General features: G+C 35.6%; 1 protein-coding gene across 1 annotated transcript; it reads right to left on the bottom strand.

Annotated features, from left to right (window-relative positions):
* Positions 1-33,651: 33,651 nt before the first annotated feature.
* LOC145286364 (uncharacterized) lies at positions 33,652-35,523 on the bottom strand. Its single transcript, XM_080135298.1, has one exon. The coding sequence runs from the start codon at positions 35,521-35,523 to the stop codon at positions 33,652-33,654; it is 1,872 nt and encodes a 623-aa protein (XP_079991424.1).
* Between the last annotated feature and the right edge of the window lie 36,566 nt (positions 35,524-72,089).

Genomic DNA, 72,089 nt, shown 5'->3' with positions numbered 1-72,089 from the left:
TGAATAGAGAAAAAACATAAAGATACTTTGGAATTTACTTAGTGGCTTACATGATAAAAAAAATAAGTGTCTACTCAGGTCGACCTAAGAGGCATGTAAGCCAAGAGAAATCAAAATTAGAGGTAAATCTGTAACGGGAAGTCAGAGAGACGAGTTGGTAGTTAGCTAGCCACTGGGTAAGTTAGCATCAACGGTACAACTAAGGAAAATGTAAAACGAGAAATTAAGAGATAAAGAGCTAAGAACTCCGAGAGCATTTGGAAATAAAAACCTGTAAATATCAACTCAACGTTTTGGATGTTACATTCGGAGAAAGATGCCTTCATTTCAGATGCCTTTCGCCAGAGAAGGAGACAATATATAAGTATGATGACCTGTCGGGCGTCCAGCAGACACGGATGTCATTTGTCATTGTTAAAGTCTGTCCGTTTATTGCTCCGTTCGTTATTATCGAGAAACACACATTGAAAGACTTTTAAGTATATACAGAAAAGATCGACACATACAGACACCCCAAATACAAAGAAAAGTAACTGTCCTTATAATTCTAACGACTGGACGTTACACGAGCATCGATTACAGAAACACTTATGCCTTAAATGATAAACAAAAGTGCCAGGAGAAATCATAGTTAGGGGTAAGTCAAATTTGTTTCCAAGGTCGCTGGAAAAATGGTGCGATCCTTCTACCGCTCCAGTAGATATCTCACTACTCATGCAATTCTCTATCTACATAAAAGCCAAGTACGTTCAAGAATGGAGTACTGCTTCCATATCTGGGCGGGAGCTGATAAAAACTGCCTATCCTGCCTTGACAGAACACAAAATAGATTTCGTAGCCTAGTGGTGGATACCCCTTTCTCTTCCCTGCAACCTCTCTTCCACAGAAGGGACGTTGCGACCCTGTCGTTGTTTTATCGTTATTCCCATGGAAAGTGCTCGTCTGAGCTCCAATCTCTGGTCCCCCTACCAAATTTTTCACGAAAAACACCCGTCTAGCTTAAACCACTGTCAGTAATTTTCTCCGCTCTTTATCTGTGCCTAAATAAAAACGTAGATTCCATGAACAAAGTTTCTTTTTTAGAAATGCACGCCCGTGGAACTCTCTTCCGTTTGCCTGTCTCCACCTGACTACAACTTGGATGTCTTCAAGTCCAACATAAACAAGTTCCTGTCGAACCGCCCCCTTAAGTAAGACACTTTATCAGATCTCCATTTCTAGCGATTACTACGACATTATCCCATTGATTACTGTACACGAAATAACCCTTATCCCCGAGTGGACTCCGGGCCTTGATAAGTGGTGACTTCCTTGTAAAAAAAAGTCTGTAACGGGAAGTCATAGAGACGAGTTGGTATTTAACTACTCACTGGCTAAGTTAGCATCCACGGACCAAATAAGTAAGATATAAAGGGATAAATTAGGAGATAAAGAGCTGAAAACTCCGAGACGTGGAACATTTCGAAATAAAAATCTTGAAATATTAACAAGCTTTTGGATGTTTTTTTTTTTTTTTTTTTTTTTACATTTTCACCCCAAAACAAGGCGCATTGCCACTTTGGTGTAGGGGGCTACTATCAGGGGAAACATCTACTGGGGTACTATGTAGGGATTATGGCAGCGAGATGTTGGTTCACGTTGCACTTGAACTTATGCATGTCAGTACAGTTGGGGAAGCAGTGACCCGGAATGGAATTCCAAAGTCTAGCAGTTTTGGGGAAGAAACTACTGGAGTAGAAGGATCTTTTACATCTAGGGATCTCTACAGTGTGGGGGTGGGATTTTGCAGCTTGTCGGGTCTGTCGAGGGTGTTCACGTCGTGGGGGCACAAGTGCTTGCAGTTCTTCAGAGCATTCACCATTATAATACTTGTAGAACAGGCAGAGGGATGCAACGTTTCGTCGATGGGACAGAGGCTGAAGTTTTGATGCCAGTTTAGGGCCTATAAGATTTGCGACTCTCTTTTGAACCCTGTCAAGGAGCGAGAGACAAGTAGCCGATGCACCGGCCCAAATATGACAGCAATACTCCATACCTGGGCGAATAGTGGCCTTATAGAGGTACAGGATACTTTCGGGTGTTAAAAGTTTTCTAGCGCGGTTAAGAGAGCCCACCTTCCTTGCAGCGGCCCTGGCAATGCCCTCGATGTAACTGTTCCAACTCATGTTTCCAGTGAACTTTAGGCCAAGGAGCTTGAGAGACGTACTCTCAGATAAAGAGTCGTTGGCCATTGCTATAGGTGGTAGAGAAGGTTTCTTGTAATTATTGAATGAAACCAGTTTTGTCTTGGTGGCATTGAACGTTACCATCCATGAAGATACCTTCATTTTAGATGCCTGTCGCAAGAAAAGGAGACACCGTATAAGTAAAATGCGCTGTCGGGTGCTAAGCACACTAGGGCGTCATTTGTCATTGTTAACAAATGTCCGTTTATAGTCCCGTTCGTCATTGTCGAGAACATACACATAGAAAGACTTTAAAGTATACACGTAACCGATCCACACCCAAAATACAAAGAAAAGTAACTGTCCTTATAATTCTAAGCACTAAACAGGAGCATCAATTACAGAAACACGTATACCTTATATACACTAGCCATATATAGATATAGTTATATAAACCTGTCAATGCAACACTAATGATTTTGCCTGCGGCATTTATTCGTAAAATGCATATCCTTGAACTTTTCGCTATGTATTTTGATTATACACTTTTTTTCTGCGATCGGTGAAGTAAAACCCATGCCAGGAAGAAATCTGACTTTGTTTTTATCTTAACCCAAAGTGCTCCTCATTTTGAGAAGCTGTATATTCATATTTGTTTATATTTTACTCCTGGAATTCTTTTGGAATCAGGATTCATAATTTGCGTAATATTTTTTTTTTCATGCTGTTATCCTCATCTTCATAGTTAATGTTGTTTCACCACGTTTCGGCCAACTTATCCTCTGGCCTTCTTAGAGATGCTTCCAAGTTAGCATTGGCTGAAGACAGCGGTTTTATTCCTACCCAACGTGGTGAGCTAACAACAATTATGATACAGTTACAAAATGCAGCGTTACTATCCTGTGGCGATAAACCATCTGAAGAAGGATAGTGCGTAAGATGAGGATAACAGTCTGTAAAAAATGAATGCTGTGAATTGCTCATATAAAACGACCTTGTGTCTAACGTTTCCTTCATTCGGGGGAAACCAGGACAATATTCGGCTGTAAATATTATATTCCAAGATAATTATGCATTAGGCCAGATGAAACCATTACCAAACATCCCCTTACGAAAGTAGATAAAAAATGTCTTAATTTTCATCCTAAACAATCGCCATATATTTTGCTTTTTTCTAGGAGATGAGTATTCAAGTCAGCAAATCATGCAAGCATTCACATTGAGGAATTCACATTTATTTGTATAGGTTTATTCTTTCATTTTTGTTTTTCTATTATCTTCATTCTTCGCATTGTTTTCTCTATTAGCCGATATTTTTTCTTCCTGTATTGATCGATCTATGCCCTGCATAACATCATCTCGTTGGCTAAGCACGTATAAAAGGCAAGAAATTACGCCACAACCGACCAATCACAGTTCTCAACATAATGTGACGCACAAATCCAATATTACAATTTCCACATGGCGGAATTATATTCATTATCGAATCACGATGAGAAAATACGAGTTGTATTTTTTCTATAAAATAAAAAAAAACAACATCTTTCTTTGATTTGAAATCGATTTCAAGCTAATCTCATAGTTGTTCGGACTTTGCACTTCTTTGTCCATATCCTTTAAGCTGATCGCTGCAAATATTTAGCCAGAAAAATCGGAGTGTTGTATTAAGAAAAACCTATATAATCAATACCTTTGCATAGAGCCCACGAACACGGTGCTCCAGGACACTATTCCCCACATGAAGTTTTCTACTTTGGTCGTGCATGTTCGATTAAATCAGAATAAAAATAAACTAGGATGAAGATACAAAATGTTTAACGATTTTTTAAATTTGGAATCCGGTCGTTTACCTCTTAAGAACTATTTTAGCCGGTTAAAGTTTCATAAATAAACGGCCCGTAAAAATCAAACCATCTAGATCCCCTCTTTGACTTATGGTTTCAGAGAGGATAGAGTTTAAAAATAGGAAGACAGGCAGGTAGACACGCTTTCTAAAATAACCGTTCTAATCATCTCCATAAAATAATTAAAATGCACACCAATCACGAAAAGGTTTAATATTTTCGTCTATATAATTTATGGTTAAGACTACTAGATGCTAAATTTTACCAGTGACAGTCAAAACCGAAAGGCTTAGTGCCTAGATATCTGCAAACTTTAGTTTTAGAGAAATAGTGAAATAACAACTCTGGATTACCATTCTGTCTCTGATATGCCTCACTTTGCTACAGAGACTACCTGAAGACAACAGATTTATATGTCGACTTCTGGGCTCAGTTTGCCGAGCTATTCTGACACTACTATGTTTCCACTGCCACATTGAAATAAATTTGCTAATCAATTATTCACGGAGTAGATCAGTGTTACCCTGTTTTCATTATTTTATTACAAGCTATATGTTAGATTCTTCACTATAGCACTGTATCCCATTGTTATCTTCTTTTTATTATTATAAAATCAGGTTATTGCATTTGTGACATTGGTGGCGAGAGGCCAGGTGTAGTCGATTGGAAAAGAAGAGGGCAGAAACGTGCTGTTGTCGAGAGAGTGACTCACTCGTTCCCGAACCCCACAACCGAATCCGTATTATAAACCTAGAGACATCATCTACCATTATGGGACGAAATGAAAATTATAGACAGAGAGGAACGGTGGAGAGTAAGACGACTGAAAAATCAGCACATATGCTGGGGATAACCAACTGCTAAGTAGACCTAGTATTCAATACGATATGCGAACCAGTAATTATAAACAATAGATAATATATACAAGTAAAAAGCAAAAAAATCCATATATACAAATGATAAGTAAAAAAAAAAAACATTAATTTATGCAAGTAATAAGTAAATAAATGTAATATATACAAGTAATAAGTATAGAGATATACATTAATATATGGTAAAAATTAGTAATAAATGGTGATATTTACAACTAGAAATAAAAGAGGTTTAAGGCTCCTAAAATTCGTACTAGAATTGTCCGCAAGAACTCCTGGCGCAGTGATTAGAGTTCTGGGAAAATCAATTGTAAAAGACACGAAAGTACTCACTGATGAGACTCAAACAGTGGTACGGGATAAGCTGACATCTGAGGCCTCACTGAAAGATCGAACTCGCATCCCAATTGACAATATAATGGAGATGTTGACTTTCTCTGTAGAAACTACATACTTCGTGATGAGATCTGATATATATTGGCAGAAAAAAGGTCTGACAATGGAATCACCATTGTCCCCGGTACTGGCCAATGCATACATGGAATACTTTGAGGAAATAACATTAGGATCAACACCACTAAAGCCAACAATGTGGTTGCGATATGTAGATGAAACATTCATACTCTGGCCCCATCAGGAAAATGTTCAAACGTTACTAGATCATGTGAACTCGATCCGTCCAACTATACAGCCCACAATGGAAAAAGATGATAACAATAAATTATCGTTCCTAGATGTACTGATAACTCGCACAGGTCAGGGGTTTATGTCATCTCTATACGGAAAGCCAACTTTCACTGGCCAGTATCAACACCATTGTACATTTCCGAGTTCGAAAAGATACACCTGAAGAAGGCCGGAGTTTCATCGATTGAAACCTTGTGTTAATCACGCTTAAAAACAGTAGTTCGATGAATAATAATAATACTAATAAGCCTTTGTTGCATACGTTACGAAAAACATCGAAAATATCAGATCTTGGCAAAACCAGATGTAAATCGAATTTCTGACGATAACGTCAACCCCATATTTTCATCGAAGAATCGCGATCATGAATAAGTGAGAGAAAATATGTTAACTAGATTAGAATCGCAAAATACAGAGCAATAAACGCTCTAAATTTCAAATTGAAGGTCAAAATAAGCGAACAATTAGATTCTGATCAGGGAACGTGGGGAGTGTAAATATGTCAAAACAAAGTCAGGCTGAAGAGAGAAGCCAGCGGGTAAAATACTGCATGCATTGCAACAGCCACACACTATCCTCATACTGACGCAAACTCTTTCTCCTATTAGCAATGTAATGCAAATAAAACGCTGTTGATTTAACACATTGCTCTTTGATTACAAATATCACGTTTATCAGCATGTATACACTATGGTACACATTTTGTAAAAGTCTGACAATAAATTTTATAGACGACTTTTCGTGATTGGTGTGTATATTAATTATTATGTCGTACATTAATATGATTAGAATGGTTACAATATAAGGTACATAAAATAGTTGGTTGGTTGTTTTTTTTACGGCATATCAACCTTTTTCAGATTATTTAATTTAGAATCTAGTTATTTTGAGGATCGATTTTAATTTTTTTTAAGTCAGATTCTATTTAACCCATTGTTGGGACCCTACCACTCCGGGTCAGAGTGGATCTGGGAGCAATGGCAATTAAAGGGTGGCTCCACACTCCCCAAGTCCGCAAAGTGGGGCCTCACCATCGGATATAGTTTTAAGTCATATATAATATATAATATATAAAATAGTTGATTATATTTTCATAATAATTAGCATTATTACTCGATCTAGCTTATATTTATATCATGTTCGTTTAATCTGAAGTGAAATGTCTCAGCTCCTCATAGAATAATTTGAATATTTTCCAATCGAATAAACCCGTCGCTTGAATGAATCCGTTTCCATTTAAATGGGTTTCAAATATCCACATACGTTTTTACTTTTTAGATTTACTAAATATTAATAATCTAATATATAAACGGCTATATGTCTGTATGCCTGCCTCCATATTTTCAAACACTATCTCCCCAGAAACAAAAAGTCACATGATTGGATTTTTGCATGCAGTTCTTTTTATGGGTCTTAAACTGACGAAATAGGTTTTAAGGGATCAAAAATGATTCAAAATTGAAAAAAATCCTAAAATATTTTGTACATTCATCTTATTTTATTTTTACTTTTTAATTTTTAATCTGTTTATATACGTGTCATGTTACTACAGTGGTAACGTCACCAGCTTTGAATACTACAGTTTCAATTCTAGCTGATCACACCTAAACACTTTATTTTTACTTTTCAAATCACGACTTTATAATATATACGAACTCTGGATCAATTAAAATATCAGGTTTAAGCGTATTTTACGCCAGGACTAAGCCGGGCGCCCCCTACCCTGCTAGTATCTAATGATAATTAACATTTGTCCCGTGTGACTATATTTATGTGACGTTATTCAAAAATTAATATAAACCACTTCAATGTGAGGTGAGAATTACGTAAAAAAATGGAGATGTCGTTCGATGTTTTTAGCTGTATGTATCTGCAAAAGTCTGTTAACATAAAGAAAACCGCTAGTATAGTGTGGCGCATGGTAAAGCCAAATGTTTATCTTTATACTACTTTGCAGAAAAAGCGGTCAAGATTTTGGGTAGCTGCTAACTTAATAGGGTATATGTTCACGTAAGTCAGTTTGTATACACGTATACTGTAACGAAAAAAAAAACTCATTAAATTATTGATAACCACCAAATTAATTTGAGCTTGTTTATATAATTGAAGTTTGCGAGAGCAATTTTTACAAAGACGATTTTTAAAATGATAGAGGCGATTCGATGTAATAACTGCCGCGTTTCGTATGGACGACTTTAATTGTTTGCGTGGGAAACGGCCACCTGGTGAATTCCTAGCATCAGCCAACATCTCCGATTAGAAATATCATTGTCGTTGCTAAACACAAAGATTAAATAATCACATCTTAAGAATATATTTTTCTTGTTTCAAGGATACAGGATTTTTTATAATTAATAATGTTGCTATTATTTGTGATATTGATTTAGCAAATATTATGAACTAAATGAAGACGCATGTGAAACAAATATGTATGTACAAGTGTGGCACTTGATATCCAGTAAATAATCTACATCCTTTTTGATATTGTTTATGTTTACATATGTTTTTTTTAGTCAATTATATTTGATATCTTTTATTCCAAATAAATATCGTAGAAACACAGGTTCTTATTGGAACACCAAAGCCATCCAATTGCGTTGTAGATAAATACTAAAGTTATTACTATTTAGTAACTGTAGATAGTATCCGTTTTGCGATAAACTGTTATATATCATGACCCTATGCAGGTGAGTAGAGATTATGTCCACTAGTATGATTTTTACAGTGGTTTATTAAGTGCATGTACACGCGAACCAGTGAACCTAGTGCTTCTAATGAGTGATTAGATAAGATTCTGCAATTAATTTTCGAGACAAAACACGCTAGAAGCAGTTGTCAGATCGAGATTACATCACATGTTCGACACGGTAGATCGAGATTACATCACGTGTTCGACACAGAAGTTGCGGAGAAGTAGTGTAGCTCTCGAAGTAAATCTCCTCAAGCATATCCGTTAATCGACCATTTTTTTAATACAGTCAGAAAATTAAGTAAGTGAAGAAAATAATAGTTTATCTTAGTCTTAGTTATAAATAGTTTATCTTAGTCTTAGTTATAAATAGTTTATCTTAGTCTCTGCCTGGAAACGAATCTGTCTCCACAATAAAGCCTTGAAAACCGCCAACTAGTCCCCTTGCGTCGATGCTGATATTAAGATTCGTCTTAGGTTTAATAGCCGACGAGCTAATAGACGATGACAGGGTCGGCCACACAGAAAAATTATCAACTAGTAATGAGGACCAGACAACCCAGGTATGTAAAATAAATAGAGCTAATAATTTGATTTTCTTTTTTGCTAGATCACTTCTGATGATTCACAAGTTGAGTCCCCCATGAGCGTCTCGTCGTTGTTGCATATTGCACGTTGAACTAGTTTATTGTTTGTTGTATTTGTGAAGTGTATAGCTCAAATACCTGTAAGAAATGCATGCCACTTGGTTTGAAGAAAATAATATGATTGATTAAATATTTAGACCGTGATAAAGACTCTTATTTAAAAGAACTCACCATGAAATATAATTAACCCATATCGTTTAGTTAATCGTTTTTAATGATTTGGTACTTGTATAGTTTAATGAAGGCATTACAAAAATGAAAATATTGAAGAAAAGGTTATATTGTACGTATCCGTTTCGGACTGAAAATCTCAGAAAAAATTATTTAATTTGATCAATAGTTTTTTTACAGCGGAACAAAACACGTTTTTATGAGAGCGCCTTGAAGTCTGCCATTATGAAAATTTTTAACACGCTCGGGGAGATAACTCCATGTAAAGCGCCGACACGCCCTCCTATCTTTATTACTAGCTTTTCTTCCTAACAATCGAATCTTTTGCTCGGCATCATAACAAATTGTTTTCGCTGTAAAAGTAAAAACTACTTGATGAAATTAAGTGAATATTTTTCCGGAGAACATCGTTCCATAACGGATACGTGCAATATAACATTTTATTCGATATTTCCATTTTTTAATGTCTTGATTACCAAGTACCGATGATTTTCTAAGGTTATTGCTTGTAATGCGTTTTTGAAATTTCATTGGAATGACCACCCGGCCATTATACATGACATCGCGCAAATGAAAATATTTCTGGATTTTCATTGTATGTATTACGCTCTTTTAACATTTAAAAATCAACATTCGTCTTTATTCTTCCCTCCGTCATTTCAAGTTCTCTTACTATTTTCTTCGACATGTCTTTTCTATCTCAACTCCTATGCCTTGGAGCGATTAAAACAACCTCAGTATAAATCGTCTGAAAACTGATATTTAAAGATAAGAGATCTTCCGTCTTTTTTTTTTAAATTCAACTTTTACCCCAAACAAGGCACAGTGCAGATTTGAATTTCTGCATGTCAGTACAGTTAGGAAAGCATAATCCCGGAAGGATACTCCAAAGTCTTGCAGATCTGGGGAAGAAAATGTTGGAGTAGAAGGCTTTCTTACATCTAGGGACCCTTACTGTATAGGGGTGGAATTTAGCTGCTTGTCGGGTTTGTCGAGAGTATTTACGTCGAGGGGGTACAAGTGCTTAAAGTTAGAGAATTCACCATTAAAATACTTGTACGACAGGCAGTGGGATTCGACATTTCGTCGATGCGACAGATGCTGGAACATAGTTGGCAGTTCAGGACCTATCAATTTGGTGACTCTCTTCTAAACGCTGTTCAGAAGCGAGAGACAAGTAGCAGATGCACTATCCCGAATGTGAGAACAATACTCCATACATGGGCGAACCGTGGCTTTATAGAGGTAAAAGATACTTTAACACGTAAATAACTTTCTAGAACGGTAGAGAGAACCATCCTTCTTCGCAGCAGCCTTGGCAATGCTCTTAATGTATCTGTTCCAATTCATGTTCGCTGTAAACGTTAGGCCGATGAGTTTAAAGAAAGTACATTCGGATAATGTGTTCTTGGCCATTGCTATTGGTAGTAGAGAAGGTTTCTTGTAATTATTGAAGGAAACAAGTTTAGTCTTGGCAGTATTGAATGTGACCATCCGTGTATGTCCCCATTCAACTAGAGATTGGAGGTCTTCATCTAGTGTTTCTGCCATTTCCTTAGATATGTGTTCATTTTTCCCCCTCGTGCATGTTATAGGCATTGCGCCATCAGCAAATATACCTTCTCTGACACAATTTTATCAGAGAGGTCATTTATAAATATCAAGAATAATAAAGGTCCAAGTATAGACCCCTGAGGCACTCCCGCATTTATATCATATTGTTTAGATGTACGATCATCAAGTACAACCTGGATTCTTCTTTTACTTTAGAAATATTTAATTACATTAGGTATTCTTCCAGTGACACCATATGATCAGATTTTCCATAGAATACCATCGTACGATACCCTGTCAAAAGCCTTAGACATATCCAGGGCTACCGCTCTACCCCCTGCTTTGTCCAGTGAACGATATATACTTTCAAAGATTACACTTAGTATATCTGATGTGAAACAGCCTTGCCTAAATCCATATTGATTATCGGTCAGAAGTTTAGAAGGTGTAAAATGAAGGTCTAGAACATGATTAATTAGAACTTAAATATTTTGACGAAAAGAGGGAGGAGGCTAAGGGAGCGATACTTAATGGGTCAGTTCTTTCGCCAGAATTCTTGAAAACTGGTACCACAGAGGCAGTTTTCCAGTAGTCAGAAGCAAAATTCGTTAAGGCATTTCTTGTAAATTTGTAGAGAATTGGAGAAAACTCCGCGCAGCATTTTTTAATAGCCAGCCGGTATGAGATCGGGTCCACATTCTTTCGAGGTGTCTAGTTTTTTTATGATACCATGCCCCTGAGAAAGGGTGATTTTCAGATCATCTAGTGTGGCGTCTGTCCGCAAGGGAAAATAAGGGAGGTAGTTGTTTAACAGGTCCAATGTGGCTTTAGAGGCAAACTGACTGGCAAGCATGTTAGCATTCTTGGTTGCCGTGCACACAACCCTATGATAGTTTGATAATGGGGGGATTATTGACTGCCCATTACTGGCTTCAGTGTATTCTGTCTAAGCAGTCGTTACTTCTTTCTTACAGTTACGTCTAGCTTCTATAAATTCTGTCTATTTGAACTGGAGTTATGTCTGTTAAATCTGCGTTACGCATGTTGCCTTTGAGTAATGGCAGCTGCACAAGTGGGAGTAAAGCATTGGGGAGAGTGAGGCTTGATATAGAATTCAGCGTCAAACATGTGTTTCAATTGCAGTTTTAAACCATTCAGTGGTCTCATTTGCGCACTGTTAAGTTGGAGGGGAAAATATATTTTTTCATAGGGCATCTCTGCTGAGATCCCTGATGGCTTCCCAGTCAGCCTTTTTGAAATACCTCGTTGTTTTGATCAGAGGCTCTTCAGTTTTTAATCCACGGCGTGATCAGCATTCCTGAGTAAGCTGTGGGCATTTGTTATACAATCATCGGAACTTTGGTTAGAAATAGATCTAGTTGTGAGGCATGTTGATCTTGCTTTTCTGGGAAACGTGTCAAAAATGTAACCGTCTGTGATAGGGAATAAGGTATAGAGAAGCTATTTGATTGTGCTACCAGCTGTGTCTGTGTAAGTAGAGAATCCAAGCCAGTTACTGTGGTGGAGATGTAAGTCATCAAATGCATTTACTTGTGCGGCAATATCGAGGGAGAATGCTGTATCTATGCTGTCAGAGACTTTGTTTATTAGGGTAAAGTCCTGAGTCGAGGGAGAGCGGCAGAGAAAATGCAAGTAATAATAATAGGTTGCATGTTAAGTCTGAAGCACATGAAGGCCTGTTGTCTGATTCTAGTTTTGTTTCTCTAGTCAAGGGTTGGGGTTTTCGAATATAGTCTCCAAGTCTGTGCGTATGTCTACTTGAGTCTAAATCTGGGAGATAATAAGGCATGTTAAAGTGGTTAGAGAGAATGGAGGAGTGTAAGTTAGTCTCACTTGCTGCTAATATATCTGGGGTGTTTATTAGGAGAACTTATTCAATATCATGTAAATTAGTTCTAAGCCCGCGGATATTCGTAAATGCAAGCCTTAAGGGAAGGTTCATGTTGGTTTTGTTCGAGTTTACGCCTGGTTTGGACTGTCATTTCATTTTATTAAATTTAAAAGATTCAGTTAGGGTGAGAGAGAGGTGCTGTACAAGTGGTTGTGCAGAAAACCAGAGATGCAACACAAGTAGACCATGAGCTGACTTTTTATCTACAGGATTGTGGCCTCAGAAAAGCCCACTGGAAATGAGTGCAGGGCGCCTTTCAACATGGGACATAGCACTACAATCATCCCGATATTATACAACTGTTGATGGAGCAACCGTTTTAAGCGCTACCAAACAGTTACTATCAGTCACAAACAGCAGGCAGGAACTGTCAATCCGGTTCCCTCAACCCATCAGAAAAAAGTCAGCCCAATTCAACTGCACTGACATATATGCCACCCAAGCACCCCGCCAGAGTCTAGTTTAGGGTGATAGGCTGTGGCGGGAGTTGTGAAAACGGCGTTCATTGCCCTAGTAAGGAAATAAGGTCGACCACTGTGTGTTCCTCTCGAGTCCCTGTGATAGCACCTCTGCGCATGGCAAATAGGCAAAGAAGGAGTATGAAAGCCGGGCGATAGACAGAGCCTACCTAATCCTTAAGCACCTTAGGTTTGCAAACCGGTAATTTGTTTGAGTTACCAGCTCTAGGAAAGTTGCCGTCTAGGACTGAAGAGGCCTCCCTCCCCTAGGTTTAGTTTCAGAGTTTTCCTTCTCCTAGACGGATGACCTGGAAAGATCTACGGGTCTATCAGCACCGAGAGGATTTGCACGCGCCTGGGTCCTAATCCAGGTATTTCTCCGACCCCGCATTGGTAATTAAAGTTAATGGGTTATTTATGAGGGGTTATATATCACTGAAAAGCGATTAAAAGGGGAATTACTATGCTGTCCATTTCTTATTACTGGAAGAAGGGATAAGTAAGAATTTATACAATGGAAGCAACTGAATTTGTAACAGGTTTGTTTTAGAGAGAGAGAGAGTGAGAGAGAGAGAGAGGATTTAATATATTGTTAAGATAAAGTTTATATGTTAGTTTAGGAATAGGATAACATGGCAAAATATGATATTAGGAATTAAAATTTGGTTTCCAAACTCTGAATATTAAAGATAACTGAAAGATAAGATGAATATTCATCAAAGATACAAGTAACATGATTTGAATTACAGTCCAGTACAGGTAAAACTGGAAAATAATACATAAGCTATAGCGTATTCTGTAAGTATAAATAGATATATAGTATGTTTTCAGTAGATACGAATATATGGAATTGTAGATATTATATTTTTATGTTCAGACTTCTAATGATTGCAGATAAATTCGTCTTTCGTTTATAACCCGGAAGTTTCTTGCAATTATAATTTCGGAGGATGATTCCCCATCGCTGTAATCTGTTTTGTAAATTAGAAAGCAACTTTTCCTTTAGATTATAACTGATAAATAATGGTTTTGTATGAAAACTTCTTCGTTTTGAAATTTTGCCACCGAAAAATAATGTTCAATATCGGTTTTTCTGTTTTCGATTGTTGTTTTTAATGTGCGATACATTTTGCAATAAAGTAAAACCACTCATCGGAAACATTAAGCTTTCCTGACCATAGTGAATGGAAAATTAATCACACGTGTGAATATTCCTAGCATTCTGTCGTCTAAACTCAGTTTTCTAAATTTTTGTAACAATTTATGTTCTTTATAAACAATAACTTCGAGCAGTTTGGTCGACTGATGTTTGAGAAAATGCTGATATCGACTTTCCAAATCAAATATTCGACAATTTTGCTACGCAAATATTTTTCCTGTCTAGGCAACGGAGAAAAATAATCTCTCATTTCTGGTTTTAACCGAGGACCGTGCAACGTCTGCATACATACGATATGTTTTTCTTTTGTCTTTACGTAACCTCTCGACGAAGCCGACTTTCTATATTCTATATACGAGTATATTTAGTTCCATGTTGACTTTATTCGTATGACGCGATTGGAAAAGTTTGTTTCTTTTTTCAAGTTTATATATATATATATATATATATATATATATATATATATATATATATATATATATATATATATATTTAAAGTGATGGTTGTGTAGTTCCAACGAGAGAAAAAATGTATATTTAAAAGAGTGTAGCCATCAACAATTGTGGGTTTTTTTTTTAAAGGTTTTCATCATATTTTTATTTTAAAATATTTTTATAACGTGTTTCGAGCTTAGGGTGTGCTCTCTTCAGATATTTTCATAAAAAGTTTTTTCTTTAAAATGGGAGTTTGTAGAATTACCTCCGCTGATATTAAATATGTTTTTCAGAGTGATGTTCAGACATTCTGTTGTTGTTGGTGTTCAGACATTCTGTCTCCAACTGTAAGTGTTCAGTGTCCGGTCAAAGTTATTTTCAAAGAGTGTTTTTTAGTCCATATGGTGAAGGTTTTTATGTTTTTTTAGGGTTCTTTTTAAAGACTTTCTTTCTCCATGTATAGCATACACTCACACACAATCACACACACATACATATACATTCATGTACATGTACACATGCACACGCACACGTACGCAGGCACACACACATACACACACGTACATACATAGAAATATATGTAGGAGCATAAACATATACATATATACATACCCACCTACACACTCACACACGTACTCGCATACATCCACCGCTAACAATTATTTTTATTTTTTTATTTTATATATATATATATATATATACTTTTTTCCCACCAAAACACGCATGTATACATGCGCTTAATCATTCAGACATACGTACACGCACCCACACACACACAAGTAAGATGGAGAATAGGTAGAAGATATATATACACACACATACACGCACATACACACATATATGTATGTGCACATACATGTGCCCACATAGTATGTGGATGTTTTTAGTCGTCGTGTGCAATTTTTAAGGTATCAAATTTTAGTATTGTTACTGAAGATATTTCTAATATGGGACGACTGTAGGTGTTTTGTTTCGCTATTGTCAGCTAAATGATGTTAGTCGTTGGGAGAGTGTTGTTGTAGCGTGGCCTATGTACGCGTTGTATGAGTATTTAGAGTGGGTTCGGATACATTCTTCGAAGAGGCAAATAAATGCACGCACTATATTAGTTGGGTTAAGTATGGTGTTAGTATTATTATTGTTTTTAATTATTAAATTGGAGGTTTTAAATTAAGTATAAAATCGTTTGATATTTTTTTTCTGGTCGGTGGGTCAAGTGTATCACTTAATTGGGTTGTTATTATTTTTTTCATCTGTTTTGTAGTTAGTGTGTAATTGGTTTTTATAGTATACTTTGATGGTGTCGTTTTTGTTAGGGTTAGGGTTTATGTTATTATTGTGGAGTGAGTCTTAATAGAGTTGTATGCGCTTATCGACGATTTTATTGGCCAAATTTTTGTTTATTAGGATTTGTTTTATATTTGTTGGTTCTTTGTAATATATTAAAGAATAATACAAAACTACTCCGATAATTTGGGGTCTAAACACTTGAAATTTTAGATATAGGTTCTCCGTGACATGGATCTGACTTAAGAACTCTATTTGAGCCCAAAACAATAAATACTAAGGGGGTCATAAAAGTGAACGTGCCTGTGTGTGTACATTTTCCTTCGCAACAACTCTGTGAATTTTTAGTCTACATACTCGGAATTTGATATACAAGGTAGTGAGATTTGGGAAAATCTATGTGATCGGTTTTCGTCCAGAAATTTGCCTCTTAAGGGATCAAAGTTCAATGATTTGATCTTTGAGAACTCTACCAAACTCCTTCGCCAATTTGGAGTTTAAACACTTAAGATTTTAGATATAGGTACCTTGGACATGGATCTAACTTAATAACCCGATTTGAGCCCAAAAGAATAAAATGTTAAGGAATCATTATAGGAGTCAACGTTAAAAAAATTACCGCTTTTTTTATATTTTGCTCAGCATACACCTCCAAACACCCGGGCAACGCCGGGTAACCATGCTAGTATATCTATAACAGTGAACGTGCCTGTGCGTCTGTCTGTGTGTCTGTCTGTGTGTCTGTGTATATTTTCCTTCGAAATAACTCTGTTAATTTTGAGTCTACAGACTCAAAATTTGATATACAAGATACTGAGATGTGGGGAAAACTATGTGATCCGTTTTCGGCAATAAATCTCTCTGTTAAGGGATCACAGTTAAACGATTTAACTTTTGAGTACTCTACTAAATTCCTCCGACAATTTTGGGTCTAACCACTTGAAATTTTAGATATAGGTTCCCTGTTACATGGATCTAAACTAAATAACGCGATTTGAGCCCAAAACAATAAATATTAAGGGGTCATAATAGGGATCAAAGTTAAAAAAATTACCGCTTTTTTTTTTTTTTTTTTTTTTGCTTAGAATAACACCTCCAAACACCTGGGTAACGTTTGGCACCCATGCTAGTATATATATATATATATAAGTAAACGTGTCTGTGTGTCTGTGTATATTTTTATACGAAATAACTCTGTCAATTTTTAGTTTACAGACTCGAAATTTGATATACAGGGTACTGAGATTTAGGAAAATCAAGCTGGTGTGGTTTCGGCCAGAAATTTTGCTGTTAAGGGGTAAAAATTCAACGATTACACCTTTGTGAACTCTACCAAACCGCTCCTACAATTTGCGGTCTAAACCCTTGACATTTTATATATAGGTTCCTTGGACATGAATCAAACTTAATAACTTGATTTGAGCCCAAAACAATTAATGTTAAGGAGCCATAATAGGGGTCAAATTAGACAAAATATACTTTGTTTTCTCAGCATACACCTCCAAACATCTGGGAACGCCGTGCACCAATGCTAGTCTATCTATCTATCAATATATCTATCTATATATCTATAAAAGTGAACGTGTCTGTATATCTGTTTATGTGTGTATGTGTGTCTGTGTACATTTTCCTACGCAATAACTCTGTCAATTTTTAGTCTGCAGACTCGAAATTTGATATACAGGGTACTGAGATTTGGGAACATCGATGTGATCGGCTTTTTGCCCAGAAAGTTGGCGATTAAGGGGGCGAAGTGCAACAATTTGACTTTTGAGAACTCTACCAAACTCCTCCGACAATTTTGGGTCTACCCACTTGAAATTTTAGATATAGGTTCCTTGAACATGGATCTGACTTAATAACTTGATTTGAGGCCAAAACAATAAATTTTAATGAGTCATAATAGGGGTCAAAGTTTAAAAAATGACCTCTGCTGTCTCTTCCGAATTACTCAGACAATTTCTGGTCTAAATATTTTAAATTTTACATAAAGGGTAGTCAAAGATAGGGCAAGCTTTTTCATCAGTTTTGATCGAAAATTTTTAGTTACCAATATATAAATGTATGTATGTAGGTCTGTTTGCATGTCTGCCTTAAACTTTCAATAGAGGCGACAGATTTTACCAAGATCACTATCGTTTTAAAGTTCGACCTTTCATACGACAAATATCGAAATATTAGCTAAACACATTAATATCTTCCTCTTCAACTAGGCACTTTTCTACAGGGGGGTCACTTTTTTCGCCGATATTTTTAAAAGTTATCCTCTCCTCTAGATTGTTTAGCCTTAATTTTAAAAAATGTCGCTTCCGATTTGGCGGTGGTCGTAACAGCATAAACGTTAGGTTTACCCCGTTCTTTTTCTCCTTTGCGGTACGGGTTCGAGCCTGCCTACTACAACTTTTTTTTTTTTTTTTGCTCAACATACACATCCACACACTCGGGCAACGCCGGGCTGAAATGCTAGTATATCTATGACAGTGACCGTGTCTCTGTGTCTGTGTGTCTGTCTCTGTGTCTGTGTTTTACATTTCCATACGCAATAAGTCTGTCAATTTTTTGTTTACAGACTCGAAATTTGATGTACAATGTACTGAGATTTTGCAAAATCTAGATGATCGGTTTTCGGCCAGAAATTTTCCTGTTAAGTGGTAAAAGTTCAACGATTTGACTTTTGAGAACTCTACCAAACTTCTTCGAAAATTTTGGGTCTAACCACTTGAAATTTTAAATATAGGTACCTTGGACATGGATCTAACTTAATAACTGGATTTGAGCCCAAAACAATAACTGTTAAGGGGTCATAATAGGGGTCAAATAAAAAAATGACTTTTTTATGCTCAGCATACATATATGGATTAATACATGAAGGTCGTTTCGAATTAATGAGTCCTTTATAAAATTAGCTTAGCAATATTTTGTTAATTCTGCAGAATTATAATTGGAATATCCGAGCTCTAATTTAACGGACTTAGTATATGTAAAATAAATATTTTGAGTGTTTAAAACTCCAAACATTTCCATATTCGTCACACATGGCAATTCTTATAAAACTATTTGTATCTGATGTTTTCCTCTGCTATGCGTTTATTTCATCCCTACTCTATTGGATTTGAGGCACAACTACTGTTATAATGTATGCAATGGAAACATGATTTAGCCAATACTTAAGTGTATCAACTTTTATTAACTGCTTAAATATTAGATATTTCCATTTATTACATGTGTAACTATTAGATATTTTTATTTATTAAATGTTTAAATATTAGATATTTTCATTTATTCATGTTCAAATATTAGATATTTTCCTTTACTACATATTTAAATATTAGACATTTTTATTTATTAAATGTTCAAATGTTAGATATTGTTATTTAATTGATGTTCAAATATTAGATATTTTTATTTATTAAATGTTTAAATAATATATATTTTTATTTATTACATGTTTAAATATTAGATATTTTTATTTATTACATATTTAAATATTATATATTTTCATTTATTGCATGTTTAAATATTAGATATTTTTATTTATTAAATGTTTAAATATTAGATATTTTTATTTATTAGATATTCGATTACTTGAAATCATCACTGTAATTTTTGTACTATGATTTTAACATGTCATATAGTTTTCCTTATCTTTTCATTTGAGCGACAAGAACGCATTTTATGGAAAATGTTTCTGGCAAAATAATCAACGATTGTATCGCTTCACTACATTTTTTAGCACTATTTCTTCTGGGTAAAATTGAAATTTAAATATTCGTTTTTTCGACTGTCCAATTTCGTAAAAAAAAAAAACGATTATTCCTAAAATTATTCCAATGTAAACACAACTTTATGATGTTCGGAGATTAAAGCAAATGTGCCCATAGTGGAAAGAAGAAATAGTGTTCCGAATCGTCCGTGACATTTTACCGCCGATTAAACAATTCGAAATGTTTATTCGTTTCCTCGTGGATCTAAATGGACATTTCAAATGCTGCTTTTTTCTGTTCTTTCTGTCATTTTGATTTTATCATTTTCTACTTGATAATATAACTATAATAATAACAACTGTTATTGTCCTCGTCCGTTTTGCTGATTCCTTAAATTCTCCGCGATAACGCTTTTTTTTTCAAATCATCGATTTTAATCCAGTAAGTAAGGTTTTTTTCTAAATTCACGTAGTGTGTAGGGGGTTGCTGAGATTTTATTTTCTGGTTGCATCTCAATTGATAGATAAATGATTTAATTGTTTTTGACTAACGAATAAAAACTGTCAGATCTCATATAGAGTTATTCGCATAGTGTTAAATTTTACTTTTAATCCAAAAATAATTAAATTAATTCTATTTTACTTAGAAAACAGCAACTTTTTCTTCACTTTTTTCACGATTTGAAATTTTATTTTTATAGAGTTGGTATTTTATTTTTTATACAGTTGGTATTTTTTTTTATACAGTTGGTGTTTTATTTTTAGAAAGTTGTAGTTTTATTTACAAGATCTACACATTTTACTTGTAAAAATTACATACAGTTAAAAATTTAATCTACTGTAAGCCTATAACCAAAGACTACCTATCCACTTATTCTTATTAAAATGATCCTACAGTTCAATCTATCTATATATCTATAAAAGTGAACGTGTCTGTGTGTCGGTCTGTACATTTCCCTACGCATTAACTCTGCCAATTTTTAGTCTACAATCCCGAAATTTCATATACAGGATACTAAGGTTTGGGAAAATCTATGTGATCGGTTTTCGGCCAGAAGTTATGCTGTTAAGAGGTCAAAGTTCAACGATTTGTGCCTTTGAAAACTCTATCAAACTCCTCCGACAATTTTTGGTCTAAACACTTGAGATTTAAGATATAGGTTCCTTGGATAGGGAAATGACTTGATTTGAGCCCAAAACAATAAATATTTAGGGGCCATAATAGGGGTCAAATTAAAAAAAACATTACCTCTGCGATCTCTACCAAATTATTCAGATAATTTCTGGTCTAAACATTTGAAATTTGACATAAAGGGTATTCAGATATAGGACAAACTTTTTAATCGGTTTGGGTCGAAAAATTTCAGTTACCAATATATAAATGTATGTATGTATGTTTGCATGTCGCCTAAAATTTTCGACAAAGGCGACGGATTTTACTAAGATCAGTATCGTTTTGAAGTTCGACCCTTCAGACGACAAATATCGAAGAATTAGCTGAAAACATTAATATCTTCACCTTCAACTGGACACTTTTCTACAGTGGGGGTCGCTATTTTCGCCTATGTTTTTGAAAGTTATATCTTCCTCACGATTGTCTAGCCTTAATTTAAACATAAGTCACTTCCGGTTTGGCGGTGGTCGTAATAGCAAAGCCGTCAGTTTTCCCTCGTTCTTTTCCTCCTTCGCGGTACGGGTTCGAGCCTGCCTTCCTACTACCATCTTTTATTTTCCCTCAACATACACATCCAAACACCCGGGCAACGCCGGGCTGAAATGCTAATTATAAATAGAGTTAAGTTTTTAGTAGCCAGACTTTCTGTGAATCTTAAGTCGTCGTCTTTTGTGTCTACATACACCCGAATTCCTTGCCATAAAACTCATTCCACATTCGAAGAAAATTTTAGACGGATTAAACATTTTGTGGTTCATGTTTCGCGTAGTGTTTTTAGGCAAAGGATTGGCAACATTCGACAATGAAGGTAATATTCTTCAACGACAATAATATTAGATATAGGTTGGAATTGTCGCCGCAAATGCTGAACATTTTTTTAAGTCAATAATTATCCTTGAAATAATTGTGGTCTAACATTATTATTATGAAAATATAAATCAGCACAATTAAATTACAGAAGTATTACTCGTGCTTATAGGATTATTACGATTAGCAATATTTTTTTAAATTATATTTAGAACGTTACAATATTCCAGATATACGTAGATCCGTTTCATTTGCACGAATAGAAATGATTTTTAAGCTAGTAACAATTTTGTCAATTACCAGAGATTTCGACCCAAGATTTCCAAATACACTCTCCGTTTTCATCAATATATATATATGTTTAAAGAATAGAATAAATTTTATGAACTGTTCATAAAAATGAATTAGACATGATAAATATAGATGCCTTGAACATACTCAAACAAATCAACCTCCACAATTTTACAGAAATCGTTACCCAGGGACCACCAAGATTTATATTGAAGGACAATAAACAAAATTTCTCAAGACATCCCCTCGTTAAGATTAATCTGCCTCTCAATCTCTGATTTAGGACTAGTTAGTAAGAAAATCTTAGACATAAATTATACCACAGATAAAAGAGAACATAAAATTCCCCTTGTTGCAATGCTCCCAAACTGTCCTCAAATGGTTCCTTCAACTCAAAGATAAAAAAGACTTAACTTTATAACTTTCGATATATGTAATTATTACAAATCTATATCCCCAATATTTCTTAATAAAGTCCTGATTTTCACTAAGAACATTTCCAATATAACAGATCTAGAAAGGAAACTTACTCTCCTGGCTAGGCATTCTCTGATTGACTTTAATGGAAAGTACTGGACCAGGAAAGATACCCCACCTTATTTTGACATTTTAATGAGGAAACCGACTCTGCACTAGTTATCGATTCGGTCGGTCTTTACTTGTTAAGGGAGCTCAGCTAAGAATTCAATATCCTACAGGGAGGCCTGTATAGAGATGACGCCCTCTTCATCACAAAAGACAAACTCAGACAATACAATAATACCGTAAAGAAACTACACAAGTTCTTTAGAAACTATGTCCTTTCTATTGAAGTTGATCCTAATAAGAAGACATCCAACTTCATGGACATCTCCTTAAATCTAAATTCGGAAATCTACTCCCCTTACCATAAGCCCAATTTGAGCCTTTTCTATGTGGATAAGCAATCGAATCATCACATATCTATTATCAACTTTATAGTACCACCCATCTCAAATAGAATATCAAGCTTATCAGCCGACAAGAAAACATTTAGCCAAGCAGCAATTTTTATAATAAGGCCTTACGCAACTCAGGATATACGGATAAATAGAATACTTAGAAAACAAACTAAGAAACAGCAAGAATAATCCATAATCACGCATAACATGACCTAAAACAAAAAAATAACCCTATCCGTAATTCCTCGAACAAGCATAATCCTATTCCAGAGCACGCAAAGTCTAAGACTAAATCCAGTAGCAATCAATATAAAAAGAATAGCAACAAATTAAGGCGAAAATCCATATGGTTCAACCCACCATACATCTCCTACGTCAAATCTAATATATCAAAGGAATTCTTTAAAATAATAGAACAATCCTTTCAACAACCCCATAGATACAACATTATATTAAATAAAAACTAAATAAAAATATCTTACTCCACTATGCCTAACCTAGCACAAACAATAATAGCATCAAACAACTCTAAAAATGAGAAAAGCCCAGCCCCCCCCCAGATTCCACCCACACAAAATTGTAATTGCCGAAAAAAATCTTGCCCCTTAAGAAACGATTGCATGCACGAGGACGTCATATACTCGTGTACAGTCACCGAACTCCCAACCACAATAGTAAATATAACTGATAGAACACCCAACAATTGCACTCAAAATGTTTTTTTACACAGTGGTCACAACTTATCAAGGCCCGGAAGCCACTCAGGGATAAGGCTTATTGCAAGTACAGTACGTTAGTGTGGAGTTTTGATGAAGTGTTTACTTAAGGGGGCGGTTCATTAGGAATTTGTTGAAGACATCCTAGTTGTAGTCAGGTGGGAAGCAGGCAGACGGAACAGGGTTCCACAGGCGTGCAGTTCTAAGAAAGAAGCTTTGTTCATGGAATCCACGTTTTGATTTAGGCACAGATAAAGATTGGGGGAAATGTTTCACAGTGGATTCAGCTAGACGGGTGTTTTTCGTGAAAGATTGGCGAGGGGGGACCAGATATTGGAGTTCAGATAGCAGGATAGACTGTTTTAGCAGCTCCTGCCCAGATATGGCAGCAGTATTCCATACTTGGACGTACTTGGCTTATATATAGAAAGAGAATTGCATCAGTAGTGAGATATCTTCTGGAGCGGTAGAAGGATCCCACCATCTTTCCAGCGACCTTGGCAACAGACTTGATATACGTGTTCCATTTCAGATCAAGAGTAAAGCACAAGCCCAGAAGCTTGTCAAAACACGGGGTTTCTCCCAGACGAGAGCCATCCATTTCAATTGATGCCAGATGGGGATCAGAGCGTTGATGATTTAAAGATAGAAGTTTTGTTTTAGATGCATTAAAGATAACGAGCCTCGACTTCCCCCACTGAACCACGCGCTCGAGATAAGATGAGAGAGAAACAGAGAGAACTTTGTCATTTACAGCCTTTGATGTGTTGCCGTAGATGGTCGTGTCATCAGCATAGATGTCAACGAATGATTTAAGTATGTGTTTAGGGAGGTCATTGATGTAGATCAGGAAGAGAGTTGGGCCCAGGATTGACCCTTGAGGGACTCCAGCATTAATACTGCAGACCTCTGATTTTTGTCCATCGACCACTACTTATGAGCCTATCGGAGAGAAATGATTTAATGATTGAGAAAACATTTCCAGTTATACCGTAGCTGGAAATCTTGTGACGTAGGCCCTTATGCCATACCTTGTCGAAGGCATTTGATATGTCAAGAGCAATTGCCCTAGAGAGGAAGCCTTTGTCAAGAGATTCACTAATCCTGTGAGATATAACCGTTAGCACATCTGCGGTAGATCTTGCAGAACGGAAACCATATTGTGTGTCACTAAGAAGATTGTTTCTGCTGAGGTGGTTTACTATTAACTATAGAACAAACAACACAAGAGAACTCCATTGACTCCCACTATGCTAACCCCATAAATGAGGCACATGGTGACACCCAAGTTACACAGGAACCCCATCCTGAAAACGACTCGAACCTAATTATACCTTCCCCCTCTGCAAGCCTATCCCACACCCATAGTAGAAACCCACAACAGCTTAAGCACCATTAATGCAAATGTAAAATCCCACACGCATATTGGCGTAACGGAAAATCTAATTAAACTGAGAATTTTCGACCCTGTAAGCCTCTTTTAATAATAAAAATCCAAATTGCAATAAGGGCACCTCCCTAACAACTCTGATTAAAGACGTCCAACGTAGAAATATTCCGTACTCGCTAAAATGGTATATATGTATTATATATATACACCCCTAAATCCCAACCTTTGCACTTCAGAAGCAGTTGAAATAATAACATATCTTAAAGCCACAATAAACACCAAAAATGTTCATATTTCGTTATGCAAGCACAGGAAAAATTCAACCACTTAAGTAATCAAACCTGAACTAGTTTTGGAAAATTTCCCCTATATGTATACACATGGATTTACACATGTATGATTGTATATGTATGCATGCATGAGTGGGTGAATATTGTATGCTTTGTATCTGTGTAATATATACGTATATCTATATGTGTACCTATGCATGTAAGTGTTTGAGTATGCATATGTATATACGTGTCTGTGTATGTATGGCTGTACATATGTATGTGTATGTATATGCATGTGTGTGTATATATGTATATATATGTGTGTATGTATGCATATATATACGCATGAATCTGCTTCCATTAATTTAATTTCCTTATGTATGTGGGTGTATATATGTGTGAGCATGTGGGCGTGCTTTTTGTGTTGTGTGTGTATATATATATATATATATATATATATATGCTTATGTGCAAGAGTATGTATATGGGTGTATGCATGTGTGTGTACATGTATACACGTTTTTATATGTATATATACATATATATATATATATATATATATATATATATATATATATATATATATATATATCTGTTTGTATGCGCGCGTGTGCATGTGAGCATAGTCATTTTACGGAGTTACACACCTTAACCGTAATTTAGAACGCTCTAGCTTTTTCCATTTCCCCGGACCATCTGAATGCGCAAGCAAAGGGGGATTACCCCCTCTCTAAAATAGAATCATTAGACAATCCCGATTATTTGTTGATGTATGTATATGTTTAACTGTGAGGTGCACACTCGTTGTATTTGTAGGTGTAGATATATCAGTGTACGCGCCTTTATCTTTGTATGGGCATAATACTTATGTAGATATGTTTATTTGCCGTATGTATACGATGGTATGCATGTGCGGGTGTGTCTTGCATGTTTGCTCATGATTATTGGGATGTTCGGCCGTGTATATGGACGCGGCTGTACACCCGATACACGCGCATGCAGGCGCGCCTGGATTTATATGTAGTTCCCTGTGTATGCGTTGTTTTATATGTGTGCATGCGAGTATGTTTTATGATGTGTATATATGTAATTGTGTACACATGTGCATGGATATAATGACGATGAATGTGTATTTAAGTGTGTATGTGTGTATGCATGGTATCGATCAGTATGTGTGCGTATGTATATGCTATATATATGTATGTATATATATATATACACATGTATGTGTGTATGTGTATATATGCGTATGTATGCGTGTCTGTCGGTGTATATGTGCTTATATCTGCGCTTATGTTCAGGTTTGACAGATGGATATGCAGTTTATTATTATATAAATAGTTACATTCATCCACGTTTGGACAACCTCACGCCCAGCTTCGAAGTTGCATCAAGTCCCTCTATTATAAAAATAGCTAATTAACCACAGTATATAAAGCATTCACTCAAACATCGATTCCAACCCAACGAACAGCAAATCCAACTCATCAATAGATCGCCTCCAAACAGAAATATATACATTATAAATAAATTTGATTAAACATATTACACTACAACAACAAGCGTTATGGACAAACTGCATCTCAGTTAATCAAGTTACTTTTTAATATACCCTCAAAATTAAAAGCACACAACCTTAAACTCACTTCTCCATCTCATACACAATCCCATTTAAAATCACAAGAATATCCATGTCCCATTTTAACTTAAAATTAAGAGGTCAACACTGAACACTAAAATACAACCCCCCCCCCCGAAGAAATTCCATCAAGCACCTGCCTGCTCACCCAATCTTAACACTCCCCCTTCTCTCTTTACCCTCTCTACTTCACCCCACCCTCCTCTTTCCCTCATCTAAAAGGCTTCCCTCACCCACTATCAACAAGAAAGCTGACCAACACGTTACCGGGATTCTCACCAGAAGTAGACGTCCAATGCATCGTTCTGAATATCATCTCCCGGATTATTCTGCTACCCATACCATTGATTTCGAGGTCCTTTGCATATATAATTCAATGCTCAAATTCTATTACCCACGAGGATATATACAATGGCATGATATCCATTTAACATCTGATATACTGTATCAACACCTAAAAAGGTGTTGGATTACATCTACCAAAACACACTCAACGCACCAACGAATACGGCTGCCCCATATACCTTTCGGAAAATCAATAAGGAGCAACCACGCTTTTTTGTTATATGGAACTGCTGCCTTCTCCCCTGCACGAATATTCTGCCTACCTGGATTTAGAACCCCGGAGGACATTGTACTCCTTCCGATAATGGACTACCCAGGCTGTATCAAATTCCCTTTTCCTATAATTATTTCCATATAATTATCATTCACCACTTAAAAAACTATTTTCAATATTTGTGCTGAAAAGCAAAATAGCGTCTATTCACAACTGAAAATTTTGCTAACCGCATTTCATTTCCTCTGATGATATATACCTTTATTGAAAATCCATGGATTAAGGAAATCAACATAATCCCTTCTATATATTCATTTTTTTCAAATAATAAATTCTTAATTCGAATATATGTGTCTATATGTTGTTTTTTCAGAATTTAATTATAACCAAATAAACTTATATATATATATATATATATATATATATATATGTGCATATATATATTAAGTAATGTGATTGATAATTTAAAATTTAAAAATCAAATTTTAATTAAATTAAAAATCCGTTTCATAAGAAGGAACAACAACAAAATCAATTATCTGTACGATCGTTTCGGAAAACAATGCTTATTATTGTGGTATACATCAAGTTATGTACAATAATTATATATAGTTTTTTGATAAGCAAGGTCTCCTCATCAGCAAATTTTGAAGGGTTTTTATTGAATTTAAAATACATCATAAATAAACCTAGCATTAAAAGTAAGGCAGATGAATCTCAAAAATTGAAATAAAAGGTATGGATTTAAAATTTATAAGAACATTAATATGGGTTAGAGATAGAAATAAGTAGAGAAAAATATATATTTTTGAATTTACATAGTAAATTTGCTTTAAAAATATATAGAGATATTTACCTTTTAATTTTTCGTTTTTTGAAATCAGGAACTGTGGTTAAAATAGTCATTTAGATGTTTGCTATAGCTTTTTATCTTATTGAATGATGAATTTTAAAAGGGGGAGGGACGCTCGTGTAATAAATTGTTTCCGTTAGCGTATTTTTGATTTAAAGACGCTACGGTTTATATATAGAGAATATTACTATTACATATTTTAAGGGGAGATAATTGTCATGTTATATATATATAAAAAGTCACATATAGGTATCAAGTGAATTATCCTGTCAGATATTACATTGAGGTAATACTTTCAGGATGATTCTAGCCAAAAAGGTGAAGTTGAATATTAAAAAAAGCAATATATAAGTTTGACGATTAAATTAAAATTCTGTAAATCAAAATATATATAAATAAATTTATCCATGGATCTTCAATAAGGGCTCATATCATCAGAGAAAATGTAATGCAATTAGCAAAATGTTCAGTGTTAGGAATATTAATAATATCTCGGAAAATATTGAACTGCCCAGGTTTTGCGAAATCCTTTTTTTTCTATGACTCTTATTCTCCATTCAAAAAAACATTTTCATTATATGTGCTGAAAAACAAAACACTTAATAATTCATAGCTGAACATTTTGGTAATTGCATTTCATTTCCTCTTGTGAGCCATTATTGAAAATCTATGAATTAAGGAAATAAACATAATGTTTCTCTATATATTCTTTGTCTCAAACAATAAATACTTAACTTAAATATATGTGGATATATATTTGATTTACAGAATTTAACGTCAATCATCAAACTTATTTATAAATAGGTATATATATATATATATATATATATATATATATATATATATATACTAGCGGGGGTACCCGGCGTTGCCCGAGTGTTTGTTTCCGGGACGGGGGGAGTCTTAAAAAATGTTATGGTAGGTAAGTAGGAAGGATCAAACCCGGAGTCATGAGTAAAAGTAGGAAAATAAAGTGTGAAAAAAAAACAAAAAAAAAAACATCTGCAACGTTTGCAGTTCGGCCACCAAGAAAAGTCCATCTCAGTTGTTTAGGAAAAAACAAAAACAAAAAAAACGACTACGGTAGGTCGGCGCGAACGGGAAAATATAATGTGAATTGTCCAGCACGCTAACCACTACGCCACAGAGCACTGCAGCTTAGTTTAGTGATTTTAAATAAATTCACATGAAAGAACTACGAAGCCAAACCGGTGTTCTCTTCTCAACTGTTCCTTGTGAACGATCCCCAAACGGTGTTAAGGTGTGGCAGGGGGAGGAGGAATTTATTAGAGAGAAAATATTTTACCACTTCCATTGATCTTAACCGATTTTGGCCGTGACTTCTCAGCAGAAAAAGTATAGAAATCTAAGATTATCGAGGAATTTGAGAAATAATAAGCCTATAACACACCTCAGATATTGTTCTGCCGTTTGTGCATATTATATTTGCATAAAATATCTTGATTTTTAATCCTATTAAGGTTAAAATCCGTGGAAAAAATGAGTTCATTATATATATATATATATATATATATATATATATATATATATATATATATATATATATATATATCCAACACACATACACTCACACACATATATATTCGCCAATATGTGTATGGTACATTAGCTCAGTCGTGAAAACGTTAAAATTTCTGCATTAAGTTTATAATTGATAGATCATAAAAGCATTGTTAGTTCTAAAGAAAGGGTGTCTATCTTATTTGCTGATACACATGTAATCTAATTGTAAGATACCGGTATTTATCTAGAGTAATACCTTTTATCCGACATCTGAGCCAAAGTGTCTACCCTGGCGTTAGAGCCAGAAGCCAAATCCACTCATAAAAATTAATGCAATTAGTTAAGTAAAATAAAAAATATTGTTCCGGTCGCGTAGTTTTCGACGATTTCCTTCTCAGTATTGTTTTTGGGTTTGCTCTCGATCGGCTCTTTAGACAGAGATGGCTCCAGAATGCGACAACTAGAAAGACTTCGATTACCCCGAAACAAAATTACGCAAAATATTCCTGTTCTTGTGCTTTGATATACACCCAAACAATTCTCATAGTTATGATTTTTTTTCATTTTTAATTTTCTTAATGGTATCTGTATTCACAAGAATTATTAGAATGGTTGCTTCCGAAGTTGTTTCTCTGTTTACCCGAAAATAAATGAAAAGGGAATATACGTCTAAATTACTTTCACTCTTCCTCTCAATATCATACGACTTTCTCTAAATGATGAAGGAAATATTATATAACATTCAGCAATTAATTTTATAATAAAAAACTCTGATACATATGAAAAAAAAACGTATAAAAAAGTACTCACAATGTAAATTTCAGATTGTTTGATTGCATTCGAATCGTCTAATTAATAACCACATTTAAAAATACATCATAAATTACTTTCTTTTTAATTTTGGTTTTTATTTGAGTAGAAATGATTCGGAAAAACCCAAACCTGATGCAGCAGTAAATCTACGAGTTTATCAGCTTTTCGTGTTTAAAGTAATCGGTTCAACCTCGTTATCATTATTGAAAGAAAATATGTGCTTCGTATAAACTTTACTCAGATAAGGAATGCCTGTTTTTAGATATTGAGATGTGTGTCGTTTATTTTCGTCTATTTTTAGGTTTTATCCCATATGACTTTTTTTCCATGGAATCACCACTTATCAAGGGCCGAAGGCCACTCAGGGATAAGGGTTATTGCATGTACAATATCGTAGTAATCGTTAGTAACGGAGATCTGATATAGTGCCCTACTTAAGGGGGGCGGTTTATTAAGAAACTTGTTTATGTTGGACTTGAAGACATATAAGTTGTAGTCAGGTGGGAAACAGGCAAACGGAAGAGAGTTCCACAGGCGTGCACTTCTAAGAAAGAAGCTTTGTTCATGAAATCTACGTTTTTTGATTTAGGCACGGATAAAGAGTGGGAAAAATCTTTGACAGTTGTTTCAGCTGGGCACGTGTTTTTCGTGATAGATTGGCGAGGGGGGGACCAGAGATTGGAGCTCAAACGAGCCCTTCCCATGGAAATAACAATAAAATGACAGGATCGCAACGCTCCTCCTGTAGGAGAGAGGTTGCAGGGAAGAGAAAATGGCATCCCCCAATAGGCTACGAAGTCTATTTTTACTCTGTCAAGGCAGGATAGGCTGTTTTTAGCAGCTCCTGCCCAGATGTGGCAGCAGTACTCCATCCTTGGGTGTACTTTGTTTTTATACAGATAGATAATTGCATCAGAAATGAGATATCTTTTGGAGCGGTAGAAGGATCCCACCATTTTTCCAGATACCTTGGCAACAGATTTGATGTACGGGTTCCATTTCAGATCAGGAGTAAAGAGCAATCCCAGAAGCTTGTCAAAACATGAAGCCCCCCAAGACGAGAGCCCTCCATTTCAATTGATGCCAGATGGGGATAAAAGCGTTGATAATGTAAAGATAGAAGCTTGGTGGTAGATGCATTAAAAAGTGACCAGCCACCTCTTCCCCCATTGCACCACTCGCTCAAGATCAGAGGAGAGAGAATCAGAGAGAACTTTGTCATTTACGGCCTTTGATGTGTTGCCATAGATGGTCGTGTCATCAGCATATATGTCAACGAATGATTTAAGTATGTGTTTTGGGAGATCATTGATGTTGATGTTTACCTGTTACTAATAAATTTCAATAAGGGAAGAATTGTGACAAACTCCCTGTAAACATTATCCCATTCATCAGCGGACGACAGATAAAAGTAATAGAGTTTGAACTTGTGCTCGTCTTTTCTCATTACAGAGTACACTCTATGATTACTAGGGCTATGGCAAGAGAATATTATTTTCATTATCTTGAATTTCGGGTATATATCAGTTATTATCTTATATGTTTTTATATAGTGTGATATGGTTCTCGATTGATTGCCTGTATCGAAATGTGTCGGATATATACTCGAGAGTCAATACAATGATAAGAATATTCTCTTGTCATAGCCCTAATTATTATTATCCATAAATATATGTGTTATTGTTGGACACATGTAGGGAGAGTTCGTTTCACCATGGACTCAAAAATGGCTGGCTCGACTTTTGTGAAATTTCATACGAGGATTCTTTATATACTTGCCAATGTCTTTAGATAAGATTTCTATCGGAATATTTTCGTTAAGTATCGATAATCGATAATCCAATTAATCCAAGGAAAGAAGGAACAGGCAATTTTGATTAAATTTAATACCTTACACAGCTTAATATAAAGTGTCTTTGGTAATTTTTATTAACACGCAAGCCGAAAAGTTCGACATCTATAATAAACAGTAGTTTTTTTTCTATCACAGGGGCGAGTTCGAAATGAATTCTATTGCTTAAAGCACTGATGTTGAAAGAAGTCCAGGATCCGGTAGTTCACTGTCGTCAGGGGTTGCAAAGAATGCTCTCTGCGCCCCTAACCAATGGGGACAAGTAACAGATCAAAAGAAAAAGGAATCAAAACTCTAGCCTCGCTCGCGTAAACTTACTCAGCGAAGTGACAAGAGAAGAAGAAGAAGAGAAATTAATGGGAATGGTTGTAGGTTGCCTTTTATAACCAGTAGGAAATAGCCTCCCACCACTCCCTTAGTCTATTTAGGCGGTGAGACAGATCTGCTCATGCTGGTTCATTACCCCCCGACGGACAGCGACACCCATCCGTAAGTAGCCTCCATTTTTTTCTACACTATTGCACCATGATATTGGAAGTTTAATTTGATTCATTATCACGGCACACACATAAAATGAGGGGTAGGTTTTCGGTAAGGCAGGGCGTTTATGTTTAGAGAAGAATTTTAAGCATGGTACTTGTCTTTTTTTCCACACGCTCCCAACAAAAGGAAAAAAAAAGAAAAAGAAAAAAGGGGAAAAATGGGGTCCAAGGCACGAATCATTATGCAGGAAGCAGACTCGGCCTGCCTCTACGCCTTCTCTGGGGCTCACACTCAGGGCAGTACCACTTTTGTCTTTCTGGAGGTTCTTGGTCGATTCCCACACATCTGAAGTGGTACCACCTGTTGCACGCGTCACAGGCGATCATGGCTAGGTTCTGTGTAAGATGATTGCAGCTAGAGCACAACCAGGTTTCAGCCTCAGCTACCAATGGCGAAGCAGGCTCTTCCTCCAGAGAAGCATCAACAGGACAGCGGGAGTTCAAGGAGATTTCGAGGGGATATGGGTGTTTTAGAGAATGTACTTCTACCAGACCATTAGCCCTTCTGACTCGAGCCGCTCTAACGACGTTGTCGTTGCCTTGGACGAGCTCGGTAACAGTACCTAACGCCCAAAAGGGCCTGGGCTTCAGAGGGCTTTTTATAAGAACGACATCATCCTTCCAAAGCCGATCTCCCGATTGGGGGCGAGATGGCGCAGGGGTCTTTCTTCCCAACTCCAGAAGGTATTCCTTGTACCAGAGCTCGTTGAATCTACTCAGGCATTGGTCTCTAAGCTGCAGAGTACGGATCGGCCGAGAGGAACTGAAGGAGCCTCTTCATCCAACCTGAATAATAATCCAGGGCACTTATTAGTTCTGAGGAACATATTGGGCGTAATGGCAGTCACATCCTTGTCAGCCGACGATATGTAAGTAAGAGGTTTGTTGTTGACCGACCTCTGTATGTCGGAAATGATGGTAAGTAAAGAGAAATAGTTCAATTTTTCTCTTCCAACAACTTTATACAGACAGTTTTTTATAGTTCGAATACACCTTTCCCATGCCCCTCCATACCAAGGTGAAAAGGGCGGAATAGTCTTCAGTTTCATGTTGCTAGGACCATATCTGTCCTGGTAATCCTTGCAGAGCACAAGCCGGTTGAAGAGTCGCCCTCCTCCCTTGAAAGTTTTAGCATTATCGCTATATAAGGCCTCAGGGACACCGTTCAGGTTTGTGAAACGGATCAGAGCTTGTAGGAAGGAGGAGACGCTCATATCTGGTACCACTTCTATGTGGACGGCCCTGATGTTCAGACAAGTAAACAATAACAGATACATTTTTATTTTTATTTTCCCATCCCACACCCACAGATGGCCGGTAAAATCGATCCTGGTGTGTTGGTATGGGGTACAGAAGTCAGTCCGATGTGAAGGCAGGTCGGCTGAAGCTTTCGGCGGTGATGACTTAGAGTTATAACGTTTACACGTCGAACATTCAGCTAATATTAGGTTAACAGCTTGCCTTCCCTGGGGCACCCAGTAACCGGTTGATCCGGTCCCCAGGTGGCAGTCCATGATTATGAGCCGTGTCACAGGGTGCTGTTTTGCTATCAAGACGGGGTTCTTAACTTCATAATCGTAGTGTGAGGAAGAGTCGATCCTACCCTTCGAACGAATCAGCCCATCATGATCCAGGTAAAGGTTTAAGTCGCGAACCCTAGCCGGCAGGTGATCCCCGTCAGGCCTCCTTAGGTATTCAAGTTCCGCAGGAAATCCTTGCTGCTGCATAGTCCTCATAAGGTAGGTAGCTGCCCTGGATTCGCAGTCCCACTGACGGTGAAGTCTGATAGCTAAGAACCTAAAAGCCAAGGATGTGACCCTCAATAAAAGGGAGAAGGATGAAAAACGATCAAAGGACACGACAGAAGCACATCCCGGCTCGCGAGAGATAGAACAATTTGCCGGAGTTCGGGCCATCTGCTGACACATCCCACTTAAGCAAGTCAGATCCAGCTCCGGCCACTGAGAGATCCCACCGCCAAGCAACGGAGGGCCTAGGCGCCAAAAGTCTAGGCAGGAACGGAACCTCCTTAAGGATATGCCTCTCGTTATCAAATCAGCAGGGTTTGACTGAGTGTTCACGTATTTAAAGAAGGTTTGCAATCCATAGCGAGTCTCTAACTCAGTTTTCATCATTAGCACATCCCTTAATCGATTCCTGGCGAAAATGTTGTTGGAAGCCATGGTTTGGGAGAGGAGCCAAGACAGCACAACCTGAGCGTCTGTGGCCACACACAAGTTGGTTGGTATGAACCCCTCACAGTTGTCTAAAATCGAGGGGAGACACTTGAAGGCAAGAAAGACCGCCATCAGTTCCAAAACCGGCAAGGTTTTGTCCTTCATGGGTGCGACCTTGGCCTTTGCGAACAGCAAGGAGGACCTACCACCCTGTACGATGTAAACAGCCATCCCATAGGCATCCTTGGAGGCGTCGCAAAAGATGTGCATCTCCCCGGGCAGCTCCGGCACTATGGTCCTTCGGTCGAAGTGTAGGTCACCCAACCTTGAAAGTTCCCCGGCAAGTTCTCTCCAGACACTCTGGGTGGCAGGAGAGGCGATATCGTCCCAGTCCATACCATCTTTCCACATAGCTCTGATAAGTATACGACTCCTGATAGTGACAGGCAAATAGAGAGACAGTGGGTCAGACACCTTAGCTGTTTCCGAAAGGATGCTCCTTTTGCTTGATGCGTTGGCATCACATTCAGTATGGGGTACGAACAATTCTTCGGTAAGCGGGGAGTAGCGATACCCGAGGACCTTCTCCCACTGCTCTCAATGGGTGCTCAACGTGCTGTCCTGCTCCATTCTAGCACGGAGGGTCTCGCAATTGGTATTGCAAGACTGAATGATGAAACCTCCCTCCTGTAAGCGTTTCCGAACAAGAGAGTACAATGGAAACAGATCATTCCGATCAGCCACAGAAGCGACAAGATTGTCCACATAAAACTTTTCCGCCATCATCTGGCGGCAGGCATCCAGTGGGTATTTGGCCGCGTGCAACTTCAAGATACATCCCAATATAAACGAGCTGGAGGTAAAACCAAAAATAAAGGTGGTATACCGGAAACAACGCAGGAAACTTCCTTCCCTCAGAAAGAAGCAAAACCGGTTCTTGTCAGCCTCCGATTTAAGATGAATCGTCAGAAATGCACGACGGATGTCTGCTAACAGAATGTAATGGTTTGTTCTAAAGACCAACAGCAGTTTTAAAATGTCCCCAGTGAGGTTGACACCCGAATAAGCCGCTTCGTTTAGGGACAGTCCGCCTCCAGTCTTCAAACTGCAGTTGAAAACTGGTCTAATTTTAGTTGTCGTCGTTGGATCCGTCTTAAAACAGGTCTATGCAGTATCCAAATGTATTGATCAAACTCCTGAGGGGAGACAAAAATTTCCTCAATGATACCCTCTCTCTGCTGTTGCCTGAATACCTCCAAATATTCGGCATATCGGTTTTTCTTTGTTAAGTTCGAGGCTACTCGGTCCAGGATGCGCAATGATGCTGCGTGGTTGGAGGGCACCTTTTCTAATCAATCCTGATGCCAGGGGAGCTCCACATAGTATTTACCATCGCGTAGTTCCACAGTCTCCTCAAACCCTTGTATTAATTCCTGATCATATTCAGAGAACCCCTCTTGGTCAGGTATTCCTAAGGACTCCAGGCTCACTATCTGTTCCAGTCCTCTTTGGACAGCACTGTCAGGAAAGCAATCCTCAAAGGGGTCAAAATAGGTAGGTCGAGCCTCCAACACAAAACACAGATGGGAGGCCTCGACCTGCGGAGTATGCTCCATTATAGTATTAAAGGACAGATGAGTCGTATCACGAGAGGGTATATTATCCGAAATGAAGGAGTCGAGATCTCCGAACGGGACTAATCCAGACGGGACCGAGAAGGCCCAACCCCCCAAACACGGGACCAGTTTAAAGGGGTCTAGGTGCTGAAACAGGTCCAGGCAAATCACACCCTCGATAGTTATTAAATCGGTTCCCTCCTCGAACTGGCCGGCCAGTGAGCAGCCCATGTTTCTGAAGGAGTGCAACATCGATGATAATTCCGCAACCGAATCGATAAATCGAGAGTGCCAGACACCAAAACCGGACACCCCACCGTGTCTCCTGCACCCAAGTCGGTCTCCAATACTACCTCCGTAAATTGTTGTAGACACTCCCCAAGAAAGGTAGACAGCTTATGTTGGCACTGGGCTCCAACGGGCTCATCCGGACACAGATATCCCAGAATACGAGAAGACAGATATGTACGCCCACTGCCTGTATCCAAAAGGCAATTCACAGAAACTTCACTCGCTCCGTACGAGAAGGTAACAGGCAAGATGGGTGGAAGGGAGCGAGAGTAACCGGCTGAGTCAGCGCCTATAACGTCCGCCCCAAATGATGAAGTAGCAGCGGCCTGTAACATTTGGTGGTGGCAGCGATGGACTAGAACGCCCCTTGATTTGCATCCGCTTAATAGCTTCACCAGTGAGCCCAAATAGAGCTGATAGAGGCGGTACTCTTCTATCTGTGAGTGCCATCAATTCCCCCTTCAGGTCATCAGGGAACTTTCTGAAGAGTATTTTGCTCATGAGCCTAGCCCCGCTAGAAGTGTCCTCCGAAAAATCGCAAGAAAAAAAGTTTCCCAATTCCTCAAGCATGGAAGCTGTTCTGGAGATAAAATCCCCCAATTCCGAGAGGGGAGCATTCCTTTTTGGTGAGAAGGTCAGGATGTCCTCAAAGATATGGTCCACGGTACTGTCGAGATCAAAATAGTCACGCTTAAGAATAGATAAGGCTCGAGTATAATTCGAGTTAGTGCAGCTGAAATGTTTGACAAGCCGTAGGGCCTCGCCAGAGAGACAACATTTCAGAAAGTTGAGTCTGTCTGCATCGCTGGCCATATCAAATACACAGTTCTCAAAACGAGTAAGAAAATTCCAAAAGCTTAGGGGATCAGCTGCCACCTCCTGCCCACTGAAGGTGGGCTCCGTGATTTGGAGCTGAGGAGGCTTGGCAACGAAGGAGGCGACAGTCCTACCCGACGCAGAAGACGCTCCAAACAACTGGGGAACAGATCCATCACTGGGACCAGGCAGAGATGGCTTGCGGAAATTGTCTAGGTCCTCCACGGCATTAATCGTCCTCGTTCTCATCAGGGACCCTTCCATCCAGGCGGTCCAACTGACCCACGCATACCTCCAACTCCTCGACATCAGCCAGAATTTGCCCCCTAAAGGTGGAGTATGCCAGAGAGCCCATGCGTCCAGAACAGGCAGATATGCGACGCAGAATCCTGTCTGACAAATTTTCCTTTTCTGATAATATCTTATCCTTAGTGCCATCCATTGGGTCAATGGGGAGGAAAGGGTTATTAGACATTCTTTGCAAGATGTTGGAAAAAGTCCAGGATCCGGTAGTTCACTGTCGTCAGGGTTGCAAAGAATGCTCTCTGCGCCCCTAACCAATGGGGACAAGTAACAGATCAAAAGAAAAAGGAATCAAAACTCTAGCCTCGCTCGCGTAAACTTACTCAGCGAAGTGACAAGAGAAGAAGAAGAAGAAGAAGAAGACGAAGAAGAAGAAGAAGAAGAAAAAGAATTAATGGGGATGGTTGTAGGTTGCCTTTTATAACCAATAGGAACAAGCCTCCCACCACTCCCTTAGTCTATTTAGGCGGTGAGACAGATCTGCTCATGCTGGTTCATTACCCCCCGACGGACAGCGACACCCATTCGTAAGTAGCCTCCATTTTTTTTCTACACTATTGCACCATGATATTGGAAGTTTAATTTGATTCATTATCACGGCACACACATAAAATGAGGGGTAGGTTTTCGGTAAGGCAGGGCGTTTATGTTTAGAGAAGAATTTTAAGCATGGTACTTGTCTTTTGCATTTTAAACTTAATTGCAAATTATTACAAATAAAAAGATGTTTTATAAAATCAAGGGTAGGTTCCCATCAGTGAAATGTAGACTACAATGTACTGTTGTCTAAATCACTCCGCGCAGGCATGGACGCTTCTTCCAGTGCACAGCCATGGGCCCCCAACTAGAGCATGTAATTAAGCAACTTGATTGCAAAATAGGCGATTGCACAGAGTCCGATAACAATCCACATATTGGATGTGAAATATTTGTTGATCATCATTAAATCCCAGGAAACGCCGGGTCTCACTGCTCGTATGGTATAAAATAAACCTGACGATATTCTCACATGTTAAATGCCATTGGCTTCATCCAGCGACTTTTAAAGCGGCTTTGAACAAAGTTTATTGTAGAATTCTTTTCTCGGGCAGAATTCCTCGACATTTATCATCGTTTTCCATGACATAACGTTCACTGCATAATCGCCATTGCGGCGTGCGCAGTCCAAAGATAAGTGAGAAATCTCTCGTTTTTACGATGAAACAACAGACAAATCAAGTGCATTCAAAACGATACTGATCTTGTGAAAATCTGTTGACTCTGTTACAATTTTTAGGCAGACATACAAACATACATACAAACATACATACATACATACAAACATACATTTATATATTAATAGCTCAAATTTTCGATTCAAAGCGATTAAAAACTTGCCCTATCTCTGAATACCTTTATGTAACATTTCAAATGTTTAAATTAGAAATTGTCTGAGTAATTTGGTAGAGACCGCAGAAGTCAATTCTTTTTTTATTTGACCTCTATTATGACCCCTTAACGTTTATTGTTTTGGGCGCAAATCACGCTATTAAGTTAGATCCATATTCAAGGAATGTATATCTAAAATGTCAAATGTTTAGACCCCAAGTTGTCGGAGGAGTTTAATACAGTTCTCAATAGTCAAACCCGTGAAGGAGCAAGAGAACGAGAAAACACCTGACGTCTTTGCTGTTACGACCACCGCCAAACGAGAAGTGGCGGAGGTTTGAATTAAGGCTAGGCAATCGAAAGGAGAGGGAACATTTTAAAATATCGGCGAAAACAGCGACCCCCCACTGTAGAAAAGTTGGGAGTATTTAGAATTCGATAAATCTCCCCCCAACATCATCTATAATTTTAATTGATCTATTCTGTTCCTAATACATCCCATGCTAGACGCCGCATCCCCACTATGTTACCTAGCATCTTCTCTACTCTTCTGATGAGAAGAATAAGGCCTCGAAATTCCTTGGCATAAAGAGTCCTTTCTTACTAATTGCTTGTATTCCCTTATTGAATAAATGAACCAATATATAGTTTTTGTGACTTCATTCATTTATCATTCCTATTTTTCTCATATATATATATATATATATATATATATATATATATATATATATATATATATGTATATATATATATAAATACAGAGAGAGAGAGAGAGAGAGAGAGAGAGAGAGAAATATTATATACTACATGAAAAAAGTGAAACGTATTTTTTATTTATAAAAAAAAATATAATATTAAATCGCTAATTAAATCGCCTACTATTTTCAAGTCTAAAATGTCACTTAGTATCAGCTCTCTCTCTCTCTCTCTCTCTCTCTCTCTATATATATATATATATATATATATATATATATATATATATATGTATATATATATATATATATATATATATATATATATATATATATATATATATATATACAAGTTCGCGGTTTAATATTTTATTCTTTTATGATAAAAAAAAATGTTCCCCTTTTATAATTTAAGAATAAGATCTTTTGAATAGTAGATAAATGTTTTATTTCTCTCCCCTGATTAGGAACGCTTGGTTTTTTGATAAGCCAATTGTTCTGAAACTTTAACATGTTCAGTGTAGCGAGTATGTAATATTTGTCTATACAAATAAAAATAATATATTTTGCTCTTTTTGATGAATCATTCTTAAAAACCTCATTTTAATTCATGGGTTTCATCTCCTGATTACCTTTAATCTGGAATATATGTACATTCGTAGACGACGAAACACGTGTCAGTGGATAATTTTATTTTAAAAACAATATATATATTATCGCTCCCCATGTGGAGGTACTAAATTAGTGAAAGGGAAAATTATTCCCAACTCGCATTTAGGTAAAAATGCACTTTCGTAAATAATTGAATTCATTCAAAAACGTATCGCAAAAACAAAAACAAATAACATCTAAATAAATCGCGATATATCAAACAGTCGTCGGGATGGGTCGACGGATAACGGGGGCAGCCTCATTACCGTGGAGTCCCGACGAAATTGGTACCAGTGTATAATTATATTTTAAAAACAATAGAGAGAGAGAGAGAGAGAGGAAGAAAGAGAGAGAAAGAGGAGGAGATAGAGAAAGGAATAGGTTGAAAGATACTTAGGGAAAGAGGAAAACTATATGGGTCATGTAATATATATGTATATTTTTTTGAGTTATGTATTTGAAAATATATAGAAGTTTAAATTGAGGGTCGAATTAAATCCGTCACAGCAAGGTAAGAACTAAGAATATCCTAAATAATTGAATGAAAACTATTATTGCGGCAACATGATTATATTATACAGGGTGGTCGCTAGAAAAGCAGGAAATGTGTCAAACAACGATTTATTTTTATAAAGAATCATTTTTTCAAACACAAATATATTATACTGATAGGAACAAAAATGTCGTCCATGCACTTCCCTGCAGCGTCTTAACCTAGACCAACAAAAGAACCAATAAAAAAAAAAAACGCAATTTACTCATGATCTTAGCTGATCTTCAAATTTCCTGCTTTTCAAGCGACCACCATGAAGAAATATTTAAATTATAAAACCTACAGGAAAAATGCCACTATTTTAATTGTATCATATTATTAACTTATCCAGTTTTCGGTTTTAAAATCACACCAATTCTCTATAACAATTTTATAGGTGTACTTGCCTCAAACCTGTGGATTAAAAACTTATATATATATATATATATATATATATATATATATATATATATATATGTATATATATATATATATATATACTAGCAAAAGTACCCGTCGTTGACTGGGTTAAAAAACAACCTACAGAAAACGGACTCTGATTTATTAAAATATGATAGGTTATGAAAAGGAACGGTTGTAAAGAGATAGCTTCGAATTTGGGGGTATCAAAACCAAAGCAAAATATGATGAAAGTAAAAATAAAATAGATAAAACCCATAGTTTATTATACCATACCTGTTCACACTGAAACAATTATCACAATATTCTCTGGATCTATATTAAAAACCTTGTTAAACTTTGTGACATATTTCCATTCTAAGGAGGTCAGGAGCGAACGAACACCCAATAATTTTATTATACCATATTTCTTCAAACAGAAACATAATTATCAAAGTATACTTACGCAGATAGATAGGAAAAGTCTTTATTAAGGTGTGTGCCTATTTCCATTCTATGGAGGTCAGGCGCGAACGCAGACCCCACGACATTAAGCCAGATCAGACATACCTATTCCTGTGTCTCGATACATCTTCTATCATAATAACTGATCAGTTTTCTATAATAGTCAAGCATATAGGAGCCTATTCCTGACCAGACACACGCACAGACGTTCAGTTGTATATATATATATATATATATATATATATATATATATATATTTGTAGTCATCGACATACACTCAGGTTTCGTTGTATCGCAACAAGACTTGCACCTCACCCAAGCTGAGGATTGAACCTAGAACAATCCCGTTGACAGTCAACAGTTCTAGCAATTGACCCACGGGAGAGGGGCCCGCAAATTATCTCGCCAAATTCTATTCAAACAAACATTTGTCCACCAATTTACAGAGTTCTAACCGCTTATTTATAAACAAACAATGGGCGTCGGATTTTTCAACCAATTAAGTAGCGGGTGAGATTATTTACAACAGTCCTCTAGCCAAAGAGGGAGGCTTAAAATATGTGTAGTCATAGACACCCTATATATATATATATATATATATATATATATATATATATATATATATATATATATATATATATGTATATGTATATATATATATATATGTATATGTATATATATATATATATATATATATATATATATATATATATGAGCAAACAGTTAATAAAATATGTTAAAAACACTTTGAAATGAGTTAAAAACATATTTAATCTGAAAAGGAAACACTAGATAAATGGATAGTCCTTAATCCGCGGAGTTTCGAAGAAATACTCTCCTTCTCATCAGAGGGTAGGAATTAGCAAAATGCGAGATCGGATTTTGCATGCAGAAGTATTTGATGAAACAACAAGTAAGTCAAAGATCTTACTTGAAAACAAAAAAAGTTAAGCAGAGGGACTATGGTAAAGGAAAAGGTTATTACACATGAATGGATAGTTTGGTGGAAGATAAAAATCCAGTGACGGTAAAATCCAAATGTAAAACTTCAAGAAGGTTAACAGCGTTTCAATTTGTACAAGTAAAATCCAAGGAAATCCCGTAATTGGAAGAATATGGTCCATAATAATCCAAAGGCAGAAATCCATGGAATAATTCACAAACATGTGTACAAGGAAAAAAAAACATAATAATAATATATATATATATATACATATATATATATATATATATATATATATATATATATATATATATATATATAACCAATATATATAATATATAGGCCAATAACCTCCCCCACCTTTGAATGAACTCAGTCCACCGCATGCACTATAAATATGAATATTTTATTTCTACCACTTTTCTGGATTCACCGGCTTTACGACTCTTCAACCACGATGGAACACTCAATGTGTTTCATTATTCTGCATTTCCTTTTTATACTTAGTTTCTTAAAATATTTGTTTATGCATTTGCTACTTTCTTATCTCGGACGAAATCCTTTTTCCAACTCCACATATTAAGGGCATATCCCTCTATTTGTGTTTCCTCTCCCAATAATAAATATGTGTTTTTCTCTCGCTAAAGTGTTCCCTAATATTCTTTATTCAGCATATATATACATATATATATATATATATATATATATATATATATATATATATATACATACATATTTATATATATGCACATATTTATATATATCTATATATATGTACATATTTATCTCTCTCTCTCTCTCTATATATATATATATATATATATATATATATATATATATATATATATTAGTATATTTTATATTTTACTCTATCTTAAAATAATGTTTTTCTAATATATCTTATTCATGGTTGCATATTTCTACCAAAAAGATAACGTACCCATACCTTTCGTACCACTAATACAATAATGGAAGATAGCATCGATTTGATATCGATTAGGCAGTTCCATCCTGTGAGGAATTTCTTCTGAATATCCTTAGCACATAAAGAATTTTTATAGATCTGAGTTATGTTCTGGTATTCTCGTCGCATTAAAAAACTTGCGGGAGTTTACATTATCTGCAATTTTCCGCCCTTCCATCTATTATCTGCCAATTCCTCATTTTGTCTGTTTTCTGGAGGTTACTCGTCAACTACCATCCATCAATACTAATATCAAAATAATTATCATGAAATACATTCTCTAGATCCTTACATTGTATATATATATATATATATATATATATATATATATATATATATATATATATATATATGTGTGTGGATGTGTTTGTGTGTGTATATATATACGTATATATATATTTATATATATATATATATATATATATATATATATATATATATATATATTGGGTTGGCAACATCGTTGTTGCCGATTTTAAAATATACTGTGTTTTGAAAATTTATTTGCTAGCTTTATTTTTGGAGACAAAACCAAAATATTTCTACCGAAAAGCTATTGAGAATCTTTTTGAACGTTGGGAAAAAGTTGTGAACGCGAATAGAGGAAACGTGATTGATTAATAGTAGTTAGTTCCTCTTTTACTTAAAAAAAATAGATAATAATAACAGCAAAAAATTAGTAGTTACCAACCTAATATATATATATATATATATATATATATATATATAAACATGCTAGCAAAAGTACCCGTCGTTGACTGGGTTCAAAAACAGCCTGCAGAAAATGGACTCTGATTAATGAAAGTATGATAGTTTATGAAAAGGAACGGTTGTAAATTTGGCTTGAATTTGGGGGTATCAAAACCAAAGCAAAATATGATGAAAGTAAAAATAAAATAGATAAAACACATAATTTATTATACCATACCTGTTCACATTGAAACAATTATCACAATATTCTCTGGATCTATATTAAACACCTTGTTACACTTTGTGACATATTTCCATTCTATGGAGGTCAGGTGCGAACGAACACCCTATAATTTTATTATACTGTATTTCTTCAAACAGAAACATAATTATCAAAGTATACTTACACAGATAGATATGAAAAGTCTTTATTAAAGTGTGTGTCCATTTCCATTCTATGGAGGCCAGGCGCGAACACAATTTTATTATACCATCCCTATTTAAGTTAAAACATACTTATCAAATTATTCTTATGTACATTTATATCAAAAACACCTGTACGTTTTGTTTTATTTTTAAAATTTTTATTTCCATACTTTGTGGACCGGGCGCGAACTGTTCTGCCAGATAAAACACCCATTCCTGTGTCTCGATACATCTTCAATCATTATATGTAATCAGTTTTTTAAAATAGTCAACCGTATAGGAGCCTATTTGTGACCAGACACACAAACACACTCATACAGACACATACATTCAGGTTTATATTATTGAAATATAAGATACATATATATATATATATATATATATATATACACACATATATATATGTATGTATTGTCTAGTACGAAGACTGTGAATCGTGATACATAGACGAACACCTGCAGAGGGAACACACGATCTCTCATATGCTTTTCATTACGAGTAATATTACGGGACTTGCATATTGTAAACCAAGCGTGCTTCTCGACGATAAGACGATAACTCACACACAAAAGAAAAACTCATAAAAATCGGTTAGAAAAAAAATAATGAACATTTCATATATTTATATCATGTAGCCAAGCATGTAGTTTTTTTAACGACGTGTTATCTCTGATCGCAAAAACAAGTAATCTCAATTGCCAGTCTTCCCACTCATCACATGAAACTGTGTATGTTGTAAGCCAAGAACGTATTGTAACGTTGTATTACACCACCTCACTATGGCAAGAAACTGTGAGATTTGCTTATGTGGTCAGTATGAACATTACATCTCGAACGTTTATTATAATATTGTATTCTTTTTATTGGTTGGTTGCTTTTTTTACGGCATATCAACCCTTTTCAGGTTATTTAATGCCGAATCCAAAGATTTTGAAGAAAACTTTTTTAATATATTTGTTGTTTTCAAGTCGGTTTCAATTTAACCCATAGTTGAGACCCTTACAGAACTCTCACTCCGGGTCACAGTGGAACTGGGAGCAATGGGAAATAACGGGTGGCTCCACACTCTCTAAAGCCCGCAAGCCGGGTCCTCGCCACTGGATATAGTATAACATCATATCCAGGACCCGGTATTCTTTTGAGTATTGATAAATTATCTGGTTTATTAGTAATATGTGAGAAAGGTTATTGTATAAATCTTAAGTCCTTAATATTGTACGTTTTTTCTTTTTATATTTTTATTTTCTTATATATGTACACACACACACACACACACACACACACACACACACACACACATATATATATGTATATGTATATATATATATATATATATATATATATATAATAGAAAGAGCTTTTGCCATATACGGTTTATAGAAATAGCTTTTTACTATATAACGGTTATAGATTGAAAGAAAGCAGGATTTAAGCTAAACTTATTTGGTCGAAGTTTATCAACCGTAAAATATTTCTATCACAAATATTGTTTCATTCAATATTTAGAACGACATCATCTTGAAGTGAGCAAATAATACTTCCACTTAATAATCATGAACCAAATTGGTTAAAACAGATGATGATTTAAATGAAGTGCGATGTACTTAACTTTCCATTCTGCAACAGTTCCCACAAAAAAGAATGTGCGAGACTCTCTTTGTTTTATCATTATTTTCATCGAAAATGTTCGTCCGAGATTCAATATACGGTACCTCCTATGCCCAAACCTCACAAAACAGACTCGTCTACCTACAGCCATTACCAACAATTTCCTCAACTCTCTCTTGGTGTCTACATATAAACTTTTATGAACGAAGCTTATTTTCTAGAACTGTCCGCATCTGAGACTGTGTTCTGCTGGCCTGCTTTCCAACTTACTATAACATGGTCATCTTAATGTCTAATATGAACAAGTTCGAATTATGTCGTCTTATTTATTAAATTATATCCAAATTTATAACCCAAACATTCACCACGCTGTTGTTCTGATCCCACACGTTCACACATTTCAAATTATCCTCGAGCAGTCTTCGAACCTTGATAAAGGTAATTTCCTTGTAAAAATAATACATAGCTGTAACTTAACATATATTACAGGAAATCATGTTTTTAATGATTTATTTAAAAGGAAAAATTATTCAATTAAATATCATTATTCTTCATGATACTTTGCAAAACTGAAGGCTTTTTAATTTTGTGAAAACGTTAAGAACTTTAACCTCGAAAAACTGCAATTACCAAGGATTTAATAAAAATAAAACAAAATAACTTTCTCTTTAAGCGGGTTCATTCGGTTTCTTCCTAGAGAATATTAAATTCAAAAGCTACACCTGATTTCATGTATATTTTGCTCAGTTAAAACATTCACGTTTTCTTACATACAGGTCATTTTAAAAGAAATCGTATGTCAACCTAATTATACAGTTCATAGAGTGATACAGGGTGGAACGATAAAATTGCCACTCGAGAAAAAACGACATGATTCCATTTCTGTTTGATGAAAACCGTTTTTATTTTTTGTCTGTTTGTTACATGCTATCTACTAGTTTGCAAGCTGTGTACAAATCCCAAGGGCGATAGGAGCCTTCTATCATGTCTGAAAATGACACAGTATACAATGATTGCTAGCACTTAAAAAAAAACTAATTCGGGTAAGTTGATTATGTAGTAAAAGTGGGATCTATTCAATGAAGCCGCCTTCAGCCTCAATCACCGCCTCGATACGTGTCTGGAACAGGGAGCATGCATTTCATCAAACGCCGACGGGAGCTCGGCGAATAATCGGCGGATTGCTGCGATCAGGCTGGCTTTGGTGCTGTGGGAGGTCATGTTTATGATGTTCTCGCTTATGATCAAACGAAGTATTCCAGCGGGTTTAGATCAGGAGAGTAGAACGGCACGTGAGAGAAGAGTACAAAGTCTGAAGAAAGCCTGGGTTTCTTTGGATTGTCGGCTGGCACTGAGTTCTGATGCCACATTCAGGGGTTGCCACCAGCAACCTCATTGTACTAGGGGTTACCACACTCTTAAGCACATCCAGGTACACTTTGGTGTTAATTTTTAAGCAGACGTCGAAGATGTCAGGTGGCAGTATGTGTCCCTCAGTTTAATCTACACAAAACACTATAACCGTGACAAAAATATGATTTCATCACCCTGGTCAGTTCCCTATTATTCCTGGAAATCCAGCAATGGTTCTGGATGTTGTGAATTTTATCCTGGCAGATTGCTTTTTGTCTTACAAGAATCAGATAATGTTTGGCTTTTGGGCTGCTTTAGTTTGGTGAGGAAGTTGGCGGACTTGATTAGGCTGAGGTTCTTTGTATTCTCAGTCAAAGTCTTAGTTGTTTGGCGCATATAAAAGCTACACATCAAGTCCTCCTTCATACGTGCATTCACAGTTTAGTATGAGATGCTTAAATCTCTGGCAATCTGCTGAATAGGCGGCTGAGGAGTTTTATAAATAATTTCCTGGACCTTATCTATTAATTCTTTGGTTAGGGCCTTCCTGGCGGTGGCCTCGGTCTTGGTTTTTCAATCTATCAAAGTGTCGTACAATGTATGGAGCTGGGCCAGGAGCGTTGACCGTCTGGATTCGTGTTTGGAGTGTGCTGGCAATTGTCCTGTTGTCATAACTTTGATCGGTAGAGAGCATGGGTTGTACTAAAGCGCATCTCCAATCTTGCTCCTTAAGCATTGTGTTACTTTCAGACATAGTTAAACGCCCCTATCGCTATTGTGATTGGTACACAACTGGCCAACTAGTAGATTGTATATAACATTAAAAAACCGTTTTCAGAAAACGGAAATGGAATCGTCATCTATTTTAGGACGACAATTTAATCATTTCCCTGTATTAGAGTAAAAAACGTCGACAGTGAAGGGGTTGATATAAAATTACTTTTAAGGTAGAAGAAAAATTTAAAAAATATCGCCAAATAAAATTTATTAGCAACTTTTGTAACTGAATGAATCATATTAAGTTCAGTGTATGGTTCCCTTTTCGTTTCTAGCTATTTTTGTACATAGTGTTTTTGTACAAAGTGGCTAACTTTTCTTCTTTATAGTAGTTTATTTAAACTGGTTAACTAGTTTATTATAACTGATGCAAAGACCCGAGCATTAAAAACTGAACTTACTTAGATTGTGTCGACTGGTGAGTCATCTTCGCCTTTGCGGATAATTATCTCATGCCGGTAGCATCGGAAAGGAAAGCGGCAGATTCTGTTGAAATTTGCAGCATTAATTGAGGGCGTAACCTGGTTTAAACTAATCCACATTCTTACAGAAATATTAGTTTCTCTTTGTTCACTAAAATCATTACCGGGTATTGCCAGGTAGAAGTAAAATGCTGCTATTATGGATTATGCCTAAAATGAATTGGGGGATTTGAGTAACGAGATGATTCTTCACAATATATTTAAACTTCTGCCTTTGAGTATAGTAATGGAAGCAACATGGAAGGAATTTCAAATCTTCCAGTCCAAAAAAAGGAACTAATCGCGTATGATGTGTTCTGACAATAGTAAAGGGGTGGGATTTTTCCACTTGATAATTTTATTCGGATAATATACGTCGATGGGGCACAGCTGCTATGAGTTTATCAGAGTGTATTCCAGTAAGGTATTTGTAAAATAGACGCAGAAGTACAAACAGGCAATAACGGGACAGATGATACGGTTTGGTCGATAATGAGTTGGACCTTTTTTAAAACTCTCTCTAAAACCAAGAAACAAGCAGAACATATGCCAAGCCATATGTATTCGAATGGTGATATTGTAGGCGTTTTAGATACATCCTGACGTGAGTTTCTAGAAGGGGAGAGGGGGTCACATTCTTTACAGCAGCTTTGGTAATATACTTAATGAATTTTCTGATTCAAAAATGTGTATTCTCTCCGGAAAGAAAATTAGGAAGGTGTGTTATGCGGATATTAGGTGGAGTTGGAGGCAGCCGACCGGGAAGCAGTTCAACCTTCTCCAATGTCGTTCAAGCGACTTCCTTGTTGAATAGTATGAAGAATTGTTAATGTCCACTTATTCAGAACACTATTATAAATTTTTCAGGAATCGCGAATTCCACATTTCTGCGACTTAATACGTTTTCTGATAATATCGTTATGCCTTCGTCTGGCTTCAGCTATTTAACTTTTTAATGGTTTCTAGCATCTTTTGTATATCCGTACGTGATTTTTTGTGGACAATTCGGTGAAATACATGCCGCATCTGCACAATGGCAGCTGAATAAGTTGATGTGATTCATTAGGGGAGTGTGAGGCTTGCTGTAGTGCTTCCATGCGGAAACATATACTTCAATGTAAGCTTTGAATTATTCAGTTGTCTCATGTACAGACTGTTCAAAGAAAGGCTAAATATATTAATCCATAGAACATCTACAATGTTGTCACGGTTGGCTCCCAAATCAGTCCTTCTTTTAATAATTCGTCAACTTTTGCTCAACTTTATATTTTCATAAAAAATGCATTCATAGAAACGAACTTAAGTTAATATAAGCTAAGGTTGTGTGTTCTTTCTAACGAAATTCTGCTTCTGTTTTATGAACAATTTCAGCCTCAGTATATTTCTCACTATTAGTCCCATCATGTACACACGCACACATATACACACATATATACACACGCACATATATATGGATGTATATATATGTATATATATATGTGTGTGTGTGTGTGTGTGTGCATTTTATGTATATAATATATAATTCATAAAACTTTACGTTTCCGCAGTACGTGAACTATACAAAAATATATGTCACTATTAGCCTTTTCATACGCAGACACACACAGAAAGATACACACGCACACACACACACACACACACACACACATATATATATATATATATATATATATATATATATATATATATATATACGCATTTAATTATAATTGCGGACAAAGTTTCATATACGTATAGATACGGGATAAGCACGATGCTTTAGAAGTCGAAAAGTCTCGTCCCAAAATGTAAGAAAGGAACACAAAAATTAAAATGAATACTCATTCATAAATGCCGTTTTAAAAAAACCAAGAAAGATTTGTTTCAGTAATAAAGCCGCCATTGTTTAATTAACAGAACTAGGTAAAGTTACATAAAACTAACTTTATTTAGCACGTCGTATATAACACTAAGTAAATCAAGGATTAAAAAAAATCATTACACGAAATGAGAAAATATAAATGAATTAACAATTAAAATGAAAAAGAAATGAATTAGATAAAGTTTATTTACAAAATAAGAAAAACAAACAGTTACATGTAATTAACTAAGTTTTTCATTAAATTTTCGCGCCAAACTAGGCAAAGTTCCACTTTGATGTAGGGGCTACTATCAGGAACATAAGTTATACGGATACTATGTAGGGAGTTTAGCAGCAAGATGTCTGTTTACATTGACCTACAACATCTTTATGTCCGACAGTTTTGGAAGTAGACATTTCAAAGTGAATTGCAAAGGCTAGCATTCTAGGGAAGAAATTATTGGAGTAGAAAATTTTCTGACATCTTGGGATATCTACTGTGTAGGGGTGGGATTTTACCGTTTGTTGGGTTTGTCGGTGATATGTAGCTCGCGGGGCAAAAAGACTTGTAGTTCGTCGGAGCACCTACTATTAAAATACTTGTAAAACAGGCAGAGAAATGCAACATTTCGTCGATCGGACATAGGTTGAAGCTTAGATGACTGTTCTGGACCTATTATATTGGCGACTCTTTCTTGAACCCTGTCCAGGAGTGAGTGACATGCAGCAGATGCACCAGCCATAATTTTACAACAATACTCCATACATGAGCGAATGGTGAACTTGCACAGGATACTCTATGGCGTAAGTAACTTTCTAGCACGGTAGAGAGGCCCCACCTTTTTCGCAGCAAACTTTACAATGTCCTCGATGTATCTGTTCTAACTTATGTTACCTTTATTATAAAGCCGAGGAGTTTGAATGAAGTACTTTCATGTAATGTATCTATGCCATAACTATTCGTAGTTGAGAAGGTTGTTTATAATCATTGAAGTAAACAAACTTAGCCATCGCAACATTGAACTTTACTATCAATTTTTCTCCCATTCCACTACAGAGGGAGGTCTTCCTCTAAGGTGTCTTCCTTTGGCTTTGATATGTTTTCATTCGTTTTCCTCTCGTACCTGTTATAGAGTGTGTTGTCGTCAACAAATAAGCCCATCTCAGAAACAATTTCATCAGGGAGGTCATTTATTAATATCAGGAATAATAAAGATAAAAGGATCGACCCCTGAAGTACATCCGTATTTATACCATATTGCTTTGACTTACGAATATCGTGGACAACCTGGATGTTTCTCTTATTTAAGAAATATATGATTATGTTACGTATTTGTACAGTGAAAAGCTAACGTCATTTACTCTCATATCGTTATAAAAAGTTATTTGCATTTCATGATTATTATAAAACTATGTAATTAATTAATTAATTATTAATACAATATATATATATATATATATATATATATATATATATATATATATATATATATATATATATATGGTATATCGTTTAGTAAATGTATCCTTTAGTATTCGATGTATAATTTTCTCAGTAAATTATCGATTACTTTTTCCAATAACGTTTATATTTATGTAAATATGGCCGTTTGTGAACATTTTGGATTCCAATTAAAACATAAATAACACAACTCAGAGTTAAATATATTTCCAAATTTAATTGCACAACATACATTAGTTGTCGTGTGGCGCTGCTGATGTCTGTTTTTAGTAAAATATTATTTTTATATGTGGTTTTATTTCATTCTAAAAAATTCTGTCGTACATTTCCTTTTATTTTCCCCAAAATAGTCAAAGGCTTTCGAAGCTATACACACTGTTTACTCTTTTAGAACAAAAAAACAAAACCACACAAAAAACACACACAAAAAAAAACAGCGAACAAAGTAAAACGTATTAATTAACTGGTTGTGATTTTTCTGTATAATTTTAATAATGGTTTAAATATATATGTGCAAACAACTGAAAAAAATTGCAAGGTGGTGTTATATTTCCTACTCATATAGAACAGTAGAGAATGATTAAATGCACAACGAATAAGAAAGGAAGAGAGGGATAGACAAGGACTTAGTATGAGATTCCTAATTCTGTGAGGAAATTGCAAATTGTGTTTAATACAAAGACTAAAGTTAAATGTTTTTTCAAGTATAATTGACCACTAATGGATATTTAAATTGAAATGAGACACGCTAGTTGAGGTACCGACCACGACAATCAGTCAGATGGAAAATAAGCCTTTTAGTTGTCGGAATGAAGCAAATGCAATGGTAATAGGGCTTTCAGGGAGATCAAGTTATTGTTTGATGTCTGGAGAGCCCTCACCGGGGAATACCGATGGGGTTATGAGTACTGATTTTTGCAGCACCAGTCCGACAGAAACTGGATCATTTCTGGGGGTTTTGCGTTGTCAGCTTTAAGGAAGAGCAAATTTATCGCTTGTTGTCTAAGGCACCTTCATCGACGGGCCTATTAATACTTATTTTTGCAGGGCTAGTGTACCTCACGTTTAGCGGCGCTAACCCACTTATCCCAAATTCGGACATTGTGTCAGATTATTTCGCGGTGTGGCAAAGTTAAATATGTAGGGAAAAGTACCCGGGAAGAAGACGTTGATTAATTACAGATGATAAGATGCTCGATTGTTATTAGGTAAAAAAATAGTATTATTCAACGTAACAATATTAGAAGTAGTTATATTCATTTTCTTTTAGATTCCTGTTTATTTTTATTCACTATCATATCCCCTGGCGACTTTATTTATTATCCCTTTCTTCAGTGTCCCTTGTCGTAACGTTTTACATAATATAAATCTGATACTGATGAAATATGCTTCTCGGTTCATTATTTCATTTTTTATTTTTTATTTGTAAGTGCAGTCAAAAAAAAAAAGGAAGAACATGTTTATAAAAGTGCATAAATTAAATAACGACAACAGCAACAACAACAAGAATAATAATAACAATAATAACAACAATAATAATAATAATAATTAGTATAATTGATATGGTTTTTCTTTTATCTTTAAGTGCAGTAAAACAAGAACATGTCTATAAAAGTACAGTAATAAAACAACAACAACAATAACAACAATAATAAAAAATAATAAAAAAATAATAATAATAATTATCATAATAATAATAATTAGTATAATTGATATGTGTCAATAAGTTTAGTATAAGTTTATTGTACAAAGATACAAATAGATATTGATAATATAATGCTGTTGTATAGAGCCTAACTTACTCCCCGATTATTAGTGAATTCTAGTTTCTTTTAGCAGGTTCTTCCACTATATCACCTTTGCTTTCAATTTTTCTGTTATTTGGGATTAAGACATAGATATGTAGCCATCTTCCTTTTTCTACTATTTCTAATCTCAGCCCGTGTTATTTCACATTTAGAAGAATCGGTATTTTGGTTTTTGTTTCGTGTTTTACGTCTTTGGCATCCCAATGCTCATACGATTTTCTTAGCTTCTAAAGATAACGTTACTCTCTGTTTGATAGTATTTATAGCTCGTCTTTATTTTCGTAAAGTTCTTCTTTCTATTCAGCACCAAATTCCCGAACATCATAAGATACCTCCAGTTGTATTTCTTCACCATCTTAAAAGGTTTCTATTTATCAAGGTCTCAATTGATTAATATCTCCCTTACATACAAACTTGCTCCATGAATTATGTAGATACCTCTCTCGATACTTTTTCCTCTTTTTGATAAGATTTATAGTTGGACTTTATTTTCTTCTTTCTATTTGGCAACGACTTCCCGAATATTCAACTTATTTTCTTTGCATACAATGATCTCGGTAGGCGATAAATCCCCCTTCTTGTTCTGGTTTGGCGCTATTCCCTAACCTGTTGACTAGTTTTCTCTTCGCTGTCGAACGTGGTGGATTTGTTCAATGTTCGGTTAGATGTATCGACAACTCTTTCTTATATTGGTGTTGTTATATGTGAGATCTCTATAGAATCACAATAAAATTCAATTTCACATCGTACCATTTTCACTTATTATGATTTTCGATACTACCAGTCAATTAAACACTTTGTTTCGCTATTTTATTGCGTTTGCAGCTGTTCGGTGTCTATATTTGAATACCTTTAAAAATTAACAGTATCTATCTACGACCATTAAATAATAATATACCTTTTTTGGCATTGCGTAGTTCATATGAATACATAACCAGGAGATATCTGTACCTAGCCAAACTTATTTATTACTGTTGGAAATCTGGTTGCTAGTTGGCGCTTTTTATATTGACTTACGAAATCGGAACAGATGGGAGAGCTCAAAGGATATGGAAGATGAGGAACGTCAAAATAATACCAATAATAGCAGAGACATTGGAAAGAATACCAACAAAGTCTGAAAAAAGAATGGAAGTGATTGGAATCAGAGTGATGGCTAAAAATAATGAACACGGCTGTAATATTAAAGAAAACCTTTTTTTTTAATCAATTTTCATCCCGAACAAGGCACAGTGCAACTTTGAAGTCGGGGTCTACTATCGGGGACAATTTGCAGGGGCATTATGAAGGGAGATGAGCAGCAAGATGTTTGTTCACATTGCTCTTGAACTTCTGCATGTCAGTACAGTTGGAAAGCAGAACCTCGGAAGAGAGTTACAAAGTCTTGCAGTTCTGGGGAAGAAACTATTGGAGTAAAAGGCATCTTATACCTAGAGATCTCTGCTGTAAAGGGGTGGGACTTAGTTGCTTGTCGAGTTTGGTGGAGATATTTACATCGATGAGGTACATGTGCTTGTAGTTCGTCAGAGCATTCACCAATAAAGTACTTGTAGAACAAGCAAAGGGATACAAAATTTCGTCGATGGGACAGAGGCTGAAGCCTATATGACATTTCAGGACCTATAAGGTTGGCGACTCTCTTTTGAACCCTGTCCATGAGTGAGAGATAAGCAGCAGTTGCACCAGCCCAAATGTGAAAACAGTATTCCATACATGGGCGAATAGTGGCCTTATAAAGGTACAGGGTACTTTGAGGCATAAGTCTAGAGGTTTCTTGTAATTTTTGAAGGAAACAAGTTTAGTCTTAGCAGTATTGAATGTAACCATTCATTTTTGTCCTAATTTCACTACAGATTGGAGATCATCCTCTAGTGGTTCTACCATTTCCTTGGATATGTGTTCATTTGTTTTCCGCTCGTGCCTGTTATAGAGAGTGGTGTCATCAGCAAATATACCCATCTCACAGACAATTTTATCTTTTATGGGGGAAAAAAACTTAAACCTAATTGGCCACAATATTGATCATCCACTCCTTACTTCTAACCACATACTCCTTCAATGAAGTCTCTTCAGACCTAGCACAAATCTTAATTATAAATCTTTTGCCGGCGTGTTTTCTCTTTTAATTACAACAACAGTAATGATAACATTAATAATAATTTGAACTAGTTCAAGTGAGCGAACAAGTAAGTTGCAAGTAATCCAACGGAATAAAAGAAAAATGACAGTCGATTCACTAGAGACATACCAGAGATATTTGACAAGATAAAACCTGGTGATGGGTGTAAAAATGTGAGTTGAAGTTTGGGAGAGACGCGCTAATGTCAGCAGCACAGGAGCAAACGCTCTGGACAAATTATGTAAAATATAACATGGATAAAACGGTTGACAGTCCCATGCCTTACTGTGCAAGCAGAAAGGTGAGTATGTACAACGGCTCTTAAGTAAATGTGAGAAGCTAGCTCAAACGGATTAAAGGTACGGTATCGTAATATTGTTAGAAAAGTCAATTGAAATATATGCAAAAAAGCGTTGAAATGCAGTGAAAATTGTATGAGCATGTTCAAGAAGTGATGGTAAAGAGTGTTAATTAAAAAAAAAAGAAATCACTGGAAAACAGCCGTTGCGATAAGTACATCACTTAATTATTAAATGTTATCAAACGATGTGGAGAGTACTGGAAATCTGGGGAGACTTGTTGTTACTCAGACTCCAGGGAAACCCACAACTTGTCCTCAAAGAGAAATACTTGATGTTTACATGTGTAAAAATTTCTAGTGGATGAATGAATGAATGAATAATAATAATAATAATAATAATAATAATAATAATAATAATGATAATGATAATAATAATAATAATAATAATAAAAATAATAATAATAATAATAACTTTACAAGTACCAGTGATAATATAGCTCTAAAAAGAGTACAAGATGCATCGTGACGATATGACGAGAAAGGTACATTTGGATATATGTAAGAAAAGAATGTTGAAATGTAGTGAAAATTATACGATCATGTTCCATAAAGTGTGGTGAAGAGTTATAATTGGAAATTGATTTGGATATGAATATCCAATGTGATAATTTGATCGAAGCAAAGAGACCATATAAGTATCGCAGGAAAAAAAAAACGCCAAGCAATAATCATTTATATATTAGTGCTAGCTAATGTAAATGTGAACAAAAAAGGAAGGAAATATGGCAAAAATTATTTAGTCAGTAAAAGTAAGATAAAATGATTGTTTGAGTTGAAGAGGAAAGAATTTGAACATGTTTTAATGGGTGCCAGAGTGAGTGTGACAAAAGGATTTCACAATTGGAGGAAGAAAATTTGCATCTATTTCTATGTTGAAGTGTCTACGAAAATTGATTACCACCAGAATCTGGCGTAAAGAACTGCAGGAGTTTTTTTTGTTTTTTTTATTCAATTTTCACCCCAAACAAGGCACAGTGCCACTTTGAAGCAGGGGGCTACTATAAGGGAATTAATTAGCGGGGTCATTATGAAGGGAGAAGAGTAGAAAGATGTTTGTTAACATTACACTTGAACTTCTGCATATCATTGCAGTTGGGAAAGCAGAATCCCGGAAGGGAGTTCCAAAGACCCGCAGTTCTGGGGAAGAAACTATTGGAGTAAAAGGCTTTCTTGCACCTAGGGATCTCTACTGTAAAGGGATGAGACTTAGTAGCTTGTCGGGTTTGTCGGGGGTAGTTACGTCAGGGAGGTACAAGTGTTTGCAGTTCGTCAGAGCATTCCCCATTAAAGTATTTGTAGAACAGGCAGAGGGATGCAACATCTCGTCGATAGGGCAGAGGTTTAAGCCTAGATGACAGTTCAGGACCTATCAGGTTGGCGACTCTTTTTTGAACCCTGTCCAGGAGAGAGACAAGCAGCAGATGCACCAGCCCAGATGTGACAACAGTACTCCATACATGGGCGAATGGTTGCCTTATAGAGGTATAGGATACTGGCAGGCGTAAGGAGTTTTCTAGCAAGGTAGAGGGAGCCAACCTTCCTTGCAGAAGCCTTGGCAATGCTCTCAATGTATCTATTCCAGTTCATATTCCCTGTAAACGTTAGGCCGAGGAGTTTAAAAGAAGTACTTTCAGGCAATGTGTTCTTGGCCATTGCTATTGGTGGTAGAGAAGGTTTCTTGTTGTTATTGAAGGAAACAAGCTTAGTCTTAGCAGCATTGAATGTGACCAACCATTTTTGTCCCCATTCCACTACGGATTGGAGGTCATCCTCTAGTGTTTCTGCCATTTTCTTGGATATGTGTTCATTTGTTTTCCTCTCATATCTGTTATAGAGAGTGGTGTCATCGGCAAATATACCCATCTCCGAAACAATATTATCAGGGAGGTCGTTTATGAATATCAGGAATAATAGAGGTCCAAGAATAGACCCCTGAGGTACTCCCGCATTTATGTCATATTGTTTGGATGTATGTCCGTCGAGGACAACTTTGATTTTTCTATTACTTAAGAAGGATTTAATTACATTATGAATTCTTCCAGTGATTCCATATGATCTTATTTTCCTTAGAAGACCATCATGCCATACCCTGTCAAAAGCCTTAGATATATCAAGGGCCACCGATCTACCCTCCTCTGTTTTATCCAATGAACGGTATATACGTTCAGAAACTACAGTTAAGATATCTGCTGTTGAACGGGCTTGCCTGAATCCATATTGTTTGTCAGTCAGGAGTTTAGCAGCTGTTAGGTGCTGGACTAGGGCTTGATTAACTAAGGACTCAAATATTTTGGCGAAAAGCGGGAGGAGGCTAATGGGGCGATAATTTAGTGGGTCAGTTCTTTCACTAGAATTCTTGAAGACTGGTACCACAGAGGCGGTTTTCCAGCAGTCGGGAAAACAAGATTCGTTAAGGCATTTATTGTAAAGTTTGGAAAGAACTGGAGCAACCTCGGCAGAGCATTTTTTTAATAGCACAGCCGGGATGAGATCTGGTCCACATGCTTTTGAGGTGTCTAGGTTTTTTATGATAGCATGTACCTGAGAAGGGGTGATTTTCAAATCGTCAAGTGTGGCGTCTGTTCGCAGAGGAAAATCAGGGAGTGAGTGGTGTACCGAGTTCAGTGTGGAGTTTGAGGCAAACCGACTGGCAAGCAGATTAGCCTTGTCAGTTGCCGTGCAAGCAACCGCATGATTGTTTGTTATTGGGGAAATAATTGACTGTCCATTATTAACTACGCTGTTGTAGATTTTCCAAAAATCCAAGGTTCCTAATTTCTGTGCTTCGATGCGCTTTCTGGTGGTTTCAGAGTAATCTGTCTTAGCTGTGTCTATCACTCTCTTACAATTATTTCTAGCTTCTATAAATATCTTTTATAGAAAGTGAGAGTGAGAAAGTAGATTCAAAAAGCATATTTCTATTTGTTATGGACCGCCTATCAGTATAAAATAAACAATAACGATAGACAGATACAAAGCATGCACAACTTGTTATAAGAAAGGGAGATGAGGGCACTAGCGGAACGAAACTCCTATAAATACTTTGGAGTTCTGGAAGTAGATACCATTAAAGCAACAGAAATGAAAGCGAGAAGTAGAAAGGAATACCTTATGGGAACAAGAAAACTCTTGGAAACTAAATTATATAGCAGTAATCTAATAAAAGATATAAATGCATGCGTAGTCTTATTAGTAAGATACTTTGGACCGTTCATAGGCTGAACTAAAGAAGAAATGAGGCAGCTCGGTCAGAAGACCAGGCAACTCATGACCATGCACAATGCACTACACCCAAAGAACGATGTTGAACGACGCTGCATGGAAAGGAAAGACGGCAGGAAAGAACTGGTGTGCATAGAAGACACACAAAAAGAACTAGAAAAATACATAATGCAGAACACGGAAATGATAATTATGGCAGCGAGAAACATTGAAAAAATCAACAACCAAAAAAAAACAGAGGCAAAGGATGACATGAGAAAATAAAAATGGGAAGAGAAACAACTACATTGAAGACAAAAGATAAGAATAACGAAAACACTTGCACATGAATACGAAAAGAACACATAAAGTGAGAAACCGAATCCTTAATCACAGCAGCACAAGATAACGCTGTAAGAACCAACCAAACCAAATAATATTTAGTGCTTTAACAATTTTTGAGCTCATGTAGACATTTTTTTTTTCATATCAATTTCTGATTTTTGGTAAGTCCCGTGCATTAGTGTATCTTTTTTATTTTTTAATTTTTATTTTTTTATTACATTTTCACCCCAAACAAGGCACATTGCCACTTTGGTGTAGGGGGATACTATCATGGGTAACAGCTACTGGGGTACTATGTAGGGAGTTGGGCAGCAAGAGGTCGGTTCACGTTGCACTTGAACTTCTGCATGACAGTACAGTTGGGGAAACAGGGATCTGGAAGGGAATTCCAAAGTCTAACGGTTCTGAGGAAAAAACTACTGGAGTAGAAAACTCTTTTACATCTAGGGATCTCTACTGTGTGAGGTGAGATTTAACTACCTCCTTTATAACTACAGCAGTGTGGTTACCAACTGGCAGCCAACAGAGTCACACACAGACGATCACGCAACATAATTATTATAAACAAGTTAAGCTTTCTCTTTCAAAATAATATAGCATGTTTTTCTTGCTTTATTCCAAGTTCTTGCAACTGTCTTCTAGCATGTTCATTCTTTAGAAGAACAAATTAAACGGATGGATATCATGAAATTGTCTATCCATTTTATAAGTCAAGGTATAACTAGATTGAAGATGGTTTAAATTGTGTGCGAGGAAACACAAAACAATGCTGGTTACACGAAATCTCGATTAAAATATAAATGAACATTGAATTCGACATGGAATAATAATAATAATAATAATAATAATAATAATAATAATAAAAATAATAATAATAATAATAATAATAATAACAACAACAACAACAACGATAATGATAATGATAATGATAATGATAATAATAATAATAATAATAATCATCATCATCATCATAATAATAATAATAATAATAACATTAATAATAATAATAATAATAATAATAATAACAATAACAACAACAACAACAACAACAATAATAATAATAATAATAATAATAATAATAATAATAATAATAATTTCATTGTTCTACTAAAAAGTAGATGATACCGGATTAATGTTACTAAATACAAAGTTACAATAACTCTATAGATGTTCCAAGTGATTTTGAGCGGTAGTAACGCAGTTAAAAAGTTTAATATGATGATAAATATGGATGAAAGAAAGCGCTTTCTGAGAAGTAGAAAAATATGTATACAATTGAAACATTCAGTAAAAACAATACTGTAAACTAATAAAGATTAACATCATTATCTTGCATCATATTGCTATTACATTAAAACTGTGAAACACTGTTAAATTCGGATAAATTGATAACAGATACCAGTAGTTGTTATTTTACCTATGACGTAGAAGAGAATTTGATCGTCATCTATTTTCCATATTTTTATATGTACGAATGATTTGCTTTGATATGGACACTCCAATTTTTCGTCCCGGCATCTGTTAAGCACAGAATCCGATTCGGAAATAAGCATCGAAAGTAAGCTTGAGTACACGTGAAATAACTTACAAACAAAATTCTCCAAAATATTCTGGAAAGCACAGAACACATTCTTACCGGACCAAACTTATATCCGAACCATTACCAGGATGTAGATAAAAAAAGTGAGGCATTGAATATAATATAATCAATACAGTTATTTAACAAATAATTTCCTTACTTATTTTTTTTTTTACTCGTGTCAAACATTCTAATAACAAGAATAAAAAAGCATTGGAAATGCAAAAGGATATAATAATATATCGTAAGACACTTCTCTGTAAGAATATGTGCTTTTTGAAACTTATAAGTTGATTTTAGTTGAGATTTGGATAGTTTTGTTTTGTAGGCGTATATAGGCGTGTACGGACCATCCCTATATAGAGAGTGCTACCGCCTCTCTGATAAAACGGATAAATAGAAAAGAAAACACGCATAACAATTGATTTTCACAGTTAAGAAGTCTGCATAATTACATTTTCAAATTGACTGATACACCCCATTATTATATTTCATGAACTTGAAAACACCTCCAATACGTATAGCCATTGTATCATATATATATTTTTTTAAATTTGGGATAATATATATGAATTGACAAATTCCGAGTTTATATTAAAAAAACAAAAATAAAACAAATTATTTTAGCAGGGAGTTTAATTTTTGAAGGTTGTACACGTTTCCTGATTAGAATATGCATGCGTAATATAAGGCATTATAAAATTGAATGTATATAGGCATTTTGATATTGATATATTTAATAGCGGGCGTACTCGGCGTTGCCCGGGTATTTGGAGGTGTGTGTAGGTGCGCTAAAGAACTTCTTAAAAAATCGGAAAACCCCAAACAAAAGAAAACAGCCAACGAACGTAAAACTTCTTTTAAAAAAATCGGGAAAACAAACCCCATCCCCCCCCCAAAAAAAAAGAAAAGGACGGCGTTGCTCGGGTGTTTGGAGGTGTGTTTGTAGGTGGGGGGGCAAAGAATAAGCAAATTAATAATGCTGTTTAAACTTTTTTAAAAAATCGGAAAAAAACAAAACAAATAAAACGGCGAACGGACGTAAAACTTCTTTAAAAAAATCGGATACCCCCCCCCAAAAAAAACCCCCAAAAAAACACACACACACACAGCGAAAAGCAAAAAAAAAATGGTATAAATAACCTTGCTTGAATATTAAATGTTTAAAACGCGATAAAAAAAGTAGATAACTGGGATTGAACCTGGACTCTTTAGATAACGATGCTGCCACTTAACCCATCAGTCTATAGACATTTAAAAAGAATTCAATGTACAACGTCTTTTGCGCGTATTGACGCATGCGTAAAGCAATCTTGTCATGACGATACCATTTTTTCACCCCTTCCTTTTTTTTTACACAGTGATCACCACTAATCAAGGCCCGGAAGCCACTCAGGGATAAGGGTTATTGCAAGTACATTACGTTAGTGTGGAGATTTGATGAAGTGTTTACTTAAGGGGGCGGTTCATTAGGAATTTGTTAACGTTGGACTTGAAGACATCCAAGTTGTAGTCCGGTGGGAAGCAGGCAGACGGAACAGAGTTCCACAGGCGCGCAGTTCTAAGAAAGAAGCTTTGTTCATGGAATCCGCGTTTTGATTAAGGTACAGATATAGAGTGGGGGAAATTTTTCACAGTGGATTCAGCTAGACGGGTGTTTTTCGTGAAAGATTGGCGAAGGGGGACCAGAGATTTTAGTTCAGACGAGCACCTGCCATGGAAATAGCGATAAAACAAGGATAGGCTCGCAACACCTCTTCTGTGAGAGAGAGGTTGCAGGGTAGAAAAAAAGGCATCCTCCACTAAGCCACGAAGTCTATTTTGTACTCTGTCAAGGCAGGATAGGCTATTTTTAAGCAGCTCCTACCCAGATATGGCAACAGTATTCCATCCTTGGACGTACTTGGCTTTTATATAGATAGAGAATTGAATCAGTAGTGAGATATCTTCTGGAACGGTAGAAGGATCCCACCATCTTTCCAGCGACCTTGGCAACAGACTTGATGTACGTGTTCCATTTCAGATCAGGAGTAAAGGTCAAACCCAGAAGCTTGTCAAAACACGGTGCCTCACCCAGACGAGAGCCATCCATCACAATTGATGCCAGATGGGGATCAGAGCGTTGATGATGTAAGGATAGGAGTTTGGTTTTGGATGCATTAAAGGTAACCAGCCACATCTTTCCCACTGAACCACGCGCTCGAGATCAGAGGAGAGAGAATCAGAGAGAACTTTGTCATTTACAGCCCTTGATGTGTTGCCGTAGATGCTCGTGTCATCAGCATAGATGTCAACGAATGATTTAAGTATGTGTTTAGGGAGGTCATTGATGTAGATCAGGAAGAGAGTTGGGCCCAGGATTGACCCCTGAGGGATTTCAGCATTTATATTGCAGGCCTCCGATTTTTGTCCAACTACCACTACTCTTATGAGCTTATCGGAGAGAAATGATTTAATGATTAAGAAAACATTTCCAGTTATACCGTAGCTGGAAATCTTGTTAAGTAGACCCTTATACCATACCTTGTCGAAGGCCTTTGATATGTCAAGAGCAATTGCCCTAGAAAGGAAGCCTTTGTCAAGAGATTCACTAATCCTGTGGGATATAACCGTTAGCCCACCTGTGATAGATCTTGCAGAGCGGAAACCATATTGAGTGTCACTAAGAAGGTTGTTCATGCTGAGGTGGTTGACTATTTCTCTATTTAATATGGATTCCAGCAACTTACTCATAACACACAGGGCTGTACTGAGAGGGAGATAACTTATCACCTGAATTCTTAAATACAGGGCAAACTGATGAGGTCTTCCAGGGAGTCGGAAAGCACTTCTCCTTAAGGCAGCGCTTAAATAGTTTCGTAAGTATGGGAGCAAGTTCTGGTTGGAGCTTTTTTTAACACTATAATTGGGATGCCATCACGGCCAGTTGCTTTACTGGAATCTAGGTTCTTGATTAGCTTGGCGACCTCATGCACGGATATTTGTATGTTACCTAGCTTGTTCTGTGTTATAGGAGGAAATATGGGGAGTTGATGGCCTTCGTCGCATAGGGTAGAATTAGCTGAAAAGTTATTTGTCTTCCTGTAAAAAAGAGAGCCGTTAAGGATGAAGGAATGAACATTTTTGTCCAATTTTTCGATATTTGTCGTCAGAGATGTCGAGCTTTAAAATAATACCAAACTCGTGCAAATCTGTCCGTCTGTTGAAAGTTTTTTGCGAGACCTACAAACACATGAGCACACACATTTTTTTCGATTTTATATATATAGATGGTTAGTACATGAAAAATCTCATTTATTCATTAATATATATTATAGGATTTTCAGAATGTGAGAGATTGTATAATAAATTCCACAGCCAAACAACGTCACAGCTCACAAGAGCCATGACAGTCAACGAACTGGAAGTCCAAGACCCGAGTTTCGCCCTCGTTTGGGCTCATCAGTTAGACACATCCGAGCTCAGGGTTCGAAACCCGAGCCTCTTGCATACGAGGCAAGCACTCTACCAACTGAGCAAACGCCCCGCACACAAGAATTTCTATTAACCAACACAGATAAAGCAAACCGCGACGAAATCCGACTGTGAAATGAACCCACTTCGTTTCGACAAGGGACGCGGCCGTCCAACCAATCAATAACCCTTGCCGATGTCTCACAAGTAGGAGTTTTAACTCGAAGGGACGACGCCATCCAGCAGTGCTTTAACCCAACGAGCAACATATAATAGGATTTTCAGAATGTGAGAGATTGTATAATAAATTCCACAGCCAAACAACGTCGCAGCTCACAAGAGCCATGACATTCAACGAACCGGAAATCCAAGACTCGAGTTTCGCCCTCATTTGGGCTCATCAGTTAGACACATCCGAGCTCAGGGTTCGAAACCCAAGCCTCTTGCATACGAGGCAAGCATATATATTAGTATCATAGGGCGTAAAATACTACCTAGGAATATGTACAAAATATATCATACATATATATATATATATATATATATATATATAATACACATTGTACATATATATGTATATATATATATATATATATATATATATATATATATATATATATGAGAAATTTATCACATATCAACATCTAAACAGACTCTATTTAATAGAAAACATGAAGTCATAAGGAATTGCTTGCATTTTAGAATAGTGAAGTAGTTTTGTGTTGTCATACTATTATTTTTCTATAGAATCATTATCAAAAAAAAATTGGTTGTTATGAGAGTTTTCCGTTAAATCGTTTTTGTATTTTCATTTATTATAGCATACTTTTCAACATAACATTAATCAGGAGGTCACAGGTATGGCCTTTCTGATGAACCCGTTTGTTCGTAATAAAACAATTTTAATAAGCATGTATTTTAGCAAATAAGTGTAGCATAGAATAAATTTCGCATAGGTTAAGCATAGTAAAAGTTTAGCATATGTTTAGTATAGATTTAGCATATTATAATTTTATTTGTTATGATAACTTTCCTCCCCTATATACCAAGCTTCACCATAAACAGTTTGTTTAAAAACTGCATTTGTTTCATGATATCATTATCAAGGAAATTTATACTTGGTTTTGAGGGGGACCTGGATGCTAGATAAAACTTTTATGACAAAACCTAGGCTCAGATCGGATAAAATGATAAAAATCTAACTTAACCTTCGTTTTCAAAGGTGCCTTTAACCGGCCAATCTAGATGTGACAATTGTCTATACGTTAAAATCGTCTATTCATTGAATTCCAATATTCCCAATCTTGACTCCTCAACTCTGACCTGCTGAGCCGCCCACGTTGTATCATTTAATCTATAACAACTGATCGAACATTTAATGACGGGACATCGACTAGCAACGGCAAGGTTTATAATAAGTAGCGTCGGCAATCCACTGACGAAAAGACCACAACAATCACGTACCTTTTAAGAATCAACAAGCCTGTCAATATTCTAAAGTTTTACAATTGCTTTCAAAATTACTGACACACATAAGAAATTAACAAAGTTTATTCATATGACAGCTATTGTCCAAAATAAAGAAGAGAAGAAAAGAATATATTTCTTTAATTTTAAATCTAAGCCAGACAATACGTAATAATTCTTTAGGGAATCAATAGAGTTCGCTTATTTTGACCCTTAATCCCTTCCTACTATGCATCAAAGTTGAACTGTCATTATTATGTAGTTACTTTTACTTTTACTTTCTCTTTCTCCTCATTAGGAACACTATCTGTCTCTTTTTCACAATTATTTTGAATTCTCCTAGATGTCAGACCGTAATTAATCTTAAGACGAGATCGTATGATGTCTGTTCGTCGACGCGCTTTCATTAATCGAGTTTTCATATCGATTATTACAATTTGTGCACGGATTATTAATTAATGGGTTTTAAGCAAATCGTTATTCTTACGTATTCACCATTTTATAACTTATAACTTCTGTTTTTGCAATACCTCTGGAGTTAAATTAGTTCTTGCCCATTCTTCGAAACATAGAATTGTAAATAAAGAACTCTATTTTCTCTGGTAGCTTTTTCAGTTTTCTTTAAGGTCTCTTGAACTTTTTATTATTAATAATAATTGGCTAATAGTAATTCTCAACAAATTTTCTCTTGTAGCCCGTTTAATAGTAGGGTTGTGGTTAGGACCAGAAGACGCAAAACCAATCAATTTATAAGTTATAAAATGGTGAATACGTAAGAATAACGATTATATATAATAGAAAGCTTTTCATATTGATTTTTACAAAACTATCCGGTTTTATTAAAGTGGTCTTATCATTTTGACCAGGGGAAAATGTTTGTTTAAAAAAAAAAAACAATTATTATATCGGGGTTAAGGTTTCGAATGGCGCAGATTTCATTTTTTCCATCATATTTTCCCTTTTGGCAATGGTTTGGACCATTTGTTTGATTAAAAAATCGATAATATGCGTAAACGCTTACTTTCTAAGGTGGTCTTATGATTTTGACCAGGACTATATATATATATATATATATATATATATATATATATATATATATAACTTAGTGAGTTAGAAGAAGAGAATAAGTTCAGTTCTACAAGAAGAGACTTATCGGGATAATATAAAGCTCAATAAGTTTCATTGGAGGTTATATAGGGAAACAATAAAAATTGAAAATGAGGTCACAAAAACTATATATTGTTAAATATAGAACGGTACATTTATTCAATTAAAGTATACACACATTTAGTTTGGGGATAGAGGGAACTCTTTATGCCAAGGCATTTCGAAACCTAATGCTTCTCATCGGAAGAGTAGAGAAGATGCCAGGAAACATAATCGGGATGTGGCGTCTAGCGTGGTATTCATCAGGAACGAAATAAATCAATAAATGATTTTTATAGATGATGTTAAGGGGAATTAAATCGAATTCTAAAATAAAGGAGGAGCGTATAATATAGAGTGTAATGGAAAATGGTGTATAAGGTCTCTATCATAGTCTTCAATGTATGCAGTATATGTTTTAAGGCTTAGAGGGAGGTATAGTGTTGATGGGTGGTAATTCTATTTCATGGGTATGTAAGATGCCTATTATCTATGATTGATGGATGCAACCGAGATGACAACAGCACTTTGAGACGGTATATAATTTCAGAAGGATTATTAGGATGACATAAGACGAAATGGTGTATTCTAAGCAGGATTGAACAAAAGTGATTAATTGGGGCCTCTAACACCAGGGTTTTAATTTCGTGGGGCGAGGGAAGGTCCGGAGGTGAGATAAAGGAGTAAGTTATGGGGTGGGTATGTGTGGGTAGTTTGTGAGTACCATCCGGCAGTTAACAGTCTCAGATACAGATTATTATTCAAAGTAATTATTATAAACAACATATGTTTTCTCTTTCAAAATAATATTTTCTGTTGACTTGCTTCATTACGAGTGTTTTTTTGGGTTTTTTTTTGCTGTTTTGGCCACGTGTGCATTCTTTAGAAGAACAGAATAAGCAGTAGTTACCGGACGAATGTTTATATATTTTCATTTATTTTTGTAATTCAATATATTGATGGATTGACGATGGTCATCATAAGTTGTGTGCGAAAAAAACTTAAAACGATGCCTGCTCCACTTGTGCGCGGATAAATTAACATTGAATCAAATAGGACATAAGTTATTATTTCATTGGCCTGCTTTACAGTAGATTATACCGGGTTTATATTACTTAATACAAAGTTTCAATACCTATTTTTTTAGCAATATTGCTGAAGCAGTAATTACTCCTTTCATTATGATAATGGGCTTTATTTCTTAGCACATAGTAGTGGGTGAGTCGATTTCAGATGTTTTAACCTATACTTAGCTGTAGTAATTCAGTTAAAGTTTAATAAGATGATAAATATGTATTAAACTAAAGCGCTTTTTAAGAAATACATATGAATGTATAAAATGAAAATAATAATTAAATCAATACAGTAAAATAATGAAGTCGTGTTTATTTTGCTTTTAACTCAGTAGACAATCTATTCGTCATATATTTGCCAACGATATTTATATCTAGATATGATTTATAACGAAATAGTAAATCTAATGTTCCCTACCGTATTAAGGTAAGCACACATATTTCAGATGGAAATAAAAGTCAAAATTAAACTTATGTACACGTTAAAGAACTTTTAAAAAATTCCACAAAATAATCTTGTAAAGCATTCAGCATATTCCTATTGAAACCCAAATGATATCTGAACGATTACCAGTAAATAAAATAAATTTAGGAACAGTAGCATGTTTTATATAGTGTAATCAATATAGTTATTGAACGAAAAAACTGATAATTTAAAAGAATGAACATTGATGTAGAACATTTTAATAATGAACTGGATGAATGAAAATGAAAACGTGCGCAATATTAAATTCACACAGTAAAGAAGTCTGCATGATTAAGCATTCAAGGTACTTTTATTCTTTGTGTTCTAAACATCTACTGATTAAGCTCCATATAATTGCATTGACAATTTCCAAGCATGTATTATTACACAAAATAATTCAAAATGATTTTCGGCAAAATTATCTATATTTTTTCTGAATATACTTTTTTTGTAAGAGCCGCTTCTAATATTTTTAAAGTTTTAACGTGTTTCCTGATTACAATATATTTGTATAATTACGTGATGTAATGCACGATAAAATGAAACGCGTTTTGATGTTTATATAGTTAAGATAGGTAAAAAAGAAAATCGAATATATTATCTCAGAAATATTGATATCGCAGGGGCTAAAATACTAATTATGGATATGTTCTAATGCATTATATATATATATATATATATATATATATATATATATATATATAGGGTGACCAAAAAATCTCAGAGGACATTTAATTGTTGGTTTTCTGCGCATTTTACAGTCAACGGAGAGAAAAGCCAAATACCCTACTGTTTTGATGTGATGTTTTGAATATAATAAATCAGTTATGACCAAAGTTTCATTTCATTGGGACAAAACACTTATAAACAGGGCCTAATTAGAGTCGGGGCCCGTTTTCTTTGGGTCAGTCTGTATATATAATTTTTTCCACAGCCAGCAAACGTCACAGCTCACAAGATTCATGACATCCAACAAACCAGAAGCCCAAGACAAGAGGTATATATATATATATATATATATATATATATATATATATATATATATATATATATATATATATATATATATATATAATAGACATTTACCACATACTAACTTCATAAGAGAGCCTATTTAATGAAAAACACGAAGTCATAAAAATTGCTTGCATCTTGAATAATTGGAGTATTTTAGTGTTTTCAAACTTTTAGATTTTCTATTGATTCACTATTTAGGAACTTCTTTTTTTATGAAACAATCTTCTACGGACAAATATTGTGTAATATAATATTGTACTCGTTTATTGCAATTATAGTATACTCACAAGCATTTATATTTATAAGGGTATCACAAGTATAGTCTTTTGACGAACTTGTGTATTTTAATGAAACAATCTCAATAAATATTAATATATTAAGCAAGTTAATTTAGCATATACTTGAACGTTCGTCGTAAACTCATTCGATATTTACAAGTTTATCTTCTAACTTGGTGGATAGTATAGTATAATATCATTCGTTATATTATATTTCTCTCTATTATAAATTCCACCTTCCACTAAGGTTTACCATAATATGTTTGCTTTAAATCTGCCTTTGCATTATCTATTTCTGAGTTTTGAGGGATGGAAATATTTGCTCGTCATGATACTATTATTTATATCATAACTTTTTTCTCTGCTAATTAATGTAGTGTATGATCATCCATATATTTTCATCTTTCCAGGCTCCAAAATATATGATTGGATAGAGTAATCTAGAATATATGAATATATTTAATAGAATATAAATTGAATACATATATTTATAAAATATATAATCAATAGATATATTTAATAGAACATATATATATACTTATATATATACTTATATATATATTTATATATATAATGCTATCTAAAGTAAGTGAGTTTAAAAGAAACACATGGAGTGCATAACAATTTAATAGTTTTGTGTATCCGGGTGGAAGTGAAACCAATGTAGACATTATCTTGGATCGCAGTTGAGAGTGCTGGATGTATATCCAGTTTCTCATATTTCAGGGAAATATCAGCTGACGCAATAATAGAAAATTATTGATAACGGATGTTTCGGCAACTCCACATAATTGCAAAATGGAATATAAGCAAAAATGTATGAAAGATAAAAAAAATTTATCACACTGACTCGAGCAAAGGAACCGACTTTTAACTGCCTGTAATAACGATTCGTGTAATAACGATTCGTGTAAGAATGATTCGTGTAATAACGATTCCTGTCAGAACTGCAAGTGATAGTAGTAGTAGTAGTGGTAGTAGTAGTAGTAGTAGTAATGTAATAATAC

This window comes from Euprymna scolopes, chromosome 10, assembly GCF_053919585.1.
Source record: "Euprymna scolopes isolate OS-2025 chromosome 10, ASM5391958v1, whole genome shotgun sequence".
In the NCBI taxonomy this organism is placed as follows: Eukaryota; Metazoa; Mollusca; class Cephalopoda; order Sepiida; family Sepiolidae; genus Euprymna; species Euprymna scolopes.
Note: the sequence above shows the minus strand (reverse complement) of the source record. Positions and strands in the feature narration are given on the sequence as shown.

Excerpts from the sequence above, each read along its gene's own strand:
- LOC145286364 (XM_080135298.1), bottom strand. The coding sequence starts at position 35,523 with ATGTGGAAAGATGGTATGGACTGGGACGATATCGCCTCTCCTGCCACC.